The sequence below is a fragment of the Lolium perenne genome, chromosome 4 (genome assembly GCF_019359855.2).
Source record: "Lolium perenne isolate Kyuss_39 chromosome 4, Kyuss_2.0, whole genome shotgun sequence".
NCBI classification, from domain to species: Eukaryota; Viridiplantae; Streptophyta; class Magnoliopsida; order Poales; family Poaceae; genus Lolium; species Lolium perenne.
In genome coordinates, this window is record NC_067247.2 from 316,873,108 (window position 1) to 316,945,196 (window position 72,089).

Here is a 72,089-nt window from a genome sequence, read left to right on the forward strand (position 1 = left end):
CAAGAACTTTGTGATGAACTACAATATGCAGAACATGAACAAGGAGTTACCTGAACTCTTTGGCATGCTAAAAGCTGCTGAGATTGAGATCAAGAAAGAGCACCAAGTGTTGATGGTCAACAAGACCACCAGTTTCAAGAAACAGGGCAAGTCTAAGGGAAAATTCAAGAAGGGTGGCAAGAAAGCTGCCACGCCTCCTATGAAACCTAAGAACGGCCCTAAGCCTGATGCTGAGTGCTATTACTGTAAGGAGAAGGGACACTGGAAGCGTAATTGCTCCAAGTATCTGGCTGATCTGAAGAGCGGCCTTGTCAAGAAGAAGAAAGAAGGTATATCTGATATACATGTTATAGATGTTAATCTCACTGGTTCTCATTCTAGTACCTGGGTATTTGATACTGGTTCGGTTGCTCATATTTGTAACTCGAAACAGGAACTAAAGAATAAACGAAGACTACTGAAAGATGAAGTGCGTTGGAAACGGATCCAAAGTCGATGTGATCGCTGTCGGCACACTTCCTCTACATCTACCTTCGGGATTAGTTTTAAGCCTAAATAATTGTTATTTTGTACCCGCGTTGAGCATGAACATTATATCTGGATCTTGTTTAATGCAAGACGGTTATTCATTCAAGTCTGAGAATAATGGTTGTTCTATTTTTATGAATAATATCTTTTATGGTCGAGCACCAGAAAAGAATGGCTTATTTCTGTTAGATCTCGATAGTAGTGATACGCATATACATAACATTGATACTGTAGGATAACGTTGCATAGAAAACAAAAATTTTCCTACCGCGAACACGCAATCCAAGCCAAGATGCAATCTAGAAGACGGTAGCAACGAGGGGTTTATCGAGTCTCACCCTTGAAGAGATTCCAAAGCCTACAAGAGGAGGCTCTTGTTGCTGCGGTAGACGTTCACTTGCCGCTTGCAAAAGCGCGTAGAAGATCTTGATCACGATCGGTTCCGGCGCCACGAACGGGCAGCACCTCCGTACTCGGTCACACGTTCGGTTGTTGATGAAGACGACGTCCACCTCCCGTTCCAGCGGGCAGCGGAAGTAGTAGCTCCTCTTGAATCCGACGGCACGACGGCGTGGTGTCGGTGGCGGTGGAGAACTCCGGCGGAGCTTTGCTAAAGCTACGCGGGAGATATGGAGGAGAGGGGGGCGGCTAGGGTTTGGGAGGGGGTGGCCGGCCACTTCAAGGGGGGCGGCCAGCTTGTGGTCTTGGGGTGGCCGGCCCCCTCCCTTGGCCCCTCATTATATAGGTGGATTCCCAAGAGTTGGTCTCCAAGTCTTCGAATAAGACCCGAACCAAAAACCTTCCATATGGAGGGGAAACCTAGCCAAGCTAGGACTCCCACTAGAGGTGGGAGTTCCACCTCCCATATGGGGGGGTGGCCGGCCCCCTAAGGGGGAGTCCACTTGGGACTCCTCCCCCACTAGGGTTGGCCGGCCATGGAGGTGGAGTCCCATGTGGACTCCACCTTCCTTGGTGGTTTCTTCCGGACTTTTCTAGAACATTCTAGAACCTTCCATAGAACCTTCCGCGACATTTTAATTCACATAAAATGACATCCTATATATGAATCTTATTCTCCGGACCATTCCGGAACTCCTCATGATGTCCGGGATCTCATCCGGGACTCCGAACAAATATTCGAACTCCATTCCATATTCAAGTACTACCATTTCAACATCCAACTTTAAGTGTGTCACCCTACGGTTCGTGAACTATGCGGACATGGTTGAGTACTCACTCCGACCAATAACCAATAGCGGGATCTGGAGATCCATAATGGCTCCCACATATTCAACGATGACTTTAGTGATCGAATGAACCATTCACATACAATACCAATTCCCTTTGTCACGCGATATTTTACTTGTCCGAGGTTTGATCTTCGGTATCACTCTATACCTTGTTCAACCTCGTCTCCTGACAAGTACTCTTTACTCGTACCGTGGTATGTGGTCTCTTATGAACTAATTCATATGCTTGCAAGACATTAGACGACATTCCACCGAGAGGGCCCAGAGTATATCTATCCGTCATCGGGATGGACAAATCCCACTGTTGATCCATATGCCTCAACTCATACTTTCCGGATACTTAATCCCACCTTTATAGCCACCCATTTACGCAGTGGTGTTTGGTGTAATCAAAGTACCTTTCCGGTATAAGTGATTTACATGATCTCATGGTCATAAGGACTAGGTAACTATGTATCGAAAGCTTATAGCAAATAACTTAATGACGAGATCTTATGCTACGCTTAATTGGGTGTGTCCATTATATCATTCATATAATGACATAACCTTGTTATTAATAACATCCAATGTTCATGATTATGAAACTAATCATCCATTAATCAACAAGCTAGTTTAAGAGGCATACTAGGGACTTCTTGTTGTCTACATATCACACATGTACTAATGTTTCGGTAAATACAATTATAGTCATGATATATAAACATTTATCATAAACATAAAGATATAAATAATAACCACTTTATTATTGCCTCTAGGGCATATCTCCTTCAGTCTCCCACTTGCACTAGAGTCAATAATCTAGATTACATTGTAATATACCTAACACCCATGGCATTCTGGTGTTGGTCATGCTTTGCCCTAGGGAGAGCTTTAGTCAACGGATCTGCTACATTCAGATCAGTGTGTACTTTGCAAATCTTTACTTCTCCATCTTCGATGTACTCGCGAATCGAGTGGTAACGCAGCTTGATATGCTTCAGCCTCTTGTGTGACCTTGGCTCTTGTGCATTGGCGATGGCACCCATGTTATCACAGTAAATGATTAATGGGTCCAATGCACTAGGAACCACACCGAGCTCTACAATGAACCTCTTCATCGATACCGCTTCTGATGAAGGCTCTGTAGCCGGTTTGTCCTCTGATTCTGTTGAAGACTTCGCCACCGTGCACTGCTTCGAGCTTTCCCAGCTTACTGCAGCAGCATTCAATATAAACACGTACCCAGATTGTGACTTAGAGTCATCAGGATCAGTGTTCCAACTTGCATCGGTGTAACCACTTACAACGAGCTCTTGGTCACCTCCATAACAAAGAAACATATCCTTAGTTCTTTTCAAGTACTTCAAGATATTCTTGACCGCTGTCCAGTGTTCCATTCCTGGATCACTTTGATATCTGCTAGTCAAACTAACAGCATGTGCTATATCCGGTCTAGTACATAGCATGGCATACATGATAGATCCTATCGCCGAGGCATAGGGGATTTCTTCGATCCTTTCTCTTTCTTCTGCCGTAGCCGGTCCTTGAGTCTTACTCAAGACTTTGCCTGGTAACATAGGTAAGAACCCTTTCTTACTTTCGTCCATTCTAAACTTCTTTAGAATCTTGTCCAGATATGTACTCTGTGATAGCCCTATTAGGCGTCTTGATCTATCTCTATAAATCTTGATGCCTAATATATATGATGCTTCACCAAGGTCTTTCATTGAAAAACTATTATTCAAATAACCTTTAACACTGCTTAATAGTTCTATATCATTCCCGATCAATAATATGTCATCTACATATAATATCAGGAATGCTACAGAGCTCCCACTCACTTTCTTGTAAATACAGGCCTCTCCATGACACTGTATAAACCCGAAGTCTTTGATCACCTTATCAAAGCGTCGGTTCCAACTTCTTGATGCTTGCTTCAGTCCATAGATTGAACGCTGAAGTTTGCATACTTTGTCAGCATTTTTAGGATCGACAAAACCTTTGGGTTGTACCATATACAACTCTTCCTCAATGTCTCCATTAAGGAACGCCGTTTTGACATCCATCTGCCAAATCTCATAATCGAAAAATGCAGCTATTGCTAACAAAATCCTCACAGATTTTAGCTTCGCTACAGGTGAGAAAGTCTCATCGTAGTCAACTCCTTGAATTTGTCGGAAACCCTTTGCGACAAGTCGAGCTTTATAGACAGTAATATTACCATCTGCATTTGTTTTTCTCTTGAAGATCCATTTATTCTCGACAGCCTTTCGGCTATCAGGTAAGTCTACCAAAGTCCATACTTTGTTATCATACATGGATCCCATTTCGAATTTCATGGCTTCTTGCCATTTGTTGGAATCTGGGCTCATCATCGCTTCTTCATACGTCGCAGGGTCCTCATCATTGTTATCCACAATCATGACATTTAGACAAGGATTATACCAATCAGGAGTGGTACGTTCCCTTGTCGATCTGCGAGGTTCAGTAGTTTCCTCGTTCGAAGTTTCATGATCATTATCATTAGCTTCCTCTGTTGCCGGTGTAGGCGGTACTGGTACAACTTCTGGTACTGCGCTACTCTGATCAACGAGTATAGATTCATCAATCTCATCGAGTTCTACTTTTCTTCCAGTCACTTCTTTAGTGAGAAATTCTTTCTCAAGAAAGGTTCCGTTCTTAGCAACAAAGATTTTGCCTTCGGATTTGTGATAGAAAGTATACCCTATAGTTTCCTTAGGGTATCCTATGAAGACGCATTTCTCCGCTTTGGGTTCTAGCTTGTCCGGTTGTAACTTCTTTACATAGGCTTCGCAACCCCAAACTTTCAGGAACGACAGCTTAGGTTTCTTATTAAACCATAATTCATACGGTGTCGTTTCTACGGATTTTGATGGTGCTCTATTTAAAGTGAATGCGGCTGTCTCTAATGCATAACTCCAAAATGATAACGGCAAATCAGTAAGAGACATCATAGAACGAACAATATCTAAGAGAGTTCGATTACGACGTTCGGACACACCGTTTCGTTGAGGTGTTCCCGGCGGTGTCAATTGTGAAAGTATTCCGCATTTCTTTAAATGCATGCCAAACTCATAACTCAGATATTCACCTCCACGATCAGATCGTAGAAATTTGATCTTTTTGTTACGTTGATTTTCTACTTCACTTTGGAATTCCTTAAACTTCTCGAAAGTTTCGGATTTATGTTTCATGAAATAGATATATCCATATCTACTCAGATCATCTGTGAAGGTTAGAACATAACGATAACCACCGCGCGATGCTACGCTCATTGGTCCACACACATCGGTATGTATGATTTCCAATAAGTCAGTAGCTCGCTCCATCATACCAGAAAATGGAGTCTTTGTCATTTTTCCCATTAGACATGCTTCGCATCTATCAAGTGACTCAAAGTCAAGTGATTCAAGTAATCCATCAGTATGGAGTTTCTTCATGCGTTTCACTCCAATATGACCAAGACGACAGTACCACATATAAGTAGAATTATCATTCAATTTAATTCGCTTAGCATCAATGTTATGTATATGCGTATCACTACTATCGAGATCTAATAGAAATAAGCCATTCTTTTGTGGTGCTCGACCATAAAAGATATTATTCATAAAAATAGAACAACCATTATTCTCTGACTTGAATGAATAACCGTCTTGCATTAAACAAAATCCAGATATAATGTTCATGCTCAACGCGGGTACAAAATAACAATTATTTAGGCTTAAAACTAATCCTGAAGGTAGATGTAGAGGAAGTGTGCCGACAGCGATCACATCGACTTTGGATCCATTTCCAACGCGCATCGTCACTTCATCTTTCAGTAGTCTTCGTTTATTCTTTAGTTCCTGTTTCGAGTTACAGATATGAGCAACCGAACCAGTATCAAATACCAGGTACTAGAACGAGAACCGATGAGATAAACATCTATAACATGTATATCGATATACCTTCTTTCTTCTTCTTGACAAGGCCGCTCTTCAGATCAGCCAGATACTTGGAGCAATTACGCTTCCAGTGTCCCTTCTCCTTGCAGTAATAGCACTCAGCATCAGGCTTAGGGCCGTTCTTAGGTTTCATAGGAGGCGTGGCAGCTTTCTTGCCACCCTTCTTGAATTTTCCCTTAGACTTGCCCTGTTTCTTGAAACTGGTGGTCTTGTTGACCATCAACACTTGGTGCTCTTTCTTGATCTCAATCTCAGCAGCTTTTAGCATGCCAAAGAGTTCAGGTAACTCCTTGTTCATGTTCTGCATATTGTAGTTCATCACAAAGTTCTTGTAACTTGGTGGCAGTGATTGAAGGACACGATTAATCCCCAGTCTGTTAGGAATCACTATTCCCAAGTCACTGAGTTTCTTCGCATGCCCGGTCATGGCGAGCATGTGCTCACTAACGGAGCTGCCTTCTTCCATCATGCAGCTGAAGAATTGTTTCGATGCTTCATAGCATTCCACGGCCGCATGAGTCTCAAAAATAGCTTTTAGCTCTTTCATCAACTCATGAGGATCGTGGTGCTCAAAACATTTTTGAAGATCGGATTCCAGACTGCACAGGATGGCACACTGAACTTGAGAGTACCGAATTTTCCGAGTCTCGTAAACAGCTTTTACTTCATCGGTTTCAGTTTCTGCAGGAGGGTCACCTAGCGGTGCATCAAGCACATATTGCAGATTTCCGCCAGAGAGGAAGATCCTCACATGACGGAACCAGTCGGTGAAGTTGCTACCGTTGCTCTTAAGTTTCTCTTTCTCTAGGAACTGATTAAAATTGATTGGGGACGCCATCTCTACAACATATATTTGCAAAAGTTTAGACTAAGTTTATGACAAATTGAGTTCAAATTTTAATTCAACATAATTAAAAATCTAGGTGAACTCCCACTCAAAACAATATCCCTCGCATTGTCTTAGTGATCACACAAACCAAATCCACCGCACCTATGTCCGATCATCACGAGACAAGGTGTGATTTCAATGGCGAACACTCAAAGTGTTCATCATATCAACCATATGATTCATGCTCTACCTTTCGGTATCACGTGTTCCGAGACCATGTCTGTACATGCTAGGCTCGTCAAGGCCACCTTAGTATCCGCATGTGCAAAACTGTCTTGCACCCGTTGTATGCACTTGTTGATTTTATCACATCCGATCATCACGAGATGCTTCGAAACGACAAGTCTTGGCAACGGTGCTACTAAGGATGAACACTTTATTATCTTGAGATTTTAGTGAGGGATCATCTTATAATGCTACCGTCGCGATCTAAGCAAAATAAGATGCATAAAAGGATTAACATCACATGCAGTTCATATGTGATATGATATGGCCCTTTTGTCTTTGCGCCTTTGATCTTCATCTCCAAAGCACGGACATGATCTCCATCATCTTCGGGCATGATCTCCATCATCGTCGGCGTAGCGTCAAGGTCAATGGCGCCGTCTTCTTGATTGTCCTCCATGTAGCAACTATTACAACTACTTTGAAATACTACTCAACATGAAATTTAAAGACAACCATAAGGCTCCTGCCGGTTGCCACAATACAATAATGATCATCTCATACATATTCATCATCACATTATGGCCATATCACATCACCAAACCCTGCAAAAACAAGTTAGACGTCTCTAATTTGGTTTGCATATTTTACGTGGTTTAGGGTTTTCGAGAGAGATCTAATCTACCTACGAACATGAACCACAACATTGATACTAATGTTTTCAATAGAAGAGTAAATTGAATCTTCACTATAGTAGGAGAGATAGACACCCGCAAAGCCTCTTATGCAATACAAGTTGCCTGTCGAACGAGGAACAAGTCTCATGAACGCGGTCATGTAAAGTTAGTCCGAGCCGCTTCATCCCACTACGCCACAAAGATGCAAAGTACTCAAACTAAAGATAACAAGAGCATCAACGCCCACAAAACCATTGTGTTCTACTCGTGCAACCATCTATGCATAGACACGGCTCTGATACCACTGTAGGATAACGTTGCATAGAAAACAAAAAATTTCCTACCGCGAACACGCAATCCAAGCCAAGATGCAATCTAGAAGACGGTAGCAACGAGGGGTTTATCGAGTCTCACCCTTGAAGAGATTCCAAAGCCTACAAGAGGAGGCTCTTGTTGCTGCGGTAGACGTTCACTTGCCGCTTGCAAAAGCGCGTAGAAGATCTTGATCACGATCGGTTCCGGCGCCACGAACGGGCAGCACCTCCATACTCGGTCACACGTTCGGTTGTTGATGAAGACGACGTCCACCTCCCGTTCCAGCGGGCAGCGGAAGTAGTAGCTCCTCTAGAATCCGACAGCACGACGGCGTGGTGTCGGTGGCGGTGGAGAACTCCGGCGGAGCTTTGCTAAAGCTACGCGGGAGATATGGAGGAGAGGGGGGCGGCTAGGGTTTGGGAGGGGGTGGCCGGCCACTTCAAGTGGGGCGGCCAGCTTGTGGTCTTGGGGTGGCCGGCCCCCTCCCTTGGCCCCTCATTATATAGGTGGATTCCCAAGAGTTGGTCTCCAAGTCTTCGAATAAGACCCGAACCAAAAACCTTCCATATGGAGGGGAAACCTAGCCAAGCTAGGACTCCCACTAGAGGTGGGAGTTCCACCTCCCATATGGGGGGTTGGCCGGCCCCTAAGGGGAGTCCACTTGGGACTCCTCCCCCACTAGGGTTGGCCGGCCATGGAGGTGGAGTCCCATGTGGACTCCACCTTCCTTGGTGGTTTCTTCCGGACTTTTCTAGAACATTCTAGAACCTTCCATAGAACCTTCCGCGACATTTTAATTCACATAAAATGACATCCTATATATGAATCTTATTCTCCGGACCATTCCGGAACTCCTCATGATGTCCGGGATCTCATCCGGGACTCCGAACAAATATTCGAACTCCATTCCATATTCAAGTACTACCATTTCAACATCCAACTTTAAGTGTGTCACCCTACGGTTCGTGAACTATGCGGACATGGTTGAGTACTCACTCCGACCAATAACCAATAGCGGGATCTGGAGATCCATAATGGCTCCCACATATTCAACGATGACTTTAGTGATCGAATGAACCATTCACATACAATACCAATTCCCTTTGTCATGCGATATTTTACTTATCCGAGGTTTGATCTTCGGTATCACTCTATACCTTGTTCAACCTCGTCTCCTGACAAGTACTCTTTACTCGTACCGTGGTATGTGGTCTCTTATGAACTTATTCATATGCTTGCAAGACATTAGACGACATTCCACCGAGAGGGCCAGAGTATATCTATCCGTCATCGGGATGGACAAATCCCATTGTTGATCCATATGCCTCAACTCATACTTTCCGGATACTTAATCCCACCTTTATAGCCACCCATTTACGCAGTGGTGTTTGGTGTAATCAAAGTACCTTTTCGGTATAAGTGATTTACATGATCTCATGGTCATAAGGACTAGGTAACTATGTATCGAAAGCTTATAGCAAATAACTTAATGACGAGATCTTATGCTACGCTTAATTGGGTGTGTCCATTATATCATTCATATAATGACATAACCTTGTTATTAATAACATCCAATGTTCATGATTATGAAACTAATCATCCATTAATCAACAAGCTAGTTTAAGAGGCATACTAGGGACTTCTTGTTGTCTACATATCACACATGTACTAATGTTTCGGTTAATACAATTATAGTCATGATATATAAACATTTATCATAAACATAAAGATATAAATAATAACCACTTTATTATTGCCTCTAGGTCATATCTCCTTCAGGTACTAAGCGAATTAAATTGAATGATAATTCTACTTATATGTGGCACTGTCGTCTTGGTCATATTGGAGTGAAACGCATGAAGAAACTCCATACTGATGGATTACTTGAATCACTTGACTTTGAGTCACTTGATAGATGCGAAGCATGTCTAATGGGAAAAATGACTAAGACTCCATTTTCTGGTATGATGGAGCGAGCTACTGACTTATTGGAAATCATACATACCGATGTATGCAGACCAATGAGTGTAGCATCGCGCGGTGGTTATCGTTATGTTTAAACCTTCACAGATGATCTGAGTAGATATGGGTATATCTATTTCATGAAACATAAATCCAAAACTTTCGAGAAGTTTAAGGAATTCCAAAGTGAAGTAGAAAATCAACGTAACAAGAAGATTAAATTTCTACGATCTGATCGTGGAGGTGAATATCTGAGTTATGAGTTTGGCATGCATTTAAAGAAATGCGGAATACTTTCACAATTGACACCGCCGGGAACACCACAACGAAACGGTGTGTCCGAACATCGTAATCGAACTCTCTTAGATATGGTTCGTTCTATGATGTCTCTAACTGATTTGCCGTTATCATTTTGGAGTTATGCATTAGAGACAGCCGCATTCACTTTAAATAGAGCACCATCAAAATCCGTAGAAACGACACCGTATGAATTATGGTTTAATAAGAAGCCTAAGCTGTCGTTCCTTAAAGTTTGGGGTTGCGAAGCCTATGTAAAGAAGTTACAACCGGACAAGCTAGAACCCAAAACGGAGAAATGCGTCTTCATAGGATACCCTAAGGAAACTATAGGGTACACTTTCTATCACAAATCCGAAGGCAAAATCTTTGTTGCTAAGAACGGAACCTTTCTTGAGAAAGAATTTCTCACTAAAGAAGTGACTGGAAGAAAAGTAGAACTCGATGAGATTGATGAATCTATACTCGTTGATCGTAATAGCGCAAGATCGGGAAGTTGTACCTGTACCGCCTACACCGACAACAGAGGAAGCTAATGATAATGATCATGAAACTTCGAACGAGGAAACTACTGAACCTCGCAGATCGACAAGGGAACGTGCCACTCCTGATTGGTATGATCCTTGTCTAAATGTCATGATTGTGGATAACAATGATGAGGACCCTGCGACGTATGAAGAAGCGATGATGAGCCCAGATGCCAACAAATGGCAAGAAGCCATGAAATCCGAAATGGGATCCATGTATGATAACAAAGTATGGACTTTGGTAGATTTACCTGATAGCCGAAAGGCTGTCGAAAATAAATGGATCTTCAAGAGAAAAACAGATGCTGATGGTAATATTACTGTCTATAAAGCTCGACTTGTCGCAAAGGGTTTCCGACAAATTCAAGGAGTTGACTACGATGAGACTTTCTCACCTGTAGCGAAGCTAAAATCTGTGAGGATTTTGTTAGCAATAGCTGCATTTTTCGATTACGAGATTTGGCAGATGGATGTCAAAACGGCGTTCCTTAATGGAGACATTGAGGAAGAGTTGTATATGGTACAACCCAAAGGTTTTGTCGATCCTAAAAATGCTGACAAAGTATGCAAACTTCAGCGTTCAATCTATGGACTGAAGCAAGCATCAAGAAGTTGGAACCGACGCTTTGATAAGGTGATCAAAGACTTCGGGTTTATACAGTGTCATGGAGAGGCCCGTATTTAGAAGAAAGTGAGTGGGAGCTCTGTAGCATTCCTGATATTATATGTAGATGACATATTATTGATTGGGAATGATATAGAACTATTAAGCAGTGTAAAAGGTTATTTGAATAATAGTTTTCCAATGAAAGACCTTGGTGAAGCATCGTATATATTAGGCATCATGATTTATAGAGATAGATCAAGACGCCTAATAGGGCTATCACAAAATACATATCTGGACAAGATTCTAAAGAAGTTTAGAATGGACGAAAGTAAGAAAGGGGTTCTTACCTATGTTACCAGGCAAGGTCTTGAGTAAGACTCAAGGACCGGCTACGGCAGAAGAAAGAGAAAGGATGAGTAATATCCCCTATGCCTCGGCAGTAGGATCTATCATGTATACCATGCTATGTACTAGACCGGATATAGCGCATGCTATTAGTTTGACTAGCAGATATCAAAGTGATCCAGGAATGGAACACTGGACAACGGTCAAGAATATCCTGAAGTATTTGAAAAGAACTAAGGATATGTTTCTTTGTTATGGAGGTGACCAAGAGCTCGTTGTAAGTGGTTACACCGATGCAAGTTGGAACACTGATCCTGATGACTCTAAGTCACAGTCTGGGTACGTGTTTATATTGAATGGTGCTGCAGTAAGTTGGGCAAGCTCGAAGCAGTGCACGGTGGCGAAGTCTTCAACAGAATCAGAGTACATAGCGGCTTCAGAGGCTTCATCAGAAGCGGTATGGATGAAGAGGTTCATTGTAGAGCTCGGTGTGGTTCCTAGTGCATTGGACCCATTAATCATCTACTGTGATAATATGGGTGCCATCGCCAATGCACAAGAGCCAAGGTCACACAAGAGGCTGAATCATATCAAGCTGCGTTACCACTCGATTCGCGAGTACATCGATGATGGAGAAGTAAAAATTTGCAAAGTACACACTGATCTGAATGTAGCAGATCCGTTGACTAAAGCTCTCCCTAGGGCAAAGCATGACCAACACCAGAATGCCATGGGTGTTAGGTATATTACAATGTAATCTAGATTATTGACTCTAGTGCAAGTGGGAGACTGAAGGAGATATGCCCTAGAGGCAATAATAAAGTGGTTATTATTTATATCTTTATGTTTATGATAAATGTTTATATATCATGCTATAATTGTATTAACCGAAACATTAGTACATGTGTGATATGTAGACAACAAAGAGTCCCTAGTATGCCTCTTAACTAGCTTGTTGATTAATGGATGATTAGTTTCATAATCATGAACATTGGATGTTATTAATAACAAGGTTATATCATTATATGAATGATGTAATGGACACACCCAATTAAGCGTAGCATAAGATCACGTCATTAAGTTATTTGCTATAAGCTTTTGATACATAGTTACCTAGTCCTTATGACCATGAGATCATGTAAATCACTTATACCGGAAAGGTACTTTGATTACACCAAACGCCACTGCGTAAATGGGTGGTTATAAAGGTGGGATTAAGTATCCGGAAAGTATGAGTTGAAGCATATGGATCAACAGTGGGATTTGTCCATCCCGATGACGGATAGATATACTCTGGCCCTCTCGGTGGAATGTCGTCTAATGTCTTGCAAGCATATGAATAAGTTCATAAGAGACCACATACCACGGTACGAGTAAAGAGTACTTGTCAGGAGATGAGGTTGAACAAGGTATAGAGTGATACCGATGATCAAACCTCGGACAAGTAAAATATCGCGTGACAAAGGGAATTGGTATCGTATGTGTATGGTTCATTCGATCACTAAAGTCATCGTTGAATATGTGGGAGCCATTATGGATCTCCAGATCCCGCTATTGGTTATTGGTCGGAGTAAGTACTCAACCATGTCCGCATAGTTCACGAACCGTAGGGTGACACACTTAAAGTTGGATGTTGAAATGGTAGAACTTGAATATGGAATGGAGTTCGAATATTTGTTTGGAGTCCCGGATGAGATCCCGGACATTACAAGGAGTCCCGGAATGGTCCGGAGAATAAGATTCATATATAGGAAGTCATTTTATGTGAATTAAAATGATCCGGAATGTTCTATGGAAGGTTCTAGAAGGTTCTAGAAAAGTCCGGAAGAAACCACCAAGGAAGGCGGAGTCCCGGTGGGACTCCACCTCCCATGGCCGGCCAACCCTAAGGGGGAGGAGTCCCAAGTGGACTCCCCAAGGGGGGCCGGCCACCCCCTCCCAAGAAAGGTGGGATTCCCACCTCTAGTGGGAGTCCTAGCTTGGGTAGGTTTCATGTGTTATAGAAGGTTTTGGTTTGGGGTCTTATTCGAAGACTTGTAGACCAACTCTTGGGTGTTCCACCTATATAATGAGGGCCAAGGGGAGGGGGCCGGCCACCCCAACAACACCAAGGTGGCCGCACCACCTAGATGGCCGGCGCCCCCCTCTCCCAAACCCTAGCGGCCTCTCTCCTCCACCACATCCCGCACGCTTAGCGAAGCTCCGCCGGATTTCTCCACCACCACCGACACCACGCCGTCGTGCTATCGGATTCAAGAGGAGCTACTACTTCCGCTGCCCGCTGGAACGGGAGGTGGACGTCGTCTTCATCAACAACCGAACGTGTGACCGAGTACGGAGGTGCTGCCTGATACGTCTCCGACGTATCGATAATTTCTTATGTTCCATGCCACATTATTGATGATATCTACATGTTTTATGCATACTTTATGTCATTATTATGCGTTTTCCGGAACTAACCCATTGACGAGATGCCGAAGGGCCAGTTGCTGTTTTCTGCTGTTTTTGGTTTCAGAAATCCTAGTAAGGAAATATTCTCGGAATCGGACGAAATCAACGCCCAGCATCCTATTTTTCCACGAAGCTTCCAGAACACCCGAGAGTCGCCAGAGGGGAGCCCTGGTGGGCCCAGGAGGTAGGCCGGCACGGCCCAGGCCGTGGCCGCGCCGCCCTATCATCTCACCGCCTCTTCGACCCTCTGACTCCGCCTCTTCGCCTATTTAAGCCCCCTCGACCTAAAACCTCGAGACGAAAAAAGCCACGGTACGAGAAACCTTCCAGAGCCGCCACCATCGCGAAGCCAAGATCTGGGGGACAGGACTCTCTGTTCCGGCATGCCGCCGGGACGGGGAAGTGCCCCCGGAAGGCTTCTCCATCGACACCACCGCCATCTTCATCAACGCTGCTGTCTCCCATGAGGAGAGAGTAGTTCTCCATCGAGGCTAAGGGCTGTACCGATAGCTATGTGGTTAATCTCTCTCCTATGTACTTCAATACAATAATCTCATGAGCTGCCTTACATGATTGAGATTCATATGATGATGCTTGTAATCTAGATGTCATTATGCTAGTCAAGTGGATTTTACTTATGTGATCTCCGGAGACTCCTTGTCCCACGTGTGTAAAGGTGACAGTGTGTGCACCGTGTGGGTCTCTTAGGCTATATTTCACAGAATACTTATTCACTGTTATGAATGGCATAGTGAAGTGCTTATTTATATCTCTTTATGATTGCAATGTGTTTTGTATCACAATTTATCTATGTGCTACTCTAGCGATGTTATTAAAGTAGTTTATTCCTCTTGCACGGTGTAATGGTGACAGTGTGTGCATCGTGTTAGTACTTGGCGTAGGCTATGATTGTGATCTCTTGTAGATTATGAAGTTAACTATTGCTATGATAGTATTGATGTGATCTATGCCTCCTTTCGTAGCGTGAAGGTGACAGTGTGCATGCTATGTTAGTACTTGGTTTGGTTATGTTGATCTGTCATGCACTCTAAGGTTATTTAAATATGAACATCGAATATTGTGGAGCTTGTTAACTCCGGCATTGAGGGTTCATGTAATCCTACACAGTTAGTGGTGTTCATCATCCAACAAGAGAGTGTAGAGTCTAGCATCTATTTATTTATTCTGTTATGTGATCAATGTTGAGAGTGTCCACTAGTGAAAGTATAATCCCTAGGCCTTGTTCCTAAATACTGCTATCGCTGCTTGTTTAATGTTCTACTGCATCTGTACTGTCCGCAATAATACCACCATCAACTACACGCCAGCAAGCACTTTTCTGGTGCCGTTACTACTGCTCATATTTATTCATACCACATGTATTTCACTATCTCTTCGCCGAACTAGTGCACCTATTAGGTGTGTTGGGGACACAAGAGACTTCTTGCTTTGTGGTTGCAGGGTTGCATGAGAGGGATATCTTTGACCTCTTCCTCCCTGAGTTCGATAAACCTTGGGTGATCCACTTAAGGGAAACTTGCTGCTGTTCTACAAATCTCTGCTCTTGGAGGCCCAACACTGTCTACAAGAATAGAAGCTCCCGTAGATATCAAGCACTTTTCTGGCACCATTGCCGGGGACCTGAAGGAACAAGCTTTCCTCCCTCGTCAACTACGCGCCAAGTACTTTTCTGGCGCCGTTGCCGGGGAGGAAAGGTAAAAGGCTCTCATACTCCGGTCCCAGGTAAAGTACTTTTCTGGCGCCATTGTGTTTGTGCTCGAAGCTATTTCCTTTAGATCCTGCAATTGCATCTTTTTGTTTCTTGTTTACACTAGTTAGGCATAATGGAAAACAACAAAAATATGAGAGATCTTTATGAACTTTATCTTGAATTAGGACATGATGTGTTTGAAGAGAGAATTAAAAAACCCATGGAACTTTATATGCATGCTAATGGGAATGTTATTAATATGAATGCTTTGAACACTATTGTTGCTAATGCTATGGAAAATTCTAAGCTTGGGGAAGCTGGTTTTGATGAGCATGATCTTTTTAGTCCCCCAAGCATGGAGGAGAAAATTTACTTTGATGATACTTTGCCTCCTATTTATGATGATTATAATGATAGTAGCCTTTTGGTGCCACCCACTATGGAGAGTACATTTTATGATGATTATACTATACCTCCTACACTTGATGAGAATAATAATGATAGCTACTTTGTTGAATTTGCTCCCACTACAACTAATAAAATTGATTATGCTTATGTTGGGAGTAGTAATAATTTTATGCATGAGACTCATGATAAGAATGCTTTATGTGATAGTTATATTGTTGAGTTTGCTCATGTTGATACTGAAAGTTATTATGAGAGAGGAAAATATGGTTGTAGAAATCTTCATGTTACTAAAACACCTCTCTATGTGCTGAAATTTTTGAAACTACACTTGTTTTATCTTCCTGATCTTGTCACTTTGCTCTTCATGAATTTATTTGTGTACAAGATTCCTTTTCATAGGAAGCATGTTAGGCTTAAATGTGTTTTGAATTTTCCTCTTGATGCTCTCTTTTGCTTCAACTACTATTTCTTGCGAGTGCATCATTAAAACTGCTGAGCCCATCTTAATGGCTAAAAAGAAAGAACTTCTTGGGAGATAACCCATGTGTTTATTTTGCTACAGTACCTCTATTTTATATTTGAGTCTTGGAAGTTGTTACTACTGTAGCAACCTCTCCTTATCTTATTTTATTGCATTGTTGTGCCAAGTAAAGTCTTTGATAGTAAGGTTCATACTAGATTTGGATTACTACGCAGAAACAGATTTCTTTGCTGTCACGAATCTGGGAAAAATTCTTTGTAGGTAACTCAGAAAATTATGCCAATTTATGTGAGTGATCCTCAGATATGTACGCAACTTTCATTCAATTTGAGCATTTTCATTTGAGCAAGTCTGGTGCCTCAATAAAATTCTTCTTTACGGACTGTTCTGTTTTGACAGATTCTGCCTTTTATTTCGCATTGCCTCTTTTGCTATGTTGGATGGATTTCTTTGTTCCATTAACTTTCAGAAGCTTTGGGCAATGTCCAGAAGTGTTAAGAATGATTGTGTCACCTCTGAACATGTAAATTTTTGATTATGCACTAACCCTCTAATGAGTTTGTTTCGAGTTTGGTGTGGAGGAAGTTTTCAAGGATCAAGAGAGGGAGATGATACAATATGATCAAGAAGAGTGAAAGCTCTAAGCTTGGGGATGCCCCGGTGGTTCACCCCTGCATATATCAAGAAGACTCAAGCGTATAAGCTTGGGGATGCCCAAGGCATCCCCTTCTTCATCGACAACATTATCAGGTTCCTCCCCTGAAACTATATTTTTATTCCATCACATCTTATGTGCTTTGCTTGGAGCGTCGGTTTGTTTTTGTTTTTGTTTTGTTTGAATAAAATGGATCCTAGCATTCATTGTGTGGGAGAGAGACACGCTCCGCTGTAGCATATGGACAAGTATGTCTTTAGGCTTTACTCATAATATTCATGGCGAAATTTCTTCTTCGTTAAATTGTTATATGGTTGGAATTGGAAAATGCTACATGTAGTAATTTGCTAAAATGTCTTGGATAATGTGATACTTGGCAATTGTTGTGCTCATGTTTAAGCTCTTGCATCATATGCTTTGCACCCATTAATGAAGAAATACATAGAGCATGCTAAAATTTGGTTTGCATATTTGGTCTCTCTAAAGTCTAGATAATTTCTAGTATTGAGTTTGAACAACAAGGAAGACGGTGTAGAGTCTTATAATGTTTACAATATGTCTTTTATGTAAGTTTTGCTGCACCGCTTCATCCTTGTGTCTGTTTGAAATAAACCTTGCTAGCCTCTACCTTGTATCGAGAGGGAATACTTCTCATGCATCCAAATACTTGAGCCAACCACTATGCCATTTGTGTCCACCATACCTACCTACTACATGGTATTTCTCCGCCATTCCAAAGTAAATTGCTTGAGTGCTACCTTTAAACAATTCAAAATTTATTACCTCTGATTTGTGTCAATGTTTTATAGCTCATGAGGAAGTATGTGGTGTTTATCTTTCAATCTTGTTGGGCAACTTTCACCAATGGACTAGTGGCTTCATCCGCTTATCCAATAATTTTGCAAAAAGAGCTGGCAATGGGATTCCCAGTCCCAAATTAATTAACAAAAATAGACACTCCTCCATGGTATGTGATTGTTGGACGGCACCCGAAGGATTCGGTTAGCCATGGCTTGAGAAAGCAAAGGTGGGGAGGAGTGTTATCATAATAAAACTAAAATAAAAAGGCACTCCTTCATGGTATGAGATTGTTGGCAGGCACCCGAGGATTCGGTTAGCCATGGTTTGTGAAAGAAAGGTTGGAAGGAGTGCCACTCAAAAATAAAATAAAATGGGAGCCGCTCTTTGAAGGTTTGTCTGGCAAGGGGGTTAGAGTACCCACTACCATTCGTTGACAACAACAAACACCTCTCAAAATTTTACTTTTATGATCTCTATATGTTTTCAAAACCAAAGCTCTAGCACAAATATAGCAATCGATGCTTTCCTCTTTGAAGGACCATTCTTTTACTTTTATGTTGAGTCAGTTCACCTATTTCTCTCCACCTCAAGAAGCAAACACTTGTGTGAACTGTGCATTGATTCCTACATACTTGCATATTGCACTTGTTATATTACTTTACATTGACAATATCCATGAGATATACATGTTATAAGTTGAAAGCAACCGCTGAAACTTCATCTTCCTTTGTGTTGCTTCAATACCTTTACTTTGAATTATTGCTTTATGAGTTAACTCTTATGCAAGACTTATTGATGCTTGTCTTGAAAGTACTATTCATGAAAAGTCTTTGCTATATGATTCATTTGTTTACTCATGTCATTTACATTGTTTTGATCGCTGCATTCATTACATATGCTTACAATAGTATGATCAAGGTTATGATGGCATGTCACTCCAGAAATTATCTTTGTTATCGTTTACCTGCTCGGGACGAGCAGAAACTAAGCTTGGGGATGCTGATACGTCTCCGACGTATCGATAATTTCTTATGTTCCATGCCACATTATTGATGATATCTACATGTTTTATGCATACTTTATGTCATTATTATGCGTTTTCCGGAACTAACCTATTGACGAGATGCCGAAGGGCCAGTTGCTATTTTCTGCTGTTTTTGGTTTCAGAAATCCTAGTAAGGAAATATTCTCGGAATCGGACGAAATCAACGCCCAGCATCCTATTTTTCCACGAAGCTTCCAGAACACCCGAGAGTCGCCAGAGGGGAGCCCTGGTGGGCCCAGGATGTAGGCCGGCGCGGCCCAGGCCCTGGCCGCGCCGCCCTATCATCTCACCGCCTCTTCGACCCTCCGACTCCGCCTCTTCGCCTATTTAAGCCCCCTCGACCTAAAACCTCGAGACGAAAAAAGCCACGGTACGAGAAACCTTCCAGAGCCGCCGCCATCGCGAAGCCAAGATCTGGGGGACAGGACTCTCTGTTCCGGCACGCCGCTGGGACGGGGAAGTGCCCCCGGAATGCTTCTCCATCGACACCACCGCCATCTTCATCAACGCTGCTGTCTCCCATGAGGAGGGAGTAGTTCTCCATCGAGGCTAAGGGCTGTACCGGTAGCTATGTGGTTAATCTCTCTCCTATGTACTTCAGTACAATAATCTCATGAGCTGCCTTACATGATTGAGATTCATATGATGATGCTTGTAATCTAGATGTCATTATGCTAGTCAAGTGGATTTTACTTATGTGATCTCCGGCGACTCCTTGTCCCACGTGTGTAAAGGTGACAGTGTGTGCACCGTGTGGGTCTCTTAGGCTATATTTCACAGAATACTTATTCACTGTTATGAATGGCATAGTGAAGTGCTTATTTATATCTCTTTATGATTGCAATGTGTTTTGTATCACAATTTATCTATGTGCTACTCTAGCGATGTTATTAAAGTAGTTTATTCCTCCTGCACGGTGTAATGGTGACAGTGTGTGCATCGTGTTAGTACTTGGCGTAGGCTATGATTGTGATCTCTTGTAGATTATGAAGTTAACTATTGCTATGATAGTATTGATGTGATCTATGCCTCCTTTCGTAGCGTGAAGGTGACAGTGTGCATGCTATGTTAGTACTTGGTTTGGTTATGTTGATCTGTCATGCACTCTAAGGTTATTTAAATATGAACATCGAATATTGTGGAGCTTGTTAACTCCGGCATTGAGGGTTCGTGTAATCCTACACAGTTAGTGGTGTTCATCATCCAACAAGAGAGTGTAGAGTCTAGCATCTATTTATTTATTCTGTTATGTGATCAATGTTGAGAGTGTCCACTAGTGAAAGTATAATCCCTAGGCCTTGTTCCTAAATACTGCTATCGCTGCTTGTTTACTGTTCTACTGCATCTGTACTGTCCGCAATAATACCACCATCAACTACACGCCAGCAAGCACTTTTCTAGTGCCGTTACTACTGCTCATATTTATTCATACCACCTGTATTTCACTATCTCTTCGCCGAACTAGTGCACCTATTAGGTGTGTTGGGGACACAAGAGACTTCTTGCTTTGTGGTTGCAGGGTTGCATGAGAGGGATATCTTTGACCTCTTCCTCCCTGAGTTCGATAAACCTTGGGTGATCCACTTAAGGGAAACTTGCTGCTGTTCTACAAACCTCTGCTCTTGGAGGCCCAACACTGTCTACAAGAATAGAAGCTCCCGTAGACATCACTGCCCATTCGTGGCGCCGTGATCAAGATCTTCTACGCGCTTTTGCAAGAGGCAAGTGAACGTCTACCGCAGCAACAAGAGCCTCATCTTGTAGGCTTTGGAATCTCTTCAAGGGTGAGACTCGATAATCCCCTCGTTGCTACCGTCTTCTAGATTGCATCTTGGCTTGGATTGCGTGTTCGCGGTAGGAAATTTTTTGTTTTCTATGCAATGTTATCCTACAAAATCCTCACAGATTTTAGCTTCGGTACAGGTGAGAAAGTCTCATCGTAGTCAACTCCTTGAATTTGTCGGAAACCCTTTGCGACAAGTCGAGCTTTATAGACAGTAATATTACCATCAGCATCTGTTTTTCTCTTGAAGATCCATTTATTCTCGACAGCCTTGCGGCTATCAGGTAAGTCTACCAAAGTCCACACTTTGTTATCATACATGGATCCCATTTCGGATTTCATGGCTTCTTGCCATTTGTTGGAATCTGGGCTCATCATCGCTTCTTCATACGTCGCAGGGTCCTCATCATTGTTGTCCACAATCATGACATTTAGACAAGGATCATACCAATCAGGAGTGGCACGTTCCCTTGTCGATCTGCGAGGTTCAGTAGTTTCCTCATTCGAAGTTTCATGATCATTATCATTAGCTTCCTACTCTGATCAACGAGTAAAGATTCATCAATCTCATCGAGTTCTACTTTTCTTCCAGTCACTTCTTTAGTGAGAAATTCTTTCTCAAGAAAAGTTCCGTTCTTAGCAACAAAGATTTTGCCTTCGGATTTGTGATAGAAAGTGTACCCTATAGTTTCCTTAGGGTATCCTATGAAGACGCATTTCTCCGCTTTGGGTTCTAGCTTGTCCGGTTGTAACTTCTTTACATAGGCTTCGCAACCCCAAACTTTAAGGAACGACAGCTTAGGTTTCTTATTAAACCATAATTCATACGGTGTCATTTCTACGGATTTTGATGGTGCTCTATTTAAAGTGAATGCGGTTGTCTCTAATGCATAACTCCAAAATGATAACGGCAAATCAGTAAGAGACATCATAGAACGAACCATATCTAAGAGAGTTCGATTACGACGTTCGGACACACCGTTTCGTTGTGGTGTTCCCGGTGGTGTCAATTGTGAAAGTATTCCTCATTTCTTTAAATGCATGCCAAACTCATAACTCAGATATTCACCTCCGGGATCAGATCGTAGAAATTTAATCTTCTTGTTGCGTTGATTTTCTACTTCACTTTGGAATTCCTTAAACTTCTCGAAAGTTTCAGATTTATGTTTCATGAAATAGATATACCCATATCTTCTCAGATCATCTGTGAAGGTTAGAACATAACGATAACCACCGCGCGATGCTACACTCATTGGTCCGCACACATCGGTATGTATGATTTCCAATAAGTCAGTAGCTCGCTCCATCATACTAGAAAATGGAGTCTTAGTCATTTTTCCCATTAGACATGCTTCGCATCTATCAAGTGACTCAAAGTCAAGTGATTCAAGTAATCCATCGGTATGGAGTTTCTTCATGCGTTTCACTCCAATATGACCAAGACGACGGTGCCACATATAAGTTTATTCTTTAGTTCCTGTTTCGAGTTACAGATATGAGCAACCGAACCAGTATCAAATACCCAGGTACTAGAATGAGAACCAGTGAGATAAACATCTATAACATGTATATCAGATATACCTTCTTTCTTCTTCTTGACAAGGCCGCTCTTCAGATCAGCCAGATACTTGGAGCAATTACGCTTCCAGTGTCCCTTCTCCTTGCAGTAATAGCACTCAGCATCAGGCTTAGGGCCGTTCTTAGGTTTCATAGGAGGCGTGGCAGCTTTCTTGCCACCCTTCTTGAATTTTCCCTTAGACTTGCCCTGTTTCTTGAAACTGGTGGTCTTGTTGACCATCAACACTTGGTGTTCTTTCTTGATCTCAATCTCAGCAGCTTTTAGCATGCCAAAGAGTTCAGGTAACTCCTTGTTCATGTTCTGCATATTGTAGTTCATCACAAAGTTCTTGTAACTTGGTGGCAGTGATTGAAGGACACGATTAATCCCCAGTCTGTTAGGAATCACTATTCCCAAGTCACTGAGTTTCTTCGCATGCCCGGTCATGGCGAGCATGTGCTCACTAACGGAGCTGCCTTCTTCCATCATGCAGCTGAAGAAGTGTTTCGATGCTTCATAGCATTCCACGGCCGCATGAGTTTCAAATATAGCTTTCAGCTCATTGACCAATTCATGAGGATCGTGGTGCTCAAAACGTTTTTGAAGATCGGCTTCCAGACTGCACAGGAGGGAAAACTGAACTTGAGAGTACCGAGTTTTCCGAGTTGCGTAAACATTCTTTACTTCATCGGTTTCAGTTTCTGCAGGAGGGTCACCTAGCGGTGCATCAAGCACAAATTGCAGATTTCCGCCAGAGAGGAAGATCCTCACATGACGGAACCAGTCGGTGAAGTTGCTACCGTTGCTCTTAAGCTTTTCTTTCTCTAGGAACTGGTTAAAATTGATTGGGGACGCCATCTCTACAACATATATTTGCAAAAGTTTAGACTAAGTTTATGACAAATTGAGTTCAAATTTTAATTCAACATAATTAAAAATCTAGGTGAACTCCCACTCAAAACAATATCCCTCGCATTGTCTTAGTGATCACACGAACCAAATCCACCGCACCTAAGTCCGATCATCACGAGACAAGGTGTGATTTCAATGGCGAACACTCAAAGTGTTCATCATATCAACCATATGATTCATGCTCTACCTTTCGGTATCACGTGTTCCGAGACCATGTCTGTACATGCTAGGCTCGTCAAGGCCACCTTAGTATCTGCATGTGCAAAACTGGCTTGCACCCGTTGTATGCACTTGTTGATTCTATCACACACGATCATCACGAGATGCTTCGAAATGACAAGTCTTGGCAACGGTGCTACTAAGGATGAACACTTTATTATCTTGAGATTTTAGTGAGGGATCATCTTATAATGCTACCGTCGCGATCTAAGCAAAATAAGATGCATAAAAGGATTAACATCACATGCAGTTCATATGTGATATGATATGGCCCTTTTGTCTTTGCGCCTTTGATCTTCATCTCCAAAGCACGGACATGATCTCCATCATCTTCGGGCATGATCTCCATCATCGTCGGCGTAGCGTCAAGGTCAATGGCGCCGTCTTCATGATTGTCCTCCATGTAGCAACTATTACAACTACTTTGAAATACTACTCAACATGAAATTTAAAGACAACCATAAGGCTCCTGCCGGTTGCCACAATACAATAATGATCATCTCATACATATTCATCATCACATTATGGCCATATCACATCACCAAACCCTGCAAAAACAAGTTAGACGTCTCTAATTTGGTTTGCATGTTTTACGTGGTTTAGGGTTTTCGATAGAGATCTAATCTACCTATGAACATGAACCACAACGTTGATACTAATGTTGTCAATAGAAGAGTAAATTGAATCTTCACTATAGTAGGAGAGACAGACACCCGCAAAGCCTCTTATGCAATACAAGTTGCATGTCGAACGAGGAACAAGTCTCATGAACGCGGTCATGTAAAGTTAGTCCGAGCCGCTTCATCCCACTATGCCACAAAGATGCAAAGTACTCAAACTAAAGATAACAAGAGCATCAACGCCCACAAAAACATTGTGTTCTACTTGTGCAACCATCTATGCATAGACACGGCTCTGATACCACTGTAGGGATTCGTTGCATAGAAAACAAAAAATTTCCTACCGCGAACACGCAATCCAAGCCAAGATGCAATCTAGAAGACGGTAGCAACGAGGGGATTATCGAGTCTCACCCTTGAAGAGATTCCAAAACCTACAAGATGAGGCTCTTGTTGCTGGGGTAGACGTTCACTTGCCGCTTGCAAAAGCTCGTAGAAGATCTTGATCACGGCGCCACGAACGGGCAGCACCTCCGTACTCGGTCACACGTTCGGTTGTTGATGAAGACGACGTCCACCTCCCCGTTCCAGCGGGCAGCCGAAGTAGTAGCTCCTCTTGAATCCGGCAGCACGACGGCGTGGTGTCGGTGGTGGTGGAGAAACCCGGCGGAGCTTCGCTAAGCGTGCGGGATGTGGTGGAGGAGAGGGGGCCGCTAGGGTTTGGGAGAGGGGGGCGCCGGCCACTAGGGGGTGCGGCCACCTTGTGGTGTTGGGGTGGCCGGCCCCTCCCCTTGGCCCTCATTATATAGGTGGAACACCCAAGAGTTGGTCTACAAGTCTTCGAATAAGACCCCAAACCAAAACCTTCCATATCACATGAAACCTACCCAAGCTAGGACTCCCACTAGAGGTGGGATTCCCACCCTTCCTTGGGAGGGGGTGGCCGGTCCCCTTAGGGGAGTCCACTTGGGACTCCTCCCCCTTTAGGGTTGACCGGCCATGGTGGTGGAGTCCCTTTGGGACTCCGCCTTCCAAAGTGGTTTCTTCCGGACTTTTCTAGAACCTTCTAGAACCTTCCATAGAACCTTCCGGATCATTTTAAATCTTATAAAATGACTTCCTATATATGAATCTTATTCTCCGGACCATTCCGGAACTCCTCGTGATGTCCGGGATCTCATCCGGGACTCCGAACAAATATTCGAACTCCATTCCATATTCAAGTTCTACCATTTTAACATCCAACCTTAAGTGTGTCACCCTACGGTTCGTGAACTATGCGGACATGGTTGAGTACTCTCTCCAACCAATAACCAATAGTGGGATCTGGAGATCCATAATGGCTCCCACATATTCAACGATGACTTTAGTGATCGAATGAACCATTCACATACGATACCAATTCCCTTTGTCACGCGATATTTTACTTGTCCGAGGTTTGATCATCGGTATCACTCTATACCTTGTTCAACCTCGTCTCCTGACAAGTACTCTTTACTCGTACCGTGGTATGTGGTCTCTTATGAACTTATTCATATGCTTGCAAGACATTAGACGACATTCCACCGAGAGGGCCCAGAGTATATCTATCCGTCATCGGGATGGACAAATCCCACTGTTGATCCATATGCCTCAACTCATACTTTCCGGATACTTAATCCCACCTTTATAACCACCCATTTACGCAGTGGCGTTTGATGTAATCAAAGTACCTTTCTGGTATAAGTGATTTACATGATCTCATGGTCATAAGGACTAGGTAACTATGTATCGAAAGCTTATAGCAAATAACTTAATGACGTGATCTTATGCTACGCTTAATTGGGTGTGTCCATTACATCATTCATATAATGATATAACCTTGTTATTAATAACATCCAATGTTCATGATTATGAAACTAATCATCCATTAATCAACAAGCTAGTTAAGAGGCATACTAGGGACTCTTTGTTGTTTACATATCACACATGTATCAATGTTTCGGTTAATACAATTATAGCATGGTATATAAACATTTATCATAAACATAAAGATATATAATAACCACTTTTATTATTGTCTCTTGGGCATATCTCCTTCACCTAGATATTGCCCCTCTCATCTACAACATCTCCATTAGGAAAAAAAAGAATGTCAAGAAGGCCTTGCACAACAATGCTTGGATCTCCAAAATCAATACGAAAGTGGAGATCACCTTTGAGCATATCCGTCAATACATTTCCCTTTGGGTCAACCTTGCGGATGTTACTCTCCAAGAAGACATTGATGATGAGATCTCTTGGAACCTCACCGAAAATTACCAATACACTTCTAAATCGGCCTATAGAGCTCAATTTTTTGGGGGCCACCTCATCTCCAATCGGCCTCTTCGGTTTGGAAGATTTGGGCACTTCTTAAAATCAAGTTCTTCTCGTGGCTCGTGCTTCAAAATCGGCTACAAACTAATGATCGCTTGGAGAGGCGAGGTTGGCCTAATTGCGGGAATTGCCCACTTGCAAACGGGTTTTGGAATCCATAGACCTCCTTGTCAATTGTTGCTATACCATGTGGTTGTGGGGACTCCTCAAGGGGTGGCTCGGCATTCAAGCTCTTGACCTAAATGCATGGCCTATCACCTCTCTTCATTCTTAGTCGGATACGATGACAAAGCGGAAAGATTTGGCCTCTTTCACCATTCTTGTGTCTTGGGAGGTCTCGAATGAAAGGAAGGCTCGGGTTTTGAAGAATAAACACGCGTCGCCGATGGTGCTCTTTCAAAAGATAAAGGTGCATGCTAGGCTTTGGGTTCTTGTGGGTGACAAATGTATGAGTAACTTGATGCCGCGAGAGTAGCGGTTTTTTGTAAAAGTGTTGTAAATGGATTCTTTGTCCAAACTCTACTTCTTAATCAATGGAATAGGGCAAGGCTTTTGCCCTCTTTTTTTTAAAATAAGAATATTGCTTTTGTCTTGCTACCTTTCAAATACATGAAAAATCAAAGCATTAACTTGTAATAAACTTCATGTCCACCTATGAGGTGCAATTCCTTGGTTATACCACCTCCATCATGCATAAAATGGTGGGAAAAGTTTGGGTACCTTCTAAAGCTAAGTTTTTTTTTTGCTTAGCTTCTTACACAAAACCGGATTTGGATTGTTGATCTTTTTCAAAAGAGGGGTTAGCCTAATTGTGGCTTCTGCCCCGCTTTGCAAGCACAAGACGGAATCGGTGTGCCACATTTTCTGTCGATTGCTAATACATCGTCCGTCTTATTTGGAACTACATAAGAGTTTGGATGGGCATCCCTAACATTCAACCAATCCTTTAGATGGGTCACTCGATCAAGCATTGGTGGAGTACCATGACGAGCGGATCTACGCCAAACCGCAAGGCCATCACCTCTCGCAGACTCCTTGTTATTTGGGAGATTTGGAATGAGAGCAATGGGCGGGTCTTCCGCAACAAACATGCACTATCTCTAGACCGAATATATATACAAAAAGATCATCAAAAAAACTATCTCTAGTCTTGTCAGATAAGATTAAGAAAGTGTTATAATCGAGATGCACAATAAACGAAGAACGAAAAATAAAACACTGCAGGAGACACGAGATTTTAACGTGGAAAACCCTTGCAACACACAAGGGAAAAACCACGGGCGCCAGCCAGCAAAAACTTCACTATTTCGGTGGTGTTTACAAACGCCGTGGATGTACAATGATGCGACGAAACCCTAGCGGCGGCTTACAGGGCACTACGGGAAAAACAGGCACTGCCGTGCGGCCTATCATTGCCGTGAGGCACCGCACGGCAAAGAAATCTTTGCCGTGCGCCGAAAGGGGAACTCACGGCAAACAATATACGCACGGTAAAGTTAGAGCGGGGCGCACGGCAAAGTTCATGTGCACGGCAAACTCACCAGTGCCGCACGGCAAAGTAAATGTGCACGGCAAAGTCCATCAAATGCGCACGGCAAAGAATCCAGGATGGCAAAACCAATAAACGACGCACGGCAAAGAAAATATGGTCGGCAAAGGGCCGGGACGTTGCCGTGGGCCACCCTTTGCCGTGCGGCCAGAGAAAGTGCACGGCAAAGCCGCCTTGCCGTGCGACTTCTTCTTTGCCGTGCGCCATACTTCATTTTATTTGTTTTTCTTTCTATTTTATTTCATCTAATACTTTTTTTTTAGTTCTACTTTTTGATGAATATTTATTAGTGTTAATTAAGACAATGTGCAATACAAAATTACTCTCCATGTTCATCCCCCACATATATCAGGGTTTCAGAGCAATTAATACGTACGCGCTTCGGAAAATCTGCTAAGTGTTATCGCCCAAATGTGAGGAAGGTCACACACCGGGGAGCTACTTTTGCACCATTACACCTTGCATCACACTTTGACACATATCATAGGCCCACATGCAAGGTTTGGTGGGGTTCCGGTGCTCCGGCGGTCGTTATCCCCCTCCTCCCCCCAAAACAGCGGAACGTGTGCCCCGGTGGGTCTACCCCCCTAGATTTCTCCGCGCGAGGGTGCACCAATGTAACTTTTCATTCTTTTAGGTTTGTTTAGTACATATACACATGGAGAACCAAAGATTGGGACCCTTTGGCACATATACCAGCAGCTAGAGCCATTATCACACGATCGACGGTGTGCACGGTCTCTGGTTAGGGTTAGGTGTAGGGTTAGGGCTAGGGTTTAGGGGCTAGGGCTAGGGTTTAGGTTAAAGGGTAAGTATTTATGGTTAGGTATAGGTTTAGGGTTTAGGGTTAGGGTTAGGGTTTATGATGCATGGTTCTGCAGCTCCGGTGTCGTGGTTTAGGGATTTAGAGGGGTTTAGGGCTCGAAGCCTCCCCAGTTTAGGGTTTAGGGTTTAGGGGAGCTACTTTTGCACCATTACACCTTGCATCACACTTTGACACATATCATAGGTCCACATGCAAGGTTTGGTGGGGTTCCGGTGCTCCGGCGATCGTTATCCCCCTCCTCCCCCCAAAACAATGGAACGTGTGCCGGCGGGTCTACCCCTAGATTTCTCCGCGAGGGTGCACCAATGTAACTTTTCATTCTTTTAGGTTTGTTTAGTACATATACACATGGAGAACCAAAGATTGGGACCCTTTGGCACATATACCAGCAGCTAGAGCCATTATCACACGATCGACGGTGACTGGTCTCTTGGTTAGGGTTAGGTGTAGGGTTAGGGCTAGGGTTTAGGGGCTAGGGCTAGGGTTTAGGTTAAAGGGTAAGTATTTATGGTTAGGTATAGGTTTAGGGTTTAGGGTTAGGGTTAGGGTTTATGATGCATGGTTCTGCAGCTCCGGCGTCGTGGTTTAGGGATTTAGAGGGGTTTAGGGCTCAAGCCTCCCAGCTTTAGGGTTTAGGGTTTAGGGGAGCTACTTTTGCACCATTACACCTTGCATCACACTTTGACACATATCATAGGTCCACATGCAAGGTTTGGTGGGGTTCCGGTGCTCCGGCGGTCGTTATCCCCCTCCTCCCCCCAAAACAGCGGAACGTGTGCCCCGGCGGGTCTACCCCCTAGATTTCTCCGCGCGAGTGTGCACCAATGTAACTTTTCATTCTTTTAGGTTTGTTTAGTACATATACACATGGAGAACCAAAGATTGGGACCCTTTGGCACATATACCAGCAGCTAGAGCCATTATCACACGATCGACGGTGTGCCTGGTCTACTGGTTAGGGTTAGGTGTAGGGTTAGGGCTAGGGTTTAGGGGCTAGGGCTAGGGTTTAGGTTAAAGGGTAAGTATTTATGGTTAGGTATAGGTTTAGGGTTTAGGGTTTGTGATGCATGGTTCTGCAGCTCCGGCGTCGTGGTTTAGGGATTTAGAGGGGTTTAGGGCTCGAAGCCTCCCCAGTTTAGGGTTTAGGGTTTAGGGGAGCTACTTTTGCACCATTACACCTTGCATCACACTTTGACACATATCATAGGTCCACATGCAAGGTTTGGTGGGGTTCCGGTGCTCCGGCGGTCGTTATCCCCCTCCTCCCCCCAAAACAATGAACGTGTGCCCCGGCGGGTCTACCCCCCTAGATTTCTCCGCGCGAGGGTGCACCAATGTAACTTTTCATTCTTTTAGGTTTGTTTAGTACATATACACATGGAGAACCAAAGATTGGGACCCTTTGGCACATATACCAGCAGCTAGAGCCATTATCACACGATCGACGGTGTGCCTGGTCTACTGGTTAGGGTTAGGTGTAGGGTTAGGGCTAGGGTTTAGGGGCTAGGGCTAGGGTTTAGGTTAAAGGGTAAGTATTTATGGTTATGTATAGGTTTAGGGTTTAGGGTTAGGGTTAGGCTTTATGATGCATGGTTCTGCAGCTCCGGCGTCGTGGTTTAGGGATTTAGAGGGGTTTAGGGCTCGAAGCCTCCCCAGTTTAGGGTTTAGGGTTTAGGGGAGCTACTTTTGCACCATTACACCTTGCATCACACTTTGACACATATCATAGGTCCACATGCAAGGTTTGGTGGGGTTCCGGTGCTCCGGCGGTCGTTATCCCCCTCCTCCCCCCAAAACAGCGGAACGTGTGCCCCGGCGGGTCTACCCCCCTAGATTTCTCCGCGCGAGGGTGCACCAATGTAACTTTTCATTCTTTTAGGTTTGTTTAGTACATATACACATGGAGAACCAAAGATTGGGACCCTTTGGCACATATACCAGCAGCTAGAGCCATTATCACACGATCGACGGTGTGACTGGTCTACTGGTTAGGGTTAGGTGTAGGGTTAGGGCTAGGGTTTAGGGGCTAGGGCTAGGGTTTAGGTTAAAGGGTAAGTATTTATGGTTAGGTATAGGTTTAGGGTTTAGGGTTAGGGTTAGGGTTTATGATGCATGGTTCTGCAGCTCCGGCGTCGTGGTTTAGGGATTTAGAGGGGTTTAGGGCTCGAAGCCTCCCCAGTTTAGGGTTTAGGGTTTAGTGGAGCTACTTTTGCACCATTACACCTTGCATCACACTTTGACACATATCATAGGTCCGCATGCAAGGTTTGGTGGGGTTCCGGTGCTCCGGCGGTCGTTATCCCCCTCCTCCCCCCAAAACAGCGGAACGTGTGCCCCGGCGGGTCTACCCCCCTAGATTTCTCCGCGCGAGTGTGCACCAATGTAACTTTTCATTCTTTTAGGTTTGTTTAGTACATATACACATGGAGAACCAAAGATTGGGACCCTTTGGCACATATACCAGCAGCTAGAGCCATTATCACACGATCGACGGTGTGCCTGGTCTACTGGTTAGGGTTAGGTGTAGGGTTAGGGCTAGGGTTTAGGGGCTAGGGCTAGGGTTTAGGTTAAAGGGTAAGTATTTATGGTTAGGTATAGGTTTAGGGTTTAGGGTTAGGGTTAGGGTTTGTGATGCATGGTTCTGCAGCTCCGGCGTCGTGGTTTAGGGATTTAGAGGGGTTTAGGGCTCGAAGCCTCCCCAGTTTAGGGTATAGGGTTTAGGGGAGCTACTTTTGGACCATTACACCTTGCATCACACTTTGACACATATCATAGGTCCACATGCAAGGTTTGGTGGGGTTCCGGTGCTCCGGCGGTCGTTATCCCCCTCCTCCCCCCAAAACAGCGGAACGTGTGCCCCGGCGGGTCTACCCCCCTAGATTTCTCCGCGCGAGGGTGCACCAATGTAACTTTTCATTATTTTAGGTTTGTTTAGTACATATACACATGGAGAACCAAAGATTGGGACCCTTTGGCACATATACCAGCAGCTAGAGCCATTATCACACGATCGACGGTGTGACTGGTCTACTGGTTAGGGTTAGGTGTAGGGTTAGGGCTAGGGTTTAGGGGCTAGGGCTAGGGTTTAGGTTAAAGGGTAAGTATTTATGGTTAGGTATAGGTTTAGGGTTTAGGGTTAGGGTTAGGGTTTATGATGCATGGTTCTGCAGCTCCGGCGTCGTGGTTTAGGGATTTAGAGGGGTTTAGGGCTCGAAGCCTCCCCAGTTTAGGGTTTAGGGTTTAGGGGAGCTACTTTTGCACCATTACACCTTGCATCACACTTTGACACATATCATAGGTCCACATGCAAGGTTTGGTGGGGTTCCGGTGCTCCGGCGGTCGTTACCCCCTCCTCCCCCCAAACAATGAACGTGTGCCCCGGCGGGTCTACCCCCCTAGATTTCTCCGCGCGAGTGTGCACCAATGTAACTTTTCATTCTTTTAGGTTTGTTTAGTACATATACACATGGAGAACCAAAGATTGGGACCCTTTGGCACATATACCAGCAGCTAGAGCCATTATCACACGATCGACGGTGTGCCTGGTCTACTGGTTAGGGTTAGGTGTAGGGTTAGGGCTAGGGTTTAGGGGCTAGGGCTAGGGTTTAGGTTAAAGGGTAAGTATTTATGGTTAGGTATAGGTTTAGGGTTTAGGGTTAGGGTTAGGGTTTGTGATGCATGGTTCTGCAGCTCCGGCGTCATGGTTTAGGGATTTAGAGGGGTTTAGGGCTCGAAGCCTCCCCAGTTTAGGGTTTAGGGTTTAGGGGAGCTACTTTTGCACCATTACACCTTGCATCACACTTTGACACATATCATAGGTCCACATGCAAGGTTTGGTGGGGTTCCGGTGCTCCGGCGGTCGTTATCCCCCTCCTCCCTCCAAAACGGCGAACGTGTGCCCCGGCGGGTCTACCCCCTAGATTTCTCCGCGCGAGGGTGCACCAATGTAACTTTTCATTCTTTTAGGTTTGTTTAGTACATATACACATGGAGAACCAAAGATTGGGACCCTTTGGCACATATACCAGCAGCTAGAGCCATTATCACACGATCGACGGTGTGACTGGTCTACTGGTTAGGGTTAGGTGTAGGGTTAGGGCTAGGGTTTAGGGGCTAGGGCTAGGGTTTAGGTTAAAGGGTAAGTATTTATGGTTAGGTATAGGTTTAGGGTTAGGGTTAGGGTTTATGGTGCATGGTTCTGCAGCTCCGGCGTCGTGGTTTAGGGATTTAGAGGGGTTTAGGGCTCGAAGCCTCCCCAGTTTAGGGTTTAGGGTTTAGGGGAGCTACTTTTGCACCATTACACCTTGCATCACACTTTGACACATATCATAGGTCCACATGCAAGGTTTGGTGGGGTTCCGGTGCTCCGGCGGTCATTATCCCCCTCCTCCCCCCAAAACAGCGGAACGTGTTCCCCGGCGGGTCTACCCCCCTAGATTTCTCCGCGCGAGTGTGCACTGTAACATACCAAGTTTCAATAAAATGAACCAGAGAGAATTCAAGAATCCAAAATTTGGAGCCAACAAAAACTTTTTCTCATCATATAGGACTATGCATATTAGCTCACCTTATTAAGTTGATTGAGTGTGCTTTGCCATGATGCTTGGTTGTGTGTTACTCTCATCCCAAAACCTTAGCAATGATCACTTGATCACCCTTAGCCAAATAAAAATGAAATATAAAAGATTTTCCAAAAATCCTTTTCACTCTCACATAAGGCCTATGCCATTTTTGCAAATACTTAACCTAGACCACTTTGGCTTGCACCATTGGTTGTAAATGGTTACTAAACACTTTTAAACACTTTTGGAAGTAAAAGAAACTCAAATCAAACCAAAATCAAATTCATTTCCCAAGTCACATGCAATATGGTCACTTGTGCCATTTTTACCCTGATGGCCACTTTGAGCCCCTGGTTTTCTTCTTTCCACTTCTAAACTTTGTCAATTCTTTACACCTCATCCAAGACAACATCAAGCACTTCAACTTTGCCCAAAACCACTGCCCCAAAATCTTTGCCAAATTCAAATGGGAAGCAAGCAAAGTTGGAACTTTTACACATATGTAAGATCATATGCAAAATGTGATTTTGCATATCAATTCCATTTTGACCACCACCACCACCAAAATGCTCCATTTAATATTTGTTTACAACCCACCAAAAAGAATTTCAAAATTCAAAAATCTTTTTCTTGCGGGCATTCTGTCGAACACCTTGCTGGCAGGGTAAAAATTTGAGCCCATACCTCATTTCTACCTTGGACTTGGTCCAACCTTGCCCTCTCTGCACCCTGGAGCCTCCCTCTCACCTCACCACACCATCACCACCACTTGCACTGGTCAAGGAGAGATCAAATAAATCAAACCTTGCCATGCCGTGGCATGGCAAGTCCAATTCATGCCATCCCCTCACCTGGTCGATTCTAGCCTGCACCACCATGTCCACTGGCTCCCTCTCACCCTTCTGAACCTGCTCGTGCCCTCCTTTGACCGAGAGAACGTGTGCACACACCAGCCTCGACGTGCCCAGACACGCCCAGGGACGCCCATGCCACGCCAGAGCGCGCATGGCGCCAGCCCTGGACGCGCCAGAGCGTCAGCCGCCCCGCATCCCTGCGTCACCTCCGCCCTCACACTCACCGCCAGTCGACGCACGACGACCGCCTGCAACGCCTGGACATGGCCCCTGGCCCGCGGGAACGCCGCAGATGACGTGAGCGTCCAAGCCCTTCCGCCATGACCTGCAAGCTTCCATCACGCTCGCCGCCGCTGTAGTGCCTCTTTTTCATCGCCGTCACGCGCGTCATCTTCGCCAGAGCACCAGCGACACGCCGCGCCCATCACTTGCCCCTTGGAGCCCCTGGAACGACGATGCCATCGACGACCGCTACTCCGCTCCACGGCCACCTCCCCCAACTATAAAAGCAGCACCCCTCCTACTGATCTGAGCATGCCACTCACTCCCCCTCATCCTCACAGCACTCCTCGTCCCCTCAATTTCACCAGATAGCCACCACACCGCCGCAATTGCTAGCTCGCTGCCGCCGCCAGTAGCCGAAGCTCGCCGGAGAAGGAGGCCGCCCCAGGACGCGCCGCTGCTTGCAGGCGCCTCCCCATCGACAACAACGTCGCGGCGCACCCCTCCGACGATCGCCGGAGCTCCGACGACCGCTCCGACCCCCTACTGCCGCCGTGCTCGCCTCTGCTTCTCGCCGTCGACGACGACAACCCCTGGCCGTTCGATCATCGCCTGATCCAACGCCCCTCCTTTCCCGTACCGGTTCGGTGAGTAAGTCCCGCTGACGCGTGGCCCCCACGCTGTCAGGCGGCCCGCTGCGCTGGACGCAGTACTGGGCCGGCCCATTTTTTGAATTCAATTTTTGGAAATTAGAAAAATATCTTAATCTGATGCAAACTTTGAAATTCAATAGTGACAAATCTACTCGGCCAAATTTTGCAAACTTTATATTTTTGGAAACCTTAAGAAATTATCTACACAATGCCACTGGATAGAACCCTAGATCTATTGTAAAATTAAAGTGGCAAAATAAACAAGGCAGGGACTTTTCTGTCTTATAATAATTCTTAAAAATCAACCATAAATGCTTTTCAGTAAATTCCACCTCCAATAATTCACTTTTCACTTATACTAATTGTTTCTACAAAAATATGCCATGCTTACTTTGAATGATCATGGTTTAGTTGATCTAAATGACTTTATGGCTATTTCTAGTCAAAGGTATTGTCCAAAACTATTAAGAAATCTTATGAGGGATTTTTCTCTCATTTAAATCTTGTCACCACCAATTCCCAATGAAGTGGAGACTCTGGTTATTTAGGTCCCATAGGAATTGTTGGTGATATTAAATCTTAGATATGCTAGAATTAAATGGTATGAGGTGCTCACCTCATTTAAATCTTTTTCTCCAAATGATAAGTGTGAAGAGGTTGACTTGGGTCAACCTAGGTCACATATTATGCATAAGAGAAATTAAATCTTAATAAGATAATGAGAGGAAATTATTTCTCTGAATAATTCAAAGTAACATTTAAGATTAGTATGAGAGGAAATTATTTTTCTCAATTAATAAGAAAAAACACATCCACCAACATAATAGTAATATGTGATGCTAGTTAAGTGTGTGAACCATGTTTGTGCCTAGTTTAATAAATTAGTTTGGTGTGATGATTGTGTACTCCGTATTCGTATTTTTAGACGCTAGTACCGAGGAGTACCAGGAGGAGGAGGAGGTCTACTTCCAAGGAGAAGAAGACCACTTTGACCAGTTTCCCAACCAAGGCAAGATAATACTCTTGCAAAGTGCAAAGCTCACCCTGAGCAAGGCATTACCCCATTTACTTTATGCTTATGATCCTACTTTCCCAGTTTTACTTTACCAACTTTATTTACCTTTGTTTTATCAAAGTACCTTTGATTTATAATTTCATCAAGTTAGTATGGAGTTAGTACAAGAGTATCAAACTTAGCCTAGAAGCAAAGCAAATACTTAGCACCCCTCATACATAGTTGCTAGTGCTAAATTTTAAAATGACTACTCTAGATGGGAACATGTGTTGATGAAATGATGATGGTGAAAACCTTGGAATGATTAGTCATTTCCATTGAAAGATTTTGAAGGTGAATATGACACTGAAGTTGACTTGGTGACTTTGGTTAAAAACTGATGATTGAGTTGGATGCGATACCATTCCAATTTTTGAGTACCCCCACAATACCTGATTATGGGTAGGGCTTAGCTGGAAATTTATGTGTCTTAGTATGGGTTCCCTCTAAACAAGCGTCATCGGGGTTATGCCGAAAGCTGCCTCTACAACAAAAGATATGATGTGATATGACGTGATATGAGGTGAATGTCCGGCCCAAGCCCTGTGCAGTTCCCGGGTTAACAGTTGGTTTTCACCGGGAGGCCAAGCTCATGGGGAGAGGTGCCTATACTAGGGTGTGTAAGTGAAAGGTTAACGGTTGATGATCCGCGCATCGAGTTACGATTATTCAGTGGTTTTATCCCTGACGGATGTAATCAAATGTTGTGGCACAAGTGTGCGACCTCTGCAGAGTGTAGAACTATTCGAATAGCCGCGTCCGCGGATATGGACAATTGGAAAGGCCATTCTGTTTCCGTCATCAGAATTTATATCTTTGTGACTGGTGTTTTTGAACTTGAACTTGAAGGGGGACTTTGACTTTGTATCACAACAGAGTTGTGGGAATGACACTAATGTTCCCACTTGAGTTAGTTAGCACATGGGGAGTTGTTTACAAAAGTGTTTATGAAATAAAATTGGCTTTATGCAAATAACCTTAGAGCTTAGAACACCTTCAATAGTAATGTTAGTACTTACATTAGTATTAGATTGCGAGTACATAAAGTACTCACGGCTTTGTCCCTGGCTATTCAAATGGCCAGAATATGAAGCCGAGCAGCAGTACGAGGATGACGAGCAGCAGGACGTCTACCACAACTAGGAGCTTCTAACGTCAAGCGTTGGCCTGTGGACTAGAGAGTCCTTGTATCTTACGCTTCCGCTATGAACTTGTGTTTGTTCGTTGATCATTAGATCAACTATTTGTGTAATATGGATCATGTGATTCCAAGTTGTAAGACATTATGGTTTGTAATGAATGATGACTGTGATACTTAACTATTATGCCTCGCAACAACAATTTCCTGGGATTGCGATGTATGACATAATAGGCATCCGGACTTAAAAATCCGGGTGTTGACAAGTTGGTATCAGAGCCATTGTTTGACCTTAGGAGACCCTAGTTAGAAATGGACGTTCTGAAAAACTGAGTTTCAAAAAGGAATGAAGTATTTCTGAAAATTTTAATCTTTGTCTTCTCCTTGAGCTCTTTGGAAAAACAAAAAAGTCATGCTCTTCCTTAGAAATATAACTAAAATTTTGCCACACTTGTTCACTTCTCTAACTTAAACCTTTACTTCACTTTCAGATGGAGCCCGTGAACACGAAGTTTTACCAGCTTGGGAATGGGGGAAGCTTGATCTTCGAGCACGACCTCAACGCCCTGTCTGACCACCTTGGTCGCCCGCACCCAGAGTTCCATGGATCGTAGATCGCGAACCAGCCAGGAGGCGAACTGCAGTGGGTCATCACCGCTGACTTGAGGGGCAAGATGGAGCCTCCCACTTCTGAGAGGATCCTCTTCTCCTTCATGGAGAGCAACTGGCTGGACGGACTTGCCCGCGCCCTTCAGGAGGGACTCGCACGCTTGTGCGGGATGAGCGGGGAGGCACTCAAGCACCCTCGCTTTTCTCACCTCGCGAGGCGTAACTCTGCGGGAGAGCCCATGGACATGTCATCCCACCCGGAGCTGAAGCACCATGTGGAGCATCTCGACTTCATGCTGTACCACACTCAGCAGGATCTCGACCACTCCCGTGAGTACGCCAACCAGACTCACGCCCGCATCATCGAGCAAGGAGACGCCATCAAGATGCTCGCCAACGACCGCAGGACCCTCCGCCAGCAGCGCGCGAAGAGGGATGCCACCATCACTCGCCTCCGCGCGAAGATAGCCGCACTCGAGGCCACTGTCAAGGCCCAGGAGGAGCAGATGAAGAAGATGGAGGAAGATGGAGAAGACATTCAGGGAGGAAGCAACTACCTGAGTGACGACAACGACTTCGAGGAGGATGAGAACACCGAGGGGGAAGACTACGACTTCCTGGACGATGAAGATGATGACCACACCCCCATCGATGTTGATGAGGATGAGGAGTAGTTCACTTATGCACTATCGTAGGTGTGAGTTGTATCCCGCCCCATGTATCGTAGCTTGGAGAAGAAGGGTTCTTAAAACCCTTAGTGTGTTAGCTTGTAATGTGTGTTGTTTGCTATAAATGAATGTATGTTGTGTCATCATGAAAAGACTTCAAGTTTTAAACTTTTGAACTCAAACACAAAACAAGCCATAGAAAATTTCCCTCTTATCTCATGATCAATCTTAATACTCAGATGGCCCCTCCAACTCGCAACGCAAATCAAGACGCGATGATGCAGATGTTGCAAGTTATGCTGGAAGATAGAGAAGCAGAAAGAGCTGAAAGGCAAGCCAACATTGCAGCACTCCAACAGCTTGTCAACAACAACCAAGGCCATCATGATCACCCAGGATCAAAGCTCAAGAACTTCCAGAACACCAACCCACCAGTTTTCAGCAAGACTGAAGAACCCCTTGATGCAGATGATTGGCTCCAAACTATGGAGAACAATCTAGAAGTAGCCGGAGTTGAAGAAAATGAGAAAGTGCTGTTTGCCACGCACTACTTAGCAGGACCAGCAAGAGCTTGGTGGACAAGCACCCGTGCCATGAATGCGGGACAGTTCATGACTTGGGCAGATTTCAAGCTCAAATTCAGCAAGTACCATGTGCCCCCGGGTCTGATAAAGAAGATGAGAGATGAGTTCCGTGAACTGAAGCAAGGCCGGATGTCCGTGGTGGAATATCGCGACAAGTTTCTCACACTGTCAAGATATGCCCCGGATGAGACCGACACTACTGAGAAGAGGAAGGAAAGGTTCCTGAACGGACTGCATGATGAGATGCAGATTGTGTTGATCAACATCCCCTTTGCCGACCTCGAAGCCCTTGTTGACTCCGCCATCCAGATGGAAGGCAAACTGCACCAAGCCAGCGAGAACTGCAAGCGCCGCATGATGAATCAGAGTGGGCCTAGCAATGCCCCAAGGTATCGCCCCAACTCAGGAGGAGGTTTCAGGGCCAACAAGCCCAATGCACAGATGTCACGTCCGGTTTACCAGAACCGGAGTGGAGGAAACCCCAGGCCAGGAGGCCACTACAACAACAACACCAACAACAACTTCAACCGCGCTCCGCCGAGAGCCCCCAACCACAACAACAGCAACAACAACACCAACACCGCATCAAGGACCGGGAGCAATGCAATCCCCGTCGCGAACAAGCAGGACAAGACCACCATCACTTGCTATGAGTGTGGTGTAGTGGGGCATTACTCCAATGAGTGTCCCAAGAGGCTCGCCAAGCTCGCAGGCAACCCCGCACCACCTGCTCAGCAGCAACGCCGTGTCTCCACCGGCAAGAAGTTCGCCCCCAACAACCCGAACAACCGCGGAGGTCGCCTCTACCACATGAATGCTGAGGAAGCCCAGGAAGCACCTGACGTGGTGCTGGGTATGTTCTCTGTTAATTCAATACCAGCAAGAGTGTTGTTTGATTCTGGAGCATCGCATTCGTTCGTTACAGAAGATTTTGTGTGCACTAGTAAGATTCAACCAATCAGCTTGAAACATGTCATGGTAGTTCAAATACCTGGATCAACCACTAAAGCTAGAAAATTCTGCAAAGATGTACCCATCAGAATCCATGAAATAGACTTTTATGCAAACTTGATTGTTCTGGGAACAAAAGGATTGGAAGTAGTCCTGGGTATGGACTAGATGGCGAAACATCATGGATTGATAGACTGCGCCAAGAAGGCCATCACCATGACAAGTAGCACCGGAATAATAATAGAACACTTATCTGAAAGACTACCCAGAAAATTCACCTGCAACCAAAGTGTAGCAAAGCCAACTCTGGATCAAATCAGGGTCGTTTGTCGATACCCTGATGTGTTTCCGGATGATCTACCCGGTATGCCCCCGGATCGGGATATCGAGTTTATCATCGAGTTAATCCCTGGAACAGGACCGATAGCCCAGAGAGCCTATAGCATGAACCCCGCAGAACTGGTGGAACTGAAGAAGCAACTGGATGATATGCTGTACAAAGGTCTGATTCGACCAAGTGCGTCACCTTGGAGATCACCAGTTTTGTTTGTGGATAAAAAGGACGGTGCCACTCGTTTGGTTACGGATTATCGTAAGCTTAACGATGTCACCATCAAGAACAAATATCCCCTGCCAAAGATAGAAGACCTGTTTGACCAGCTAACCGGTGCCCAAGTTTTCTCAAAGATTGATCTGAGGACAGGTTACCATCAACTGAAGATCCGAGCAACAGATATTCCAAAGACTGCCTTTACCACCAGATATGGACTGTATGAGTACAACGTCATGTCCTTTGGACTGACCAATGCCCCCGCTTATTTCATGAACCTCATGAATAAGATCTTTATGGAATTTCTGGATAAGTTTGTCGTTGTCTTCATTGACGACATCCTTATCTACTCCAAATCAGAAGAAGAACATGAGCAACATTTGGAAGTGATTCTAGAAACCCTTAGGCAGCATCAGTTGTACGCCAAGTTCAGCAAATGTGAGTTTTGGCTGAAAGAAGTAGGATTCCTGGGACACATCTTGTCTGCAGGAGGAATTGATGTAGATCCCGCAAAAATCAAAACTGTTGAGGAATGGAAAGCCCCAATCACCCAGACTGAAGTCCGAGCATTTCTAGGATTGGCGGGATATTAGCGCCGATTCGTTGAAGGATTTTCAAGCATCGCAAGACCAATGACTCAACTGCTGAAGAAGGACCGGAAATTTGACTGGAATGACAAATGTGAAGAAAGCTTTCAGCTACTTAAGCTCAGATTAACCACAGCCCCAATACTGATCATGCCCGATGTCACCAAGCCATTTGATGTCTATTGTGATGCATCCAAGACTGGTCTTGGATGTGTGTTGATGCAAGAAGGCAAGGTGATATCTTACCTATCAAGGCAACTGAAGCAACATGAACAGAACTATCCAACTCATGACTTGGAGTTAGCAGCCGTAGTGTTAGCCCTGAAGGTTTGGCGTCATTACCTCATGGGTAATCGATGCGAGATATATTCAGATCACAAGAGCCTGAAGTACATTTTCACCCAGAAGGAGCTGAACATGAGACAACGCAGATGGATTGAATTAATCAAGGATTACGACATGGAAATTCACTACCACCCCGGCAAGGCCAATGTGGTAGCGGATGCCTTGAGCAGACTGCCGTGTCAGTTGAACTCCATGATCGCAATAGAGCAACCAAGCCTGTACCAAGAGTTTGAACAATTCAGACTAGAGCTAGTGAGCGAAGGATTCCTCGCCAGCATTGAGCTCCAACCCACTTTGATGAGCTAGATAAAGGAAGCCCAGAAGGGAAAGGCCAGCATTGACGGAATAAAGAGTCAGATAGCTGCAGGAAAGGCACCAGGATTCACTGTAGATGAAGAAGGAGTTCTTTGGTACAACGAACGCCTGTGTGTACCATCAGATTCAGAGTTGAAACAAGTCATTCTGAAAGAAGCTCATGATACACTGTATTCCATTCACCCCGGAGGAACCAAGATGTACCAAGACCTGAAGGAACAATTCTGGTGGCACGGAATGAAGAGAGAGATAGGAAGCTACATCGCCAAGTGTGATATCTGTCAGCGAGTCAAAGCAGAACATCAACGACCCGCAGGACTGTTGCAACCCTTACAGATTCCTGAGTGGAAATGGGATTCTGTCGGTATGGACTTCATCACAGGATTGCCCAAATCTAGCCGAGGAAATGACTCCATTTGGGTAGTCATCGATAGGTTGACCAAGGTTGCACATTTTATCCCTGTCAAGACCACATACCAAGGCCCAAAGCTTGCAGAGTTATACATCTCCATAATAGTCAGCCTGCACGGAACCCCGAAGTCAATTGTGTCAGATAGAGGATCACAATTCACCTCAAGATTCTGGCAGAAAGTGCATGAAGGACTAGGAACCCGCCTGAATTTCAGCACAGCCTACCACCCACAGATCGACTGGACAGACCGAGAGAGTCAACCAGATATTGGAAGATATGTTGAGAGCCTGTGTGCTAGAGTACGGATCCAAATGGGAAGACTGCTTACCATATGCAGAATTCTCCTACAATAATAGCTATCAAGCCAGCTTACAGATGGCCCCCTTTGAAGCCCTGTACGGAAGGAAATGCCGTACCCCTCTGAACTGGTCGGAAGTCGGAGATAGTCAAGTCTTCGGCCCCGATGTTCTCCGCGAAGCCGAAGAGAAGGTGCACAAGATTCGCGAGTACCTCAAGACCGCCCAGTCCAGACAAAAGAGCTACGCCGACAAGAGACGCCGAGAGATGACATTCGAGATCGGAGATTTTGTGTATCTCAAAGTCTCACCCCTCAAAGGAATGCAGAGATTCCAACTCAAAGGAAAGCTCGCCCCCAGATATGTTGGACCATTCAAGATTCTGGATCGCCGAGGAGAAGTCTCATATCAGTTGGAACTACCGGAAGAGATGTCCGCCGTACACGATGTGTTTCACATCTCACTGCTTCGGAAGTGTCTAGAAGTGCCTGAGAAGACCGAATTATTTAAGAACATCGACCACATAGCCATTGATATCAACAAGGACCTAACCTACCGCGAAGTGCCTATTCGCATCCTTGAAGAAGCATTCAGGACCACCCGCACCAGAAGTATCAAGTTCCTGAAGATACAATGGAGTAACCACACCGAAGAAGAAGCAACTTGGGAACGCGAGGAAGATATGAAGAAGGAATACCCAGATCTCTTTAGTACCTAGTTTTCTCTAGATCTCGGGACGAGATCTTTTGTAAGGGGGAAGGGTTTGTAACATCCCAAGTTTCAATAAAATGAACCAGAGAGAATTCAAGAATCCAAAATTTGGAGCCAACAAAAACTTTTTCTCATCATATAGGACTATGCATATTAGCTCACCTTATTAAGTTGATTGAGTGTGCTTTGCCATGATGCTTGGTTGTGTGTTACTCTCATCCCAAAACCTTAGCAATGATCACTTGATCACCCTTAGCCAAATAAAAATGAAATATAAAAGATTTTCCAAAAATCCTTTTCACTCTCACATAAGGCCTATGCCATTTTTGCAAATACTTAACCTAGACCACTTTGGCTTGCACCATTGGTTGTAAATGGTTACTAAACACTTTTAAACACTTTTGGAAGTAAAGAAACTCAAATCAAACCAAAATCAAATTCATTTCCCAAGTCACATGCAATATGGTCACTTGTGCCATTTTTACCCTGATGGCCACTTTGAGCCCCTGGTTTTCTTCTTTCCACTTCTAAACTTTGTCAATTCTTTACACCTCATCCAAGACAACATCAAGCACTTCAACTTTGCCCAAAACCACTGCCCCAAAATCTTTGCCAAATTCAAATGGGAAGCAAGCAAACTTGGAACTTTTGCACATATGTAAGATCATATGCAAAATGTGATTTTGCATATCAATTCCATTTTGACCACCACCACCACCAAAATGCTCCATTTAATATTTGTTTACAACCCACCAAAAAGAATTTCAAAATTCAAAAATCTTTTTCTTGCGGGCATTCTGTCGAACACCTTGCTGGCAGGGTAAAAATATTAGCACATACCACAATTCTAACTTGGACTTGTTCCAACCTTGCCCTCTCTCGCACCCTCGGAGCCTCCCTCTCACCTCACCACACCATCACCACCACTTGCACTGGTCAAGGAGAGATCAAATAAATCAAACCTTGCCATGCCGTGGCATGGCAAGTCCAATTCATGCCATCCCCTCACCTGGTCGATTCTAGCTCGCACCACCATGTCCACCGGCTCCCTCTCACCCTTCTCGAACCTGCTCGTGCCCTCCTTTGACCGAGAGAACGTGTGCACACGCCAGCCTCGACGCGCCTGCACACGCCCAGGGGACGCCCATGCCACGCCGTAGCGCGCATGGCGCCAGCCCTGGACGCGCCAGAGCGTCAGCCGCCCCGCGTCCCTGCGTCACCTCCGCCCTCACACTCACCGCCAGTCGACGCACGACGACCGCCTGCAACGCCTGGACATGGCCCCTGGCCCGCGGGAACGCCGCAGACGACGTGAGCGTCCACGCCCTTCCGCCATGACCTGCAAGCTTCCATCACGCTCGCCGCCGCTGTAGTGCCTCTTTTTCATCGCCGTCACGCGCGTCATCTTCGCCAGAGCACCAGCGACACGCCGCGCCCATCACTTGCCCCTTGGATCCCCTGGAACGACGACGCCGTCGACGACCGCTACTCCGCTCCACGGCCACCTCCCCCAACTATAAAAGCAGCACCCCTCCTACTGATCTGAGCACGCCACTCACTCCCCCTCATCCTCACAGCACTCCTCGTCCCCTCAATTTCACCAGATAGCCACCACACCGCCGCAATTGCTAGCTCGCTGCCGCCGCCAGTAGCCGAAGCTCGCCGGAGAAGGAGGCCGCCCCAGGACGCGCCGCTGCTTCCAGGCGCCTCCCCATCGACAACAACGTCGCGGTGCACCCCTCCAACGATCGCCGGAGCTCCGACGACCGCTCCGACCCCCTACTGCCGCCGTGCTCGCCTCTGCTTCTCGCCGTCGACGACGACAACCCCTGGCCGTTCGATCATCGCCTGATCCAACGCCCCTCCTTTCCCGTACCGGTTCGGTGAGTAAGTCCCGCTGACGCGTGGCCCCCACGCTGTCAGGCGGCCCGCTGCGCTGGACGCAGTACTGGGCCGGCCCATTTTCCCTTTTCTCGTTTTCCCGCGCGAGCCCACGTTTTGAATTCAATTTTTGGAAATTAGAAAAATATCTTAATCTGATGCAAACTTTGAAATTCAATAGTGACAAATCTACTCGGCCAAATTTTGCAAACTTTATATTTTTGGAAACCTTAAGAAATTATCTACACAATGCCACTGGATAGAACCCTAGATCTATTGTAAAATTAAAGTGGCAAAATAAACAAGGCAGGGACTTTTCTGTCTTATAATAATTCTTAAAAATCAACCATAAATGCTTTTCAGTAAATTCCACCTCCAATAATTCACTTTTCACTTATACTAATTGTTTCTACAAAAATATGCCATGCTTACTTTGAATGATCATGGTTTAGTTGATCTAAATGACTTTATGGCTATTTCTAGTCAAAGGTATTGTCCAAAACTATTAAGAAATCTTATGAGGGATTTTTCTCTCATTTAAATCTTGTCACCACCAATTCCCAATGAAGTGGAGACTCTGGTTATTTAGGTCCCATAGGAATTGTTGGTGATATTAAATCTTAGATATGCTAGAATTAAATGGTATGAGGTGCTCACCTCATTTAAATCTTTTTCTCCAAATGATAAGTGTGAAGAGGTTGACTTGGGTCAACCTAGGTCACATATTATGCATAAGAGAAATTAAATCTTAATAAGATAATGAGAGGAAATTATTTCTCTGAATAATTCAAAGTAACATTTAAGATTAGTATGAGAGGAAATTATTTTTCTCAATTAATAAGAAAAAACACATCCACCAACATAATAGTAATATGTGATGCTAGTTAAGTGTGTGAACCATGTTTGTGCCTAGTTTAATAAATTAGTTTGGTGTGATGATTGTGTACTCCGTATTCGTATTTTTAGACGCTAGTACCGAGGAGTACCAGGAGGAGGAGGAGGTCTACTTCCAAGGAGAAGAAGACCACTTTGACCAGTTTCCCAACCAAGGCAAGATAATACTCTTGCAAAGTGCAAAGCTCACCCTGAGCAAGGCATTACCCCATTTACTTTATGCTTATGATCCTACTTTCCCAGTTTTACTTTACCAACTTTATTTACCTTTGTTTTATCAAAGTACCTTTGATTTATAATTTACTGGGTTAGTATGGAGTTAGTACAAGAGTATCAAACTTAGCCTAGAAGCAAAGCAAATACTTAGCACCCCTCATACATAGTTGCTAGTGCTAAATTTTAAAATGACTACTCTAGATGGGAACATGTGTTGATGAAATGATGATGGTGAAAACCTTGGAATGATTAGTCATTTCCATTGAAAGATTTTGAAGGTGAATATGACACTGAAGTTGACTTGGTGACTTTGGTTAAAAACTGATGATTGAGTTGGATGCGATACCATTCCAATTTTTGAGTACACCCACAATACCTGATTATGGGTAGGGCTTAGCTGGAAATTTACGTGTCTTAGTATGGGTTCCCTCTAAACAAGCGTCATCGGGGTTATGCCGAAAGCTGCCTCTACAACAAAAGATATGATGTGATATGACGTGATATGAGGTGAATGTCCGGCCCAAGCCCTGTGCAGTTCCCGGGTTAACAGTTGGTTTTCACCGGGAGGCCAAGCTCATGGGGAGAGGTGCCTATACTAGGGTGTGTAAGTGAAAGGTTAACGGTTGATGATCCGCGTACTGAGTTACGATTATTCAGGGTTTTATCCCTGACGGATGTAATCAAATGTTGTGGCACAAGTGTGCGACCTCTGCAGAGTGTAGAACTATTCGAATAGCCGCGTCCGCGGATATGGACAATTGGAAAGGCCATTCTGTTTCCGTCATCAGAATTTATATCTTTGTGACTGGTGTTTTTGAACTTGAACTTGAAGGGGGACTTTGACTTTGTATCACAACAGAGTTGTGGGAATGACACTAATGTTCCCACTTGAGTTAGTTAGCACATGGGGAGTTGTTTACAAAAGTGTTTATGAAATAAAATTGGCTTTATGCAAATAACCTTAGAGCTTAGAACACCTTCAATAGTAATGTTAGTACTTACATTAGTATTAGATTGCGAGTACATAAAGTACTCACGGCTTTGTCCCTGGCTATTCAAATGGCCAGAATATGAAGCCGAGCAGCAGTACGAGGATGACGAGCAGCAGGACGTCTACCACAACTAGGAGCTTCTAACGTCAAGCGTTGGCCTGTGGACTAGAGAGTCCTTGTATCTTACGCTTCCGCTATGAACTTGTGTTTGTTCGTTGATCATTAGATCAACTATTTGTGTAATATGGATCATGTGATTCCAAGTTGTAAGACATTATGGTTTGTAATGAATGATGACTGTGATACTTAACTATTATGCCTCGCAACAACAATTTCCTGGGATTGCGATGTATGACATAATAGGCATCCGGACTTAAAAATCCGGGTGTTGACATGCACCAATGTAACTTTTCATTCTTTTAGGTTTGTTTAGTACATATACACATGGAGAACCAAAGATTGGGACCCTTTGGCAGATATACCAGCAGCTAGAGCCATTATCACACGATCGACGGTGTGCCTGGTCTACTGGTTAGGGTTAGGTGTAGGGTTAGGGCTAGGGTTTAGGGGCTAGGGCTAGGGTTTAGGTTAAAGGGTAAGTATTTATGGTTAGGTATAGGTTTAGGGTTTAGGGTTTAGGGTTTAGGGTTAGGGTTAGGGTTTGTGATGCATGGTTCTGCAGCTCCGGCGTCGTGGTTTAGGGATTTAGAGGGGTTTAGGGCTCGAAGCCTCCCCAGTTTAGGGTTTAGGGTTTAGGGGAGCTACTTTTGCACCATTACACCTTGAATCACACTTTGACACATATCATAGGTCCACATGCAAGGTTTGGTGGGGTTCCGGTGCTCCGGCGGTCGTTATCCCCCTCCTCCCCCCAAAACAGCGGAACGTGTGCCCCGGCGGGTCTACCCCCCTAGATTTCTCCGCGCGAGGGTGCACCAATGTAACTTTTCATTCTTTTAGGTTTGTTTAGTACATATACACATGGAGAACCAAAGATTGGGACCCTTTGGCACATATACCAGCAGCTAGAGCCACTATCACACGATCGACGGTGTGCCTGGTCTACTGGTTAGGGTTAGGTGTAGGGTTAGGGCTAGGGTTTAGGGGCTAGGGCTAGGGTTTAGGTTAAAGGGTAAGTATTTATGGTTAGGTATAGGTTTAGGGTTTAGGGTTAGGGTTTATGATGCATGGTTCTCATCCGGCTGGCCGTGGTTTAGGGATTTAGAGGGGTTTAGGGCTCGAAGCCTCCCTGGCTTTAGGGTTTAGGGTTTAGGGGAGCTACTTTTGCACCATTACACCTTGCATCACACTTTGACACATATCATAGGTCCACATGCAAGGTTTGGTGGGGTTCCGGTGCTCCGGCGGTCGTTATCCCCCTCCTCCCCCCAAAACAGTGGAACGTGTGCCCCGGTGGGTGTACCCCCCTAGATTTCTCCGCGCGAGGGTGCACCAATGTAACTTTTCATTCTTTTAGGTTTGTTTAGTACATATACACATGGAGAACCAAAGATTGGGACCCTTTGGCACATATACCAGCAGCTAGAGCCATTATCACACGATCGACGGTGTGACTGGTCTACTGGTTAGGGTTAGGTGTAGGGTTAGGGCTAGGGTTTAGGGGCTAGGGCTAGGGTTTAGGTTAAAGGGTAAGTATTTATGGTTAGGTATAGGTTTAGGGTTTAGGGTTAGGGTTTATGATGCATGGTTCTCAGCTCACGTCGTGGTTTAGGGATTTAGAGGGGTTTAGGGCTCGAAGCCTCCCGGCTTTAGGGTTTAGGGTTTAGGGGAGCTACTTTTGCACCATTACACCTTGCATCACACTTTGACACATATCATAGGTCCACATGCAAGGTTTGGTGGGGTTCCGGTGCTCGGCGGTCGTTATCCCCCTCCTCCCCCAAAACAATGGAACGTGTGCCCCTGCGGGTCTACCCCTAGATTTCTCCGCGCGAGTGTGCACCAATGTAACTTTTCATTCTTTTAGGTTTGTTTAGTACATATACACATGGAGAACCAAAGATTGGGACCCTTTGGCACATATACCAGCAGCTAGAGCCATTATCACACGATCGACGGTGTGCACGGTCTCATCGGTTAGGGTTATAGGTGTAGGGTTAGGGCTAGGGTTTAGGGGCTAGGGCTAGGGTTTAGGTTAAAGGGTAAGTATTTATGGTTAGGTATAGGTTTAGGGTTTAGGGTTAGGGTTAGGGTTTGTGATGCATGGTTCTGCAGCTCCGGCGTCGTGGTTTAGGGATTTAGAGGGGTTTAGGGCTCAAAGCCTCCCCAGTTTAGGGTTTAGGGTTTAGGGGAGCTACTTTTGCACCATTACACCTTGCACCACACTTTGACACATATCATAGGTCCACATGCAAGGTTTGGTGGGGTTCCGGTGCTCCGGCGGTCGTTATCCCCCTCCTCCCCCAAAACAATGAACGTGTGCCCCGGCGGGTCTACCCCCTAGATTTCTCCGCGCGAGGGTGCACCAATGTAACTTTTCATTCTTTTAGGTTTGTTTAGTACATATACACATGGAGAACCAAAGATTGGGACCCTTTGGCACATATACCAGCAGCTAGAGCCATTATCACACGATCGACGGTGTGACTGGTCTACTGGTTAGGGTTAGGTGTAGGGTTAGGGCTAGGGTTTAGGGGCTAGGGCTAGGGTTTAGGTTAAAGGGTAAGTATTTATGGTTAGATATAGGTTTAGGGTTTAGGGTTAGGGTTAGGGTTTATGATGCATGGTTCTGCAGCTTCGGCGTCGTGGTTTAGGGATTTAGAGGGGTTTAGGGCTCGAAGCCTCCCCAGTTTAGGGTTTAGGGTTTAGGGGAGCTACTTTTGCACCATTACACCTTGCATCACACTTTGACACATATCATAGGTCCACATGCAAGGTTTGGTGGGGTTCCGGTGCTCCGGCGGTCGTTATCCCCCTCCTCCCCCCAAAACAGCGGAACGTGTGCCCCGGCGGGTCTACCCCCTAGATTTCTCCGCGCGAGTGTGCACCAATGTAACTTTTCATTCTTTTAGGTTTGTTTAGTACATATACACATGGAGAACCAAAGATTGGGACCCTTTGGCACATATACCAGCAGCTAGAGCCATTATCACACGATCGACGGTGTGCCTGGTCTACTGGTTAGGGTTATAGGTGTAGGGTTAGGGCTAGGGTTTAGGGGCTAGGGCTAGGGTTTAGGCTAAAGGGTAAGTATTTATGGTTAGGTATAGGTTTAGGGTTTAGGGTTAGGGTTAGGGTTTGTGATGCATGGTTCTGCAGCTCCGGCGTCGTGGTTTAGGGATTTAGAGGGGTTTAGGGCTCGAAGCCTCCCCAGATTAGGGTTTAGGGTTTAGGGGAGCTACTTTTGCACCATTACACCTTGCATCACACTTTGACACATATCATAGGTCCACATGCAAGGTTTGGTGGGGTTCCGGTGCTCCGGCGGTCGTTATCCCCCTCCTCCCCCCAAAACAGCGGAACGTGTGCCCCGGCGGGTCTACCCCCCTAGATTTCTCCGCGCGAGTGTGCACCAATATAACTTTTCATTCTTTTAGGTTTGTTTAGTACATATACACATGGAGAACCAAAGATTGGGACCCTTTGGCACATATACCAGCAGCTAGAGCCATTATCACACGATCGACGGTGTGCTCCGGTCTCGGTTAGGGTTAGGTGTAGGGTTAGGGCTAGGGTTTAGGGGCTAGGGCTAGGGTTTAGGTTAAAGGGTAAGTATTTATGGTTAGGTATAGGTTTAGGGTTTAGGGTTAGGGTTAGGGTTTATGATGCATGGTTCTGCAGCTCCGGCGTCGTGGTTTAGGGATTTAGAGGGGTTTAGGGCTCGAAGCCTCCCGCTTTAGGGTTTAGGGTTTAGGGGAGCTAATTTTGCACCATTACACCTTGCACCACACTTTGACACATATCATAGGTCCACATGCAAGGTTTGGTGGGGTTCCGGTGCTCCGGCGGTCGTTATCCCCTCCTCCCCCCAAAACAGCGGAACGTGTGCCCCGGCGGGTCTACCCCCCTAGATTTCTCCGCGCGAGGGTGCACCAATGTAACTTTTCATTCTTTTAGGTTTGTTTAGTACATATACACATGGAGAACCAAAGATTTAGGTTAAAGGGTAAGTATTTATGGTTAGGTATAGGTTTAGGGTTTAGGGTTAGAGTTAGGGTTTATGATGCATGGTTAAGTATTAATGTGTTAGGATTTATGGTTAAGTATTAATGTGTTAGGATTTAGGGTTAGGGTTTAGGGTTAGGGTTATGATTTAGGGTTATATGATTTAGGGTTAGGGTTATGATTAATGTGGCTAGATCAATGGGTTAGGATTTAGGGTTAGGGTTAGGGTTATGGTTAATCACACATTTCTTGAAAAACATGAAACATATAGTATTAAATAATACACATTTTGAAAAACAAGTTTAATATAATTTACAAATAAAACTTAATGTTATTGATAATTTACAAATAAAATTCTTAGTGTTATAGAAGTGGTAAAAATAAAATAAAAATTCTTTGCCGTGCGCAGGCGCACGGCAAAGAAGCCTGCCGCACGGCAAAGGCAGTCCTGCGCACGGCAAAGATGCCCCGCACGGCAAAGGTTCTTTGCCGCACGGCAAAGAAGGCCGCACGGCAAAGAGTGAGGATAAGGCGCGGTGTCGGGACGTCCTGAGCCAGAAAACCTTCTCCCCATCCTCCACGCACACGACGCCGCCGCATCGACCTCCCCACAGATGACGCCGCCGCCGCCACCTCGACCACGCCGCCGCTGCCCGGCCCCACGACCACGCCGCCGCCACCTGCTGCTCCTCCTGTGCGCCGCCGCTGCCCGGCCCCACAACCACGCCGCCGCCACCTGCTGCTCCTCCTGTGCGCCGCCGTTGGCCCCCACGACCACGCCGCCGCCACCTCCTGCTCCTCCCAGCCGCCGCTGCCCGGCCCACGACCACGCCGCCGCAGCCCCTTCCCCCTGCCACCTCCTGCAGTCCTCCCCCCCGCCGGCGCCGCCACCGCCTGAACCACCCAGCCCCCCCTGCCCGGCCCCACCACAACGCCGCCGCAGCCCCTTCCCCCGGCCACCTCCTGCAGTCCTCCCCCACGCCGTCGCCGCCTTGCGCGCACGCAGTGCAGTCCTCCCGAGCCCCTGCATATGTAAGGTTCTTAGTCTTAATCTTGATTCCATGTATCTACATGTTTTTATTCAAGCATTGCATGTAGTTTAGGCGATCTAGGGAAGTATAGGTATGCCAATGATGCTTCGGCTGTGTGGGCGAAAGAGGCGAGATGCCAGGCTGCCGTGCGACACGGTGAGAAGTTGAGATGCCCATGGTTAGTAGGGATAGTTAGTGCATGTTAGTGGAGTAGTGGGTCAAAGAGTGGCATGAGTGGCATGTGAGAAGTGCCTACCTCGTGTGTATATATGTTGCATTGATGAATGAGAAAAGGCAGTCGTGAGGGTGCAGCAAAATGTAGTCAAGGTGTTCACCAAGGAAGAGTGGTTCTGGGCAAAGCTTGTTCTTCTTCCTTGGCTAGTGTGTGTGTTGTGTTCCTGTGAGAGAAACCAGAGAGATTGAGAGAGTTCAGAGGAAGATGAAGAAAGGGGCTGCGAGAGTTCAGAGGAAGATGAAGAAAGGGGCTGCGAGAGTTCAGAGGAAGATGAATCCACATGCTCTTGGCCTCTTGCTCAACAACCACGGCGGGCGACAAGAAGCTCTCCGGCTCACCGGACGTGCTCGCCGGATTTTAGTGTAGATGATTTTATTGTATAGATGATTTTATTTAGGGGATTTCATGTTCACTTGCATGACAATTTTATTTTCTCGCTATGCAGGTGAAGCTTTGAGGTGGACACGGGGGGCGGCGTCGTGGGGGTGTTTGACGGGGGGCGGCGTCCCAAATCTTCTTCGACGATTCTCTCACGCGTCTAGGGTATAAATCTCTGGCCCTCCCAGCTTTACATGTACCTAGGTTTTTTTTTGTGTCTAGATCACCAAGTCTGTCGCGATACCTAGGCGTCTCTTCCCGACCGTAAGGGTTACGCGGATAAATATGCATTAGTGGTCTCGCATATTATGAACCGTAACTCTTACGGCATTTATCGGGACAGCCGGCGGATGCGTAGTTGGGTACGTTCTCCGTGCTCTACCCCGATCCGAGACAGGATTTCGGTAGCGCCTCCCCGTTGTTCTCCGGATGCACACCCCTCTCGGCTTTTTGCCGAGACGTGTATCGGGAGAGCAGCGGGGAGGTGCTGCCGAAATTCTGTCTTGGATCGGGGTAGAGCTGGGAGAACGTACTCAATCTACGGATCCGGCGGCTGCTAGGAGCCCACCTAGTAGAGTTTCAGGTTGATGCACGCGTAAAATAAATAAATATATGATGCATTTATTTCGTATTTGATATATAAATGCTATGTTCGTTTGTTTTGTTGCTGATTAGAGGATGGATAATCGTGGCTGGATGTACGATGGCAGAATCAGTCAGTGGGACTATACTGATGAATGTGGAGAAAAGACCGAGTAGTTTGTGGATAGGGCGTTTGCCATCCCTAGCAGACCTATAAGTGTTTGGTGCCCTTGTAGTAAGTGCGCTAACCGAAAGGCACAGGACAAGGAAACTATGAGTATGCACCTGATCAAGTTTGGGTTCACACCGTCCTACAGGATTTGGACTTACCATGGAGAAAAGGCAAAGAAACGTGCTAGGAAGGAGGTGCGGCAGATTCAACCTAGGGGGGAATATGACACTGGTTTTGATAGGTGCTTAGAAAACTTGGCTAATGGTAATGTGCCTGAAAGCTCACATGTAGAGGTGGAGACACCTCAGGATGCGGAGACAAGTGTGGACCCGGAGGAAAACACAAAGGAGTATTATGAGGCTCTGTTTGCTTCGCAGAAACCCCTACATGAAAATACAGAGGTTACCCAACTAGATGCCATCGCTCGCCTTATGGCCTTGAAGTGCCATAGGAACTTGTGCAGAGATGGGTTCGATGAACTTCTGGTCATCGTAGGCAGCCTTCTGCCGAAAGGGCACCTCTTGCCGCAAAACTTCTACTATTCGACCAAATTGCTCAGTGACCTTAAGATGTCATCTCAGCAGATACACGCTTGTCCAAAGGGATGCATGCTATTCAGAGAGGAGCACGCTGACACAAATTATTGCATCAAATGCAATTCCTCTAGGTACTTTGAGGTAGACCGCAATGGTGATGGTCAGAAGAGGCAGACCACGGTTGCCAAGAATATCCTCCGCTATCTTCCAGTTCTACCGAGGATCCAGCGGCTCTTCATGACCGAGGATACTGCCCAGCAGATGAGGTGGGCCGTGGAAGGAAACAGATACACCGACAAGATGATACATCCGTCGGATGGTACTGCATGGAAGAACTTTGTGAAGAAATTTCCACTGAAAGCAGGTGACCCGAGGAGCATAGCAGTTGCGATATCAACCGATGGGTTCAATCCATATGGTATGTCGGCTGCAGATACGCTTGTTGGCCGTTGTTTGTTATTCCCATGAACCTCCCCCGGCGTCGCATGAGATCGGAGAACATGTTTGTGTCGATGATAATCCTGTGGCCCAAAGACCCGGGCAAGAACATGAATGTGTACCTGGAACCGCTGGTGGATGACTTGGTGCGTGGCTGGGAAGGTCGCGGGATCCGACCCTCGGACGCATCAAAGAAGGAGTACTTCGATATGTATGTGTGGGACCACACGTCCCTCGCATGACCTGCCGGCACGTGCTTTGTTACTGCGGGTGGTGTACACATGGGAAGTGGCCTTGCCCACAGTGCAGACAGGCCGTGACTTTCTTCTGGCTAAACAAGTGAGGCAAGTATTCATGCTTTGATGAAGCTCGACAGTTCCTTGAGCGGAGGCATGCATACAGGAGTGATGTAAAGAGTTTCAAGAAAGGCCGTGTTGTCCGTGGCCCGAAGCCAATTCCGAAGACCGGAACGGAAATCAAGGCCGAGTTAGATGCTCTTCAGCCTAGCCCTGATGGGAATGGTTTCTTAGGATATGGGGAGACACACCAATGGACTCACAAGCCGTGCTTATGGAAGCTCCCTTACTTTGAGTTTCTCGAGCTCCCGCATAACATTGATGTAATGCACACCGAGAAGAATATCAGTGAAGCCATTTGGAGCACGATTGTGGACACTGAGAAGACGAAGGATAACATAAAGGCTCGAATTGATCAAGAAATGTGGTGTGATAGGCCGGAGTTGAACATGCAGCCACCTAATGGTGCCAAAAAAACTTGGACTAAGCCACACGCTCCGTTCGCCTCACAAAGGCCGATAAAAGGGAGGTCTTCCAATGGATGAAGGACTCCTTGTTTTTCCCCGATGGGTTCGCAGCCAACTGGATGAGGGGCCTGAACATTGAAACGCTGCGAGTACAAGGACTGAAGAGTCATGACTACCACATATGGCTTGAGCGGATAATGCCGGTGATGATTCGAGGCTATGTCCCTGAGAAGACTTGGCGAGTGCTAGCGAGGTTGAGTTTTTTCTTCCGCCAGATTTGTGCTAGGGAGTTAGACACTAAAGTGATTGAGAAGCTGGATGAAGAGGCACCCGTGTTGCTTTGCGATCTGGAGAAGATCTTTCCTCCAGGGTTTTTTAATCCGATGCAACACATGATCCTGCACCTCGCGGAGGAGTGCTTAAAGGGGGGCCCGAATTGGGGCCGTTGGCAGTTTGGTCCCGAGAGAGAAACACAAAAGCTTCACAAATGACTGGCAATAGATGCAAGATCGAAGCATCCATAGCCGAGGCAGTCCTGAACGTGGAGGTGGCAAACTTCACCACTAAGCACTATGATCCCAACATTCCCACAAAGCACAACCCGGTCCTCCGTTACAATGCCGCCAACAATGAAGAAGTACCCAAGCTTAGCATCTTCGTGGGGCTTGGTGGCAAGTCAAGTGGCTCGAAGCCGTACATAACGGACCTACATGAGCGGACCTTGATCCACTCGTATGTCTTAAACACCATGGTCGAAGTGAAGCCGTACATCGAGTAAGTGCGAACCATTTAATTATTCGCAAACATTCACTCGTATGTTCGTGGCTAACTCTTCCTCTTTTCATCGGTATAGGAAATTCAAGGCTATACATTGGAAGAATACCCACAGGGAGCCTACCCCGGAAGAATCCAAGCAAATTTTCGATAAGGGAGGCGGTTTCGGTTTCAGTAGCTGGTTTTGTAATTTGGTACTATTCTATCCAAATTAGCTAGCACTTCCGACATTTATCGGTCATTTCTCGTTCTAAACTTCTTGTGCTAAACTTGTAGGCAAGAACTGACAAAGAGATGAAGTCAGAGCTAAGAAAAATTGCTAGGGGCTTTGACCATTCCGTAGAAGCGTTCAACTCCTATGACGTGAACGGGTATCGCTTCTGCACTCCATCAATACACAACAAGCCGGCCCAACGCGAAGACAATAAATAGTGGGGTGGTATGTCAAGGTGATGATGGGCTCCATTACTATGGAAGAGTCGAGGGTATATACGAGCTGAATTACGGGTTTCACAAAGGGCTAAATCCCGTCGTCTTCAAATGCCATTGGTTTGACCCACGTCGGGTGAGACGGGATCCTGAAATTGGGTTGGTCGAAGTTGAAAGGAACTCCGTTTATAAGGGAGAGGATGTGTACATCTTGGCAACCCAGGCCTTTCAAGTATTCTATCTCCGTACGCGTGCGTAAACCCGACAAAACGTCTACATGGATGGGATGTTGTGATGACGGTGCCTTCATGCAATAGGCCGCCCGCCAAACAAGGACGATTACCGCCGCGTAGACCCTCAAAGAAGGAGTGTCGAGTTTTATCAGGAAGAAGGGCTCCCCGGCCATTTCACAATCGGCTTGCCGACTATCGATGACATGGTCGTAGACGATGAACAAGAAGACGCGGGCATGGATGGAGACAATGTAGAAGATGAAGCTGAGGATGTCTGTGCCCCGGAAGACCTGAGTTTGCTCGAGGCGTTCAAAGCAGGGATTGACCTCGATGCAGATGGACCACCTCCAGGTTTCATTGATGATTATTGGTTCGCAGAGCCTGATGACGATGAGGAGATACGCGGTCCAATCACGGATGGCGACACAAAGCTACGATCTATGTAGTAGTAATTGTGAGGCTAGCCTATTTGTAATAACTCCGTGTAATAGAGATTGTCTAGCTAGGTTATTTGTAAGAACTCCGTGCTATGTTTGAGAGAACTCTATGGTAGCTATTTGTTGCTTCCACTAATTAATTAATGTTCATCCTTTTGCATTATTTGTTGCTTTCATTAATGTTCATCTACTTATATTTCTGTTGCTTTCACTAATATTTATCTCTTTACAATATTGCGTACTAATAAACCACTCTCTTCATTTGTGTTTGCAGGTGATTGAAGCATGCCGCCAAAAAAAAGGGGTGGCGGTCTTAAAAAGAAGCTCAAGGACTTGGTAGGTGTAGGGACTTTGAGGCGGGGCCGAGCTACTACCCCCCCTCCTAGCCCCCCTCCTGTCGCTCCCACAGGGCGGCCGCGTAGGAAGAATGCGACGCGGGTACTCACTCCTAGTCCTAGCCCCCCTCCCGCAGCCGATGATGATGACGAGGAGGAGGACCAGGAGCACCACGGGGGTGGGGAGGACCAGGAGGAGGAGGTGGGTGGGGAGGACCAGGAGGAGGAGGGGGTGGGGAGGACCAGGAGGAGGAGGGGGACGAGGAGGACCTCTCGGAGGATGAGGGGTTGGGGAACTTAGTGTTCGATCCTGATCCAAGCCTAGAGTGGTGTGAGCCGGAGGATTACCAGTACGTTCCAGCTGTGGAGAGGCTGAGGCCACGTGATAGGAAGCCATATCGGCGTGGGATAACACAGCCCCTCGCTGAAGAGTCTGGCGCTGCTGTGCACGTTGTTCTACAGCCCTATGGAAGGAGGTACATGTTAATTTTTGGCATTTCGTTATCGCAATTTTGTCATTATCAAAATTATTATCACATACATATTGATGTTGTCGTTTCATGGTGCAGCTCGTTCCAGTTTGAAGACCCGATGCAGAGACCGCCACGTGGGTACTCGAACATCCTTGGGGGCCTACTTAGATGGTATTTCCCTGGGATAGTCAATTTCCCTACTGGTGGCTGCGACGTAGCTTGGAGGTGGGCGCACTACAGCCTCGCCTCGCGGAAGATCCTCTTGGCCGCGGCACCGCGGCGGATATGGTTGTTGCTAAATTCTGGGTACGTGACTTTTGACTTCTTACCATTCATACACTCTCCTTGGTTCACAATAATTGCACTAATGCCCCTTGTTTTACCTATGTGCATGGTTGCAGAAATACTTCAAGAGGGCCGAGGGCAAGGAGAATGCGTGCGATGATGTCCTACACCAGCTTGCAAGGAAGAGGGTGACTGGCATGCACTACGAGGCACGTATTCAATGCGTCCGCGACTGGCACGCCGACCGCTTCGTCCACATGAGTAAGGAGGACGCTCGCGACACGCTCATGCAGCCGTGGCAGTACTTGCAGGTATTTGCATTTATATGTTATTGATTTCTTTATCGCCATGTAGTTTATTTTACCATAATGGGTTTATCTTGTGCATGTAGAACCCTCCTCAGTACGTCGGCAACGACGATAGGTGCTTTCGTGCGATGGTCATGTGGTGGACATGCCCCCAGTACCTCAAGAAGCACGAGGAGGGCAAGAAGAAGCGGGCAGAGATGCGAGGTGGATCGCATATCCAAGGCAGCATCCCCATCTCTCTTCACCTGCAGAAGGAGGTGAGCAAATTAATGGTTCCTTCATTCTTTGAATTCATGTTATATATTTGTTAACTCCGCAAGGGTGTGTCACTTCACTCAATTACATGTTCTCTTTTGCAGGAAGTCAGGACAGGAGCGAAGCCTAACGTCTTTGCCGTGCTAAAGAAGATGAAGCAAAGGAAGACGCCTGATCCTGAGACGGGGTCCGTGTGGGTTAACCCGCAATCCGAGACCCAGTGCACGTCGTATGTCTCCAAGTTCAAGCAGAAGTACGGCGAGGACGCCAACCCAGAGGCCGAGGACTTTGACCCTGAGGTCGCGGTGCTTGCGGGAGAAGGCTTGAAGCATGGCCGCCTATGGTTTGGTGACGGGTGCGTCGACCCAGCGAGGGTTCCCTCTCTCCGCCAGATCCGTCGTGGTCGTAAGAGCGGCCAGCCTGAGGTAGAGCCCCGGCCACGGGCTTCGGATCTAGCTGTCGAGCGGTTACGGGTATGTTCTTCCTCGGGTCTCTACATTTCCTTTACATGCTTTTCCATTGAAATGTTAATGACATCGCGGCAACACAACGTAGGAGAAGATGGCAGCGAAGGAGCATGCGGCCCAGGAGCAAAGGGCGCAGATGGAGCAGCAGATTCTGCAGTACTAGCAGCAGCAGACACAGATGATGCAGCAGATGCAACAGCAGCAGCAGATGATGCAGCAGCAGCAGGCACAGATGAGCTGGCTGATGAGCCAGACGGCTCTGTCTTCTCCACCGGGGAGTCTTCCTCCTCCACCTTACTCCCTGCCGTGGATGCCGCCACCGCCCACTCATACCCCGGGGACACCTATCACCGTCAACAACATGAACATCATCCGGAGCATGAACCTCGGTGAGTCCTCTTGTGCCCAACCCGCTACTTGTACTTGTTCAATATGCAAATGCAAATGCAAATGTTCATTCCATCAACCTTATAGATAATATGTCACAAGGAAATGGCGATGAGGCCGGCGGAAGCGGAGGAGGACAATAAGGTTGATGGCATGGTCTTGATGGATTTGTGGACATTGCACTTGTTATGGATTGTACTTGTACTTGATGTGTGTTGATGTATTTGTGGACATTGCACTTGTTATGCATAAACTATGTGTGCTCGATGTATTTGTGGTGTTGTTCATGTGTTTGGTGATGCTATGGTGAATATATATGTTGTATATGTTATATATATGTGAAATGCAATTTTGAAATGCAGGGATTAAAGAAAAACAGAAAAAAAATGAAAAAACCAGGGGCCTTTGCCGTGTGTATGCACACGGCAAAGGACATTTGGTCACTTTGCCGTGTGCATACACACGGCAAAGGCGCCACGTGGCGCAAGCCTGTAGACCTGGCAATGCTGCTCTGCGTGCCTGGAGGGAGTTTTGCCGTGCGTGCTGGGGCGTGGCCGCACGGCAAAGTGTTGCCGCACGGCAAAGGGTGGCCGCACGGCAAAGGGTGGCCGCACGGCAAAGAATAGCCGCACGGCAACGAGGCGCACGCACGGCAACGATGGCCCGCACGGCAAAGCGGATGCCGCACGGCAACGCAACGCGCGCACGGAAAAGCCCTTTGCCGTGCATATTGGTCATGCGCACGGCAATGTTGTCTTTGCCGTCGGAGACTATGCCGTGCAGACGTTGCCGTGCGTCGAAGCCTTTGCCGTGCAAAATAGGCTCTTTGCCGTGCGATCGGCCGCACGGCAGCGCCTGTCTTTCCCGTAGTGGGGAATATATATAGACGGTGGCAACGATTCGTACGGGCCTCGCTCCGCTCGTCAGAAGTTAGCCTCTTCTTGAAATTTGGATCACAATATAACAGAAAGAAGCCCGCTTGTGGATGTAGGCGGGAGCAAAGCGTTTTGGTGAAATAATATTGGAAGAGTAATCCTTTGTATTTCATGACATGTAGGGATTATCTTGTCCAAACACTCATTCTTGATTAATAAATTGGGACAAAGTTTTGTCCCCGCTATAAAAAAAAAACTTATGGACTCGACGGGCAAATGCTTTATCATGTTTACTTGTACCACATCCTGAAAATAATGGTATATGCTGTTTTCAAAGGCATCTTGATGTACAGGCAAAATAATCATGTGTTGCTGCAAAAGTTAATTGCGCATGCATTACTACAAAAGTAGATTTTCATTGATTTGGTTCAGTGTCATAATCCCTAAATTTTTACGGATAAAATTATCTCAAAGACTCAAACCAATCGAACTAATTAATTAAAAAATATCGTGATATATATGTGTACAACCAAAAGTTATGACAATGACCATAACATAGATCTTTGTAAGGGTAAAGACAAAATGACCATCTTGTTTTTTATTTATGTTTGGTGGGCGAACATAACCATGAAAGGATCAGGACAGAAGGATCAATGTTGGAAACCTGGGCTGTAAAGTTGGCTTGGCTTTTGGGAAATGCCCAGGGTCATGGAATGTTTCGTAGCCTACTGTACCTTGGGCCAAGTATTCAGTTATTCACCAGCCAATTTGTTCATATAATAATGAAATCTTCGTTATCTGGTACGTAGGGCATAAATTAATCAGAGGTCCTCAAGAATCAGGACAGGACACAACAGAGCCAATTGATGCTGCGACATCGTGAGACAGTAAAAATGTCACTTTTCTTTGCATTAGGATTCAGGACGTCTACATATATATATATATTTTTTTTTGAAAAGGTCTACATATATATTTAACGCCAAAGTGAAGATACCTGAACTGTATACCGTTGTAGAATCTGCAAATGTGCGCACCTGACGCACCCATCCACTCACATCCAAGCGTGAACGAGCAAAATCTCTTTCGGCGAAAACAGAAGAAGAGAAAAACGGCAAGAAAATTTGTCTGGGCGAGGCACACGCAGAGCAGCTGAGCAGGGGTTGCGCCACACAGTTGCCGTGCTGGCGGTACTGAAGCTCACTATAGACGCTGCTAGCTGGACAGCAAGATAGATGCCTAACATGTTTTAAGATAAACATGTGAGTACGAAGATTGTACGTTACGTACCCTCAGAGCATTCAAACGAATCCAGGAAGGGTCGAAGTTAGTGGTCGTCATTTTCTCATTCCATGCAGGGTATTCATGGTGGATCGATATGCTTCCGTAGAGAAGGAATATATGGTGACCAGCTTTTGGTAAGTAGTATACAATACTTCAGAAACAACCAACGAACACAGGCAGTGGTGTTGTGGTGAACTCCAAGATTTCATCTTGGTTTTTTAACCGCCTTGCTAGCTGTCTTCGCTTGAATGGATAAGAGGTGGATTTAGCTAGAAACCAGCTAAGTCACACTTATCTCAGGTATTTGTGCATTTGTGAAAGTTTGTGCTCGATTTTTTCGGTTTATCCAAACTCTTTGCCATGTTTCAAATCACAGATGTTACTTTGAACCACATTTATTATTTTTTCCATCAAGTTTGTCTGAACCGCGATTATGCATTAGACCGCAACCCCTATGCTAAGATCCTGAGCCATAGAATCGTAATTATGCTCGAAATAGGCTTTCGCCCCGCTATAGTAATATAGCACCAACCGATACAAGAGAGATCACCGCTGGGGCAAACAACACAACAAAGCCCAAAAGAAACAGAAGAAGAACATAAAAGGAAAACTAGGCCGACAAAATCGGATCGACAAAAACGGTGATGATCCGCAACCGTTGCGCCCTCCGGAGAATTCCCACCACGATCTTAGCCCTCCGAAGCGCCACATACCAAAGCAGCACCTTCAAGAAGGGATGCGACGATGACGACGCTGCTGCCCGGATAACTCCTAGGGTTTCCTTCGATATGCGGGAGGGTTGTGGGGAGGGGGAACCCCAACGCCCCTCAAGAAGGAACGGCGGCGCCCGCGGGCGTCACCGCGTCGATGTCGACCATCCAACAAGGATTTCTCCCGTCCCCCAAGAACCACAACCCCGGACACTCCATCTTGCTCCGCCAACCTCGCCGCCCACCAACTCGCGCCACCACGGTCTTGCACCCACCACCGCCGTCTCACCGTAGCCTAAAGACGACGACCGATGAAACCGAGAAAAGGCAACCCGGCCGAGGAGAAACAAGACAACAGCCACGCGGGAGGGCACCACCTCCACCGCTGCCTGCGGTGACAGACCGGACACGGCTACAGGAGCAGACCAGGCCCCTCTGGCCCGGCCGAGCCCGGAGGGCTCATGAAGCTCCCATGGCCGTGCTGCAGTCCGCGCATCGCCGTCCTGATCGCCCTCAGCAAGATCAGCCCCATCGATCGCCGGAGGCAGACGAAGAAGCCCCGACCTGGCCCGCCCAAGCCTAGATGGGGCCCGAAGGGCCCAGATCAGGGCCAGGAGGGTGCCGCCGCTGGCCTCCGCGCTGCCCCGCCACCAAGTGGTCGCGCCGCCGCCACCATGCCACCCGGAGCTGCGCAACCCGCGGTGCACTGCCGCCGCCGAAACCTTGACCACCAGGAGGCACCGCCGCTGGCCGAAGAGAGCCCCCACGCCTCCCTTCCTAGCGCGCGGGTAAGGGACGGCCGCCGCCGCCGGCACCACGCGGGCTTTGCCCGGTGGCCTAAGCCGACGGCGGCGGAGGGGAGAGGAGGGGAGCTAGGACCTGGGCGGGGAGGACTGCGGTTGTCGCCCCGACGCCGCCCGCGGGGGACGGGACGGGACGAAGGGGTTTTCTTCCATAGAATCGTAATTATCGGAATTGTAAAGTCACAATTGATAAAGAATCGTAGAATTGGAGCAATCAATTTGGATAGTAAGGGCGTAGAATCGCATCATAGAATCGCGTTTCTGGTTACCTTGGTCCCCGACTCCCCGTACTTAAACCACAAAAGTACATTGAACCAGATTTCAACATCCACCCCGCTTTCTTTCTCCCCTCTATGTTCATCTGTAACGTCCCAAAATGTTCTAATTTCGAATGCTAAATAAAACTTATTACGTGCTTCTTAGGATAAGAAGCAGCTGCATTTATTGCTCCCCTTTTTTTTTCCTTTGGGTTCTTCCTCCATCCTGATGGTTTCAAGCCACTTTCTTTGAGACTCGAAGGTTTGCTTCTTGGGCTTAGAAGGTGTAGCTGTCTCTCTTCTTGACCACACCAGCTCTGAAGATTGATGCCATTGTTAAGATCATGCATGAACCAGTAAGACCAAAAGTCTGCACACATAGAAACATGTAGACAATCTACATATACTGTAACACTCCCTCGCACGTGTGACTTGATGTGTCCTACCTTCTACGTGAATTGAATCTCATGTGTGACTGGCATATACATTGACAGGAAGAGGGCAAGAGTAATATTAAATTGCAAAATCTAAGACTTGGAACCAAGACCTCAGCTCTGATACTATGTTGAGTTTTATGCACCAACCAGTAAAATGAAAATTCCATGCTTATAAAAAGAAGCGGGCAATCCACATACACTAACAGCCATGAGCTTGGTCTTCTTAGAAGGCTGCTCCTGCTTTTCCTCGTATTTACCACTCTTCCCCAACATGTGAGTTAATTATTTCGTGTCCTTTTTCTTTGGTGCAAATTTATTGATAATCTTTGCAGCACCTTCGTCCTTGGGCGCCTTTGCAGCTCGTGACTTTGGCAGTTCTCTTGTTCCAAATCTTCTTGGAGCTTTCAATCCCACCTCTTGAGGGCTTTACCTTTGCCACCTGTGGTGAAAATCAATGAGGTAAGTGGATGCGTTGAAAGAACACCCTACAATAAGATATCATTTGTAGATTTATCAGTGGAGGCAACTGGGGACTTTGAAGGCATCGAGTTCTCACTCTTCTGCCATAGCCATCTTTCTAGACTTTCTCACTCTTGCCATGGGAGACAGTGCTTCTAAGGGCTAGACTCGTGTGGACTTTGAGGAGGAGAAGGGATAGGAATATCCATGCATCCACCCTCATCTTCTAAGGCCCAACCCTCCCGCACCCCTCCTCCCAACCCTCCTCCCAACCCTCCCGCACCCCTCCTCCCAACCCTCCCGCCGCCGCCGCCGGCAGCGCCGCCGGGGCAAAGATCTCGGGGCGTGGCGGCGGCGGGGGCCTCCCCTCGTGGCGCGTCGGGAACGGCGGCCAATGGAGCCTCTCACGCGGCGGCGGCCGGATGAGGATGTAGGGGCGGCGGCCCTCCCGGGGTCGATCCAGCTGTGGGCTGCGGCCTCCCCGCCTCCCATCGGCGGCATGCCGACGGTGGTGGCTGGTGGAGGCGGGCGCCTTTCCCTCCGCCTCTCGCCGGTGAGGGGTGATGATCTTGGGCTTCTCCCGCGGTACGAGGACGCCCGAGGCAGCAGCCTTGGGTTCGACGGTGGAGGTGACCCTCTTCTTCGCCGGAGAGGATCGGCCCGCGGTTGGTGGTGGTGGATCTATTGATCTATCACCGCGTTCCGGCGGCGAGATGGAGGGGCTTGGAAGCCGGCGATGGTGTCGCCGGTGGAGGGTTGGAGTGGCCAGCCCAGGATGGTCGCCGACGTGGGGGTCCGACCTGAATAAAGGCGGCGGTCCTAGGGCCTCTCTTGCGTGAAGAGGAGTGATGTCTACGGGTGCTTCTATTCTTGTAGATAGTGTTGGGCCTCCAAGAGCAGAGGTTTGTAGAACAGCAGCAAGTTTCCCTTAAGTGGATCACCCAAGGTTTATCGAACTCAGGGAGGAAGAGGTCAAAGATATCCCTCTCAAGCAACCCTGCAACCACAAAGCAAGAAGTCTCTTGTGTCCCCAACACACCTAATACACTTGTCAGATGTATAGGTGCACTAGTTCGGCGAAGAGATAGTGAAATACAGGTGGTATGAATGTATATGAGCAGTAGTAACGGCACCAGAAAATAGCTTGATGCTACAACTGGCGTGTGGTTGATGGTGGTGATATTGCAGGCAGTACAGATGCAGTAAAACAGTAAACAAGGAGCGATGATTGCAGTATTTGGGAACAAGGCCTAGGGATTATACTTTCACTAGTGGACACTCTCAACATTGATCACATAACAGAATAAATAGATAAATGCTATACTCTACACTCTCTTGTTGGATGATGAACACCACTAATTGTGTAGGATTACACGAACCCTCAATGCCGGAGTTAAAAAGCTCCACAATATTCGATATTCATGTTTAAATAACCTTAGAGTGCATGATAGATCATTGCAATTACACCAAGTACTAACATAGCATGCACACTGTCACCATCACACTATGAAGGAGGCATAGATCACATCAATACTATCATAGCAATAATTAACTTCATAATCTACAAGAGATTACAATCATAACCTACGCCAAGTACTACACGATGCACACACTGTCACCATTACACCGTGCATGAGGAATAGAGTACTTTAATAACATCACTAGAGTAGCACATAGATGAATAGTGATACCAAACACATTGCAATCATAAAGGGATATAAATAAGCACTTCACTATGCTATCCATAACAGTGAATAAGTATTCTGTGAAATATAGCCTATGAGACCCACACGGTGCACACACTATCACCTTTACACACGTGGGACAAGGAGTCTCCGGAGATCACATAAGTAAAATCCACTTGACTAGCATAATGATATCTAGATTACAAGCATCATCATATGAATCTCAATCATGTAAGGCAGCTCATGAGATCATTGTATTGAAGTACATAGGAGAGAGATGAACCACATAGCTACCGGTACAGCCCTTAGCCTCGATGGAGAACTACTCCCTCCTCATGGGAGACAGCAGCGTTGATGAAGATGACGGTGGTGTCGATGGTGAAGCCTTCTGGGGGCACTTCCCCGTCCCGGCGGCGTGCCGGAACAGAGACTCCTGTCCCCCAGATCTTGGCTTCGTGATGCCGGCGGCTCTGGAAGGTTTATCGTACCGTGGCTTTTTTCGTATCGAAGATTTAGGTCGAGGAGGCTTAAATAGGCGAAGAGGCGGAGTCGAAGGGCTGACGGGGCAGCCACACAGTAGGGGGGGCGCGCCCACCCCCTTGGGCCGCGCCGCCCTATCATCTGGTGGCCCTGTGGCCCACCTCTGGTCCTTCCCGGGTGTTCTGGAAGCTTCGTGGATTTCTAAGATGCTGGGCGTTGATTTCGTCCGATTTCGAGAATATTTCCTTACTAGGATTTCTGAAACCAAAAACAGCAGAAAACAGCAACTGGCCCTTCGGCATCTCGTCAATAGGTTAGTTCCGGAAAATGCATAAATCTTTACTATTAAATTGCTATGCGACTGGTGCGTCGTACGTCGTCAGCCGTTTTGCATTATAGCCCCTCATTAATCACGTAATCAACGCGCAGTCTAATCTCCTTCACGCACACGCACACGAAAAAATCTAGCACACCCCAGTGACACGAGTTGTTCCTCCAGCTCCAGCTCCAGCCCCGCCGCCGCCGCCTCCACAGTCCACTCCCGCCGCCGGGCCTCCCACGCCGCCCCAGCGACGCCATATACGCGAGTGGTTCCTCCAGATCCATCCCCGCCGCCTATGCCTCCACATTCCACTCCGGCAGAAGCCCCCGCCCCAGCCATACCACGCCGCGCCTCCATATCCGCATCCAAGGATCATGGTCCTGGTCCTGCACGCAAAAAAAAGAAAAGACATAGCAGCAATTATTTTTACATTCAACGAGGCAGTGCAAGGGGTCGGCCAAGATTGAGTGATCTGGGCGGCCGGAGCTCCGAGGACGGGTCGTCTCCAGCGGATGGCTACAGGACAGAGAACATTCTCCTGGTGGGGGGCATCTTCGCAGAAGCAGGTTGGGATGCAGAGGTGAGTGCTTCCTCGAGAGGAATCGCGGCGCCGCTGTGCAGACTCGTGGCGCAGCAGACCAGGGGAACGGCGGTGCGAGGGATCCACTTCATGGCAGAGAGAAGCTCCCCGACCTGCCCCACGCGGCCGAAGGTCAGCCTGTTAGCGCCGCCCTGGAATCCCCTGCCTGGAGCCTGCTCTTGCTCCTGAGGCATGGGCAGCAAGAGACGGTGGCATTTTGGCAGCCTCCTAAGTTATTTTTTTGGGAATATGCGGTGGTCAACACTGGTAGTTCTTCCCGTTACAACCTGTACAATTGCAAATTTGTTTTTTACACCTTAGTACTTGATAGCTGGCCACATATTTGCAGTTACAAATTATTCATCACATGCAAATAATTCTGTTAGTTAGCAATTTACTACAGTAAGTAAATAGGTGTAAATGAATTCTGACATTTATGTTTACCTAATCTTATACCACAAACCTCATTTCCTGAGCATAGAGCACTGTCCCTAGCAGCAAAATTGAGTTTTACTGCTAGGAACAGTGTTTCAAGGAAAAATCGAAAGGAGTGAGAAAAGTAGAGAGTCAAAGTACACTTAAGGTACAATTAGTAATCTCAATTTTGATGGAGTAGAATTTTACTGCCACCACTATTCATTAAATTTTACTACAACCTGCTCGCTGAATTTGGAAGATGATATGGGATTCTAAACATCATCTTGAGTTTGTACACCATTGCCACAGATGATTTTCGTTGTATAAGTTCATGGTTTTCTTACACGCAGCAAGGCGCGGGCATTTAGCTAGTATGACATATAATGTGTATAAAACATGTGAGTATTATCATAAAACAAGCATGGAACATAAGAAATTATCGATACGTTGTAGACGTATCAGCATCCCCAAGCTTAGTTCCTACTCGTCCTCGAGTAGGTAAGCGATAACAAAGATAATTTCTGAAGTGACATGCTACCAACATAATCTTGATCCAATAATAATGTAAAGCATATGAACTGAGATTAAATCACTCAAAGCAAATGTCTATATTGATATAAGAGATGATAATGCAAGAGTTAAATAAGCTAGAAGTTTTCATGAACTATTGCTTCAAAGACATGAAACCGTACAAAGTTCATTAAAGATGTGTTAAGTATTCAGCGTAGAAGTTCTATCCTTCATTCCAAGCATCAAGTAAATTTTCACAACATAAGAAGGATTCAGTCAAGTAAACATAAACATGAACGTCATGAATCAACTGTTTCGAAGTCTACTCAACTGGTGAGCGCAAGCATTTGGTATTAGCACCAGGATGGTATGGCATAAAGAACGTTAATGGGGGTTTAGAAGGTCAAATGGAAGAAAGGCTTGCAAAGCTATAAGTGACCATTAGACAAGAGGAAGCCTTATGATCGAAGCTATGCAAGGAGTAGTGATTGCCATGTAACGGATGCACATAGAGCTATATGTGTATGAAAGCTCTCTAATGGAACTAGTGGGGGTGCATCCAACTTGGTTGCTCACGAAGACCTAGAGCACTTTTGAGGAGGCTCATCATTGGAATATACAACCCAAGTTCTATAATGTAAATTCCCCACATAGTTATACTAGTAAAACATGAAAACTCTCTCATATGAAGTATAGGTGCTAAACATGAGCACAAATGATGACTATGAATAATGCAGATGCTAAAACATGAGCACAAGTGTGGATAAAAGATAGTAATGTTGCCCCCTTTTTCTTTATTCCTTTTTTTTCTTTTTTTCTTTTTCTTTCTATTTTTTTTTCTTTCTTTTCTTTTTCTCTTTTTGATGGCCTCCATGGCTCTTTTCACTTTTAGGGGCAACATCCTAATATGACAACACACTTTTTGGTACAAATAACTCATAATGAATGAAACATGATGTAAAACTGTATGCCTCTGCCAGTGTAGCAGGATGTGCAATGATCTAGCGTAACATGGGTAAACCACACATCAGCTGTATATGATCATGCAAAGCAATATATAGATAATAAATGACAACATGACATGTAATGTAAAATGGATGTTGCATGGCAATATATCTCGGAACAGCTATGAAAATGCTGTGGTAGGTAGGTATGGTGGCTGTTTTGAGGAGATGTATGGGCTTATGTGTAGGAGGACAAGAGAAAGTCCTCCCACGGATTTGGATGTACCGGCGAAGTATGCACAATTCTCAATGTGAGCAAAAGGCAATGCACAGTACCGAAGAGGCTAGCAAATTTTGATGGTGGAAGTGCCAAAAACCGTAGCTTAACATTAGTCAAAAAGAACTCACAATCTTATTGCAAACATCTAGCAGGTTCAACATTAAGAGCATGATTAAAATTTACTCCAAGGAGGGCCGTTCACGGTGGTACAAGTACCCCGCTAGCTCCCTCGACCTTCAGCACAACTAAGTTATTACGATGAACTCTCAAACATGGAAAGCTATCAAGTCCAACTACACCTTCAACTATTTAAATAGAGTTTGTAGTACGGCACAAGCTTAAAGACAACAATCCACTACTAATTTTAACTTATTTATCCAGCAAGCCTTAACATCCAAATACTTCAAAACGTTTGCAAAGAATCAAGTTATCAAAGCTCAATGATCTACAAGATTATGCAAGTGTTTCATTATACCACTACCACATGCAGCATTTTCTGAACCGACCAAATAACAATGAACGAAGCAGTTTCAACCTTCACCATGAAAATTAAAAGCAAAGAACACATGTGTTCATATGAACCAGCGGAGCGTGTCTCTCTCCCACACAAGAATTTATTCAAACAAAAACAAAAATGAAAACAAACAGACGCTCCAAGTAAAGTACATAAGATGTGATGGAATAAAAATATAGTTTCAAGAGAAGGAACCTGATAATTTGTCGATGAAGAAGGGGATGCCTTGGGCATCCCCAAGCTTAGATGCTTGAGTCTTCTTGAAATATGCAGGGATGAACCACCGGGGCATCCCCAAGCTTAGAGCTTTCACTCTTCTTGATCATATTGTATCATCCTCCTCTCTTGACCCTTGAAAACTTCCTCCACACCAAACTCAAAACAAACTCATTAGAGGGTTAGTGCATAATAAAAAATTCACATGTTCAGAGGTGACACAATCATTCTTAACACTTCTGGACATTGCACAAAGCTTCTGAAAGTTAATGGAACAAAGAAATCCATCCAACACAGCAAAAGAGGCAATGCGAAATAAAAAGCAGAATCTGTCAAAACAGAACAGTCCGTAAAGACGAATTTCTAAGAGGCACCAGACTTGCTCAAATCAAAATGCTCAAATTGAATTAAAGTTGCGTACATATCTGAGGATCACTCACGTAAATTTGCATAATTTTCTGAGTTACCTACAGAGAATTAGGCCCAGATTCGTGACAGCAAGAAATCTGTTTCTGCGCAGTAATCCAAATCTAGTATCAACCTTGCTATCAAAGACTTTACTTGGCACAACCATGCAATAAAATAAGATAAGGAGAGGTTGCTACAGTAGTAACAACTTCCAAGACACAAATATAAAGCAAAAGTACTGTAGTAAAATAAACACATGGGTTTCTACCAAGAAGTTCTTTATTTATAGCCATTAAGATGGGCTCAGCAGTTTTAATGATGCACTCGCAAGAAATAATATTTGAAGTAAAAGAGAGCATCAAGAAGCAAATTCAAAACACATTTAAGTCTAAAATGCTTCCTATGAAAAGGAATCTTGTAAATAAACAAGTTATGTAGGCATAATGCAATAAGCATAGGAAAACTAGACAAGCTCAACTTCAAGATTTTAAGCATATAGAGAGGTGTTTTAGTAACATGAAAATTTCTACAACCATATTTTCCTCTCTCATAATAATATCCAGTAGCATCATGAGCAAACTCAACAATATAACTATCACATAAAGCATTCTTATCATGAGTCTCATGCATAAAATTATTACTCTCCACATAAGCATAGTCAATTTTATTAGTAATAGTGGGAGCAAATTCAACAAAGAAGCTATCATTATTATTCTCATCATCAAATATAGGAGGCATATTGTAATCATAATCAAATTTACCCTCCATAACAGGCGGTACCAAAAGACTACTATCATTGTAATCATCATAAATAGGAGGCAAAGTATCATCAAAGTAAATTTTCTCCTCAATGCTTGGGGGACTAAAAAGATCATGCTCATCAAAACCAGC